A 72089-nucleotide genomic window follows, 5' to 3' on the forward strand; every position below is an offset into this window, starting at 1 on the left:
TTCAACTGTGGAGAAACCGGACATTTCAAGACAGAATGTCCTAAGCTAGTTAAACCAGCAGATAACAAAGCTAAACCAGCAGATGGAAATACCAAAAAGAATGCTAGAGCATTCCAGCTGACCACTCAAGAAGCAGAACTCATTCCAGATGTCATAGCTGGTAGGTTTTTAGTCCACGACGTGTTTGCAAAAGTATTATTTGACTCTGGTGCAAACCAAAGTTTTATAAATACTTCATTCTGCCAAGCTCTTAATTTACCTTTAACCACCCTTAGGCAAATTTTTACAGTCGAAACGGCAGATGGAAATTCTGTTAGCATAGATAAGGTTTTGCAAGAAGGAAAGATAGAGCTATTAGGCCATAAGTTTTCTGCAAATCTATTACCTATGAAATTAGCCGGATTCGATGTGGTGTTAGGAATGGATTGGTTGGTAGCCAACCATGCTCGAATCCTTTGTGATAAAAATTCCGTAGAAATCCGTACCCCTACAGGAGAGGTAATTTTAATTACAGGAGATAAGACACGAAAACCATTGAAATTCATTTCAGTAATGAAGTTGGCCAGTTATTCAAGAAAACAAGAAGTAGTGTATATGATTTCTGTAATCATTAACACTAAAAGTAAGGAACTTCATGACATCCCGGTAGTCTCAGAATACCCAGACGTCTTTCCAGAAGAATTATCTGGATTACCACCTGATAGAGAAGTAGAGTTTAGAATTCATCTAATTCCTGGAACTACACCAATAGCCAAGGCACCTTACCGACTAGCACCCGCAGAAATGCTAGAATTGAAAAAAGCAGTTAGATGAACTACTAAGCAAAGGTTTCATACAACCTAGTTCATCCCCTTGGGGAGCACCAGTGTTGTTTGTGAAAAAGAAAGACGGATCGATGCGAATGTGTATTGATTATAGGAAGCTGAATAAAGTTACAATTAAGAATCGATACCCATTACCTAGGATTGATGATCTTTTTGATCAACTCCAGGGAGCTAGGTATTTCTCTAAGATAGACTTATGCTCCGGATATCATCAATTGAAAGTACAAGATGAAGACATACCTAAAACTGCTTTCAGAACTAGGTATGGTCATTATGAGTTTACAGTCATGCTCTTCGAATTAACGAATGCACCCGCAGCATTCATGGACATGATGAATCGGATCTGTAAACCATACTTGGATAAATTTGTAATTGTCTTTATTGATGATATACTTATTTATTCCAAAAATCAGGAAGAACATTGTGAGCACCTACATACACTCTTAACTTTGTAAAGAAAGGAAAAGCTGTACGCCAAATTCTCGAAGTGTGAATTCTGGCTACAAGAAGTGCAATTTTTAGGTCACATGGTAAATCACGAAGGTATCCATGTAGATCCTTCTAAAATAGAAGCGATTACCAAATGGAAGGTTCCGCAAACTGCTATGGAAATTAGAAGCTTTCTGGGCTTAGCTGGATACTACAGACGATTTATTAAAGATTTTTCTAAGATAGCTATACCCTTGACTAAGCTGACCTATAAAGCAGTTAAGTTTGAATGGGGACCTAGACAGGAAGAAGCCTTTAAGATTTTAAAGCACAGATTGACAAATGCTCCAATTTTAGCTTTACCAAAAGGAACTGAAGATTTTGAACTATATTGTGATGCTTCAAAATTTGGATTTGGATGTGTGTTAATGCAACGCAAGAAGGTAATTGCGTATGCCTCCAGACAATTGAAGAAACACGAGGAAAACTATATGACTCATGACTTAGAGTTAGGAGCCATAATTTTTGTCCTTAAGATTTGGAGACATTATCTGTACGGAAGTAAGTTTACTGTTTATACAGATCACAAAAGCTTAAGGTACATATTTGAACAAAAAGAATTGAACATGAGGCAAAGAAGATGGATGGAAATCCTAAGTGATTACGACTGTGATATTCAGTATCACGAAGGAAAGGCGAACGTAGTTGCAGGTGCCTTAAGTCGTAAATATCATGAAAAGCAACAGCGAGTCCGTGCTCTCAGATTAAATCTGCAAATTGATTTAATGGAGCAATTGAAGAAAGTTCAAGAAACAGCTATCGAAGACGATGCTGAAGGAATGAAAGGACGAATAAAAGAGCTAGAACAAGGAAATGAAGGAATTTGGAGATTCCACCAGAAAAGAATTTGGGTACCTAAACAAGGAGATTTAAGAAATAAGATTCTAGAGGAAGCTCATAAATCTAGATACACCATGCACCCAGGTAACAATAAGATGTACCAGGATTTAAGGAATAATTTTTGGTGGATAGGTATGAAAAAGGATATAGCTAGATACGTATCTAAGTGTCTAACCTGTTCACAAGTAAAAGCAGAACATCAGAAACCTTCAGGACTACTACAACAATTAGAAATGCCTGTATGGAAATGGGAACTCATAACAATGGATTTTGTTACTAAGTTACCCAAAACCAGAAAAGGTAATGATGCGATTTGGGTCATCGTGGATCGATTAACCAAATCAGCTCATTTCCTACCCATGAAAGAAACCTTTAGCATGTAAAGGCTAGCAAAGTTGTACGTAGATGAAGTAGTATCCTTACATGGAATTCCACTCTCCATTGTATCGGATAGGGATAGTCGTTTCACTTCCCATTTCTGGACTAGCTTCCAGGAAGCAATGGGACCCCGACTAAATTTAAGTACGGCATATCATCCACAATCAGACGAACAAAGTGAAAGGACGATACAAACCCTGGAAGACATGCTCCGAGCATGTGTAATAGATTTTGGTGGTAACTGGGATAACCACTTACCCTTAATCGAATTCTCCTATAACAATAGTTATCATTCAAGCATCGAAGCTGCCCCATTCAAAGCACTGTACGGACGCAAGTGCAGAACTCCAGTTTGTTGGGTAGAAATAGGAGAAAGTCAATTATCAGGTCCTGAAATTGTGCAAGAAACCACTGACAAGATAACTCAAATCAAGGAAAGACTGAAAACGGCTAGAGATCGTCAAAAGAGCTATGCAGATAATCGTCGTAAGCCGTTAGAATTTCAAGTCGGAGACAAGGTACTCTTGAAAGTTTCTCCTTGGAAAGGAGTAGTACGATTTGGTAAGAAAGGAAAACTAAGTCCAAGATACGTAGGACCATTTCCAGTAATCCAACGAATAGGACCAGTTGCTTATCGTCTACAACTACCAGAAGAACTAGCTGGAGTACATGATGTATTTCATGTATCCAACCTCAAGAAATGTTTATCAGACGAATCCCTAGTAGTACCTCTTCAAGATATAGAAGTAAATAAAAAGCTGAAATTTGTAGAGAAACCACTGCAAATAGAAGATAGAAAGATCAAGTTTCTCAAACACAAGCGCCTAGTGCTGGTCAAAGTCAAGTGGGATTCAAAGAGAGGACCGGAGTATACTTGGGAGCTAGAATCTGAGATGAAACACAAATATCCACACTTATTTCAATAAATCTCGAGGACAAGATTTTAATTAACGTGGGGAGGATGTAAGGACCTTAAAAAATGTCCCTAATTTATTTATACATAAAAACCCGGACCCCTAAAGCCCTAGCCAGCTTGAAAAATCAAAGAAAACAAAGAATGTGGGTTTTAGGCGGGCCGCGTAAAGGATAGTCTACCTTTACGCGGGCCGCGTCAACTGAAGGTTGACCGGATAAGGATGCCGGGGCCACGTGTTGACCAACTGGGGGACCTACTTGTGACCAATCAACCCTACGCCTAGACTAGGCCTCCTCGTGGGCCGCGTAAAGTCTATGTATGGTTTTACGCGGGCCGCGTAAAACCCTAATTTCAGCTATAAATAGCCTGTTACCTCCACAGTCCACTGATGTCGAACAATTTTCATAAAAACGAGTTCTCACTGTTCTAAAGTCGAAATTCAATTAGTAACGGGGTGCTGCAACGATACCGGGTATTAACTCGATCGCTATTACGATTCAACGTCCGATCGATTGAAATTATCCAACGATTATTTAAGTGCTGCTCAAGTTGGGTTTATACTTTTTATTCGTCGTGATTCCGACATGATATTTGAGTATTGCCCAGATCCGGGCTATGCTCTGTTATTCGTTGCGAATCCGCTGGATATTTAAGTATCGCACTTTGTAAATCGTTGTGAGGGTTTAATATCGTGAATTGTCGTAAATGCTGTATTAGTTACTAACCCAGTTTGTGTGCATTATTATTTAAATTAGGATTAAACAAGGCCAATCTGTAGGCTTATACACTGCTCGTTAAATCTGCAAAGTGACTCATTCTCTTTTTATCAACTCTTTTACAATACTCCATATTATTTTCCAAAGTTATAATTACAGGGATTAAGTCTTTGTAGTCTTCAATTACAGCCGGTATGTGGGGTATTGTGCACATTACTATTGTTTTTATCAGTTTAGGTGGGCGTACCTAAAACATGATACACTTTTAGGTGAATGGACCTAAATAGTGATTTACGTCACTTGTGGGTGAACGGACCCAACAGTGATATGACCACAGTCACCGAAACGAGTCGAGTGACAAATACTGTGGGTAATTGGTTGACATAGAAACATTGTAATCGCTCTTAATAATGTGGATTATAATTAAACATCTGTTTGAAATAAAAAGAGTGATTCACTCAGTATTTCCCCACTGACAAAACCTTTTTCAAACATGTTTCAGGTGATCTGTTGTGATCCAAGGAAAGTGCCGCGAAGCACTATCAGCTTAAGGAAAGTGGCTCAATATAAATAAATAAAGAAACATGTTTTGTAAAATAAAGATTTTCCAGTGAAATCCCCTTATTGTAAATTACAGGGTTTTATCCCTAAATTATGTAATAAAGTAAACGGGCATTTTTAGTATTAAAAGATCCTGTATTAAAGACTTTCGCTGTCGCCTAAATTAAATACCACGGGATTTCCTGTCCCACGGTTCTGGACCGGGTCGAACCAGGCCTAGAGTCGTGACAAAAATTTTCGTTCTCTCCTTTTTTTCCTAATTTGCATATCATTTCGAATATTTAATTAGTTTAATAAAGCAGCGTATAAATATATACACTACTTACCTTTGAAAATTAAATCTGAAATTTATGACGTCCAACAACAGTCTCAAACTACAACAGTGGTTCAGCATCAACTTTAGTTATTCTATTGTTTATTTGTTTATGTTAACAGTGTTTATATGTAACAGTGTTTTCCGCATCAATGTTTTAAAGACTGTTAGGTTGTTAGATGTCATCACCTCAGTGTTTTATATGTAAGCATTTTTATGGCATCAGTGTTTATATGTAACACTGTTTACGATTGTTGTTTATATGTAACACTATTTATCACATTTGATTGTTCATGTATTCCACTGCTGAAATACAACCTCTGTTTCTTCAATCTCCATGTTGACGACTGACTGACCGAACATCAGGGTTTTGAAAAATGCTTGGCATCCACTGATTCGAAAAAATAGCCACTATTCACTTTTTCATTGTTGACATTCACTGATATTGACCATCAGCGGTTTCCCTAAAAAATAGTCAGTGCTCACATTTTTATTATTGATGTTGTTAATTTGTGATACATTGAAATTATCAAATGAAAACTAGAATTACAATCAAATTAACATTTTACCTAATCTTTACATTCCAATTACATAAGAGTTCCACCAACATTATTTTTATGATAAAATTTAAAGTTAAATTAAAAAATAAAAAAATTCTTGATGACTATTTGTTTCAAATCAAATCATTAATTAATGCTGATTTCTTGAGCTTTGGACATTTGATTAAGCAAATTTTGAATTTCAAATTGACGGTTATTATATCTTGATTAAAGTTAAAATAAAATTTAAAAAAGTCATTATGGCATTTGCTTTCAAATCAAGTCAGTAGTTACTGAAAATATCAGTAATTTTGAAATTCAAAATATTCAAAATGGTAATTTAAAATTTTCGTTCTCTCTTTTTTTTCTTCCTAATTTGCATATCATTTCTAATATTTAATTAGTTTAATAAAGCAGCGTATAAATATATACACTACTTACCTTTGAAAATTAAATCTGAAATTTATGACGTCCAACAACAGTCTCAAACTACAACAGTGGTTCAGCATCAACTTTAGTTATTCTATTGTTTATTTGTTTATGTTAACAGTGTTTATATGTAACAGTGTTTTCCGCATCAATGTTTTAAAGACTGTTAGGTTGTTAGATGTCATCACCTCAGTGTTTTATATGTAAGCATTTTTATGGCATCAGTGTTTATATGTAACACTGTTTACGATTGTTGTTTATATGTAACACTATTTATCACATTTGATTGTTCATGTATTCCACTGCTGAAATACAACCTCTGTTTCTTCAATCTCCATGTTGACGACTGACTGACCGAACATCAGGGTTTTGAAAAATGCTTGGCATCCACTGATTCGAAAAAATAGCCACTATTCACTTTTTCATTGTTGACATTCACTGATATTGACCATCAGCGGTTTCCCTAAAAAATAGTCAGTGCTCACATTTTTATTATTGATGTTGTTAATTTGTGATACATTGAAATTATCAAATGAAAACTAGAATTACAATCAAATTAACATTTTACCTAATCTTTACATTCCAATTACATAAGAGTTCCACCAACATTATTTTTATGATAAAATTTAAAGTTAAATTAAAAAATAAAAAAAATTCTTGATGACTATTTGTTTCAAATCAAATCATTAATTAATGCTGATTTCTTGAGCTTTGGACATTTGATTAAGCAAATTTTGAATTTCAAATTGACGGTTATTATATCTTGATTAAAGTTAAAATAAAATTTAAAAAAGTCATTATGGCATTTGCTTTCAAATCAAGTCAGTAGTTACTGAAAATATCAGTAATTTTGAAATTCAAAATATTCAAAATGGTAATTTAAAATTTTCGTTCTCTCTTTTTTTTTTTCCTAATTTGCATATCATTTCTAATATTTAATTAGTTTAATAAAGCAGCGTATAAATATATACACTACTTACCTTTGAAAATTAAATCTGAAATTTATGACGTCCAACAACAGTGTCAAACTACAACAGTGGTTCAGCATCAACTTTAGTTATTCTATTGTTTATTTGTTTATGTTAACAGTGTTTATATGTAACAGTGTTTTCCGCATCAATGTTTTAAAGACTGTTAGGTTGTTAGATGTCATCACCTCAGTGTTTTATATGTAAGCATTTTTATGGCATCAGTGTTTATATGTAACACTGTTTACGACTGTTGTTTATATGTAACACTATTTATCACATTTGATTGTTCATGTATTCCACTGCTGAAATACAACCTCTGTTTCTTCAATCTCCATGTTGACGACTGACTGACCGAACATCAGGGTTTTGAAAAATGCTTGGTATCCACTGATTCGAAAAAATAGCCACTGTTCACTTTTACATTGTTGACATTCACTGATATTGACCATCAGCGGTTTCCCTAAAAATAGTCAGTGCTCACATTTTTATTATTGATGTTGTTAATTTGTTATACATTGAAATTATCAAATGAAAACTAGAATTACAATCAAATTACCATTTTACCTAATCTTTACATTCCAGTTACATAAGAGTTCCACCAACATTATTTTTATGATAAAATTTAAAGTGAAATTAAAAAATAAAAAAAAATTGATGACTATTTGTTTCAAATCAAATCATTAATTAATGCTGATTTCTTGAGCTTTGGACATTTGATTAAGCAAATTTTGAATTTCAAATTGACGGTTATTATATCTTGATTAAAGTTAAAATAAAATATAAAAAAGTCATTATGGCATTTGCTTTCAAATCAAGTCAGTAGTTACTGACAATATCAGTAATTTTGAAATTCAAAATATTCAAAATGGTAATTTCAAATTTTCGTTCTCTCTTTTTTTTTCCTAATTTGCATATCATTTCTAATATTTAATTACTTTAATAAAGCAGCATATAAGAATATACACTACTTTTCCTTTTGAAATTAAATCTGAAATTTATGACGTCCAACAACAGTGTCCAACTACAACAGTGGTTCAGCATCAACTTTAGTTATTCTATGTCTGTTTATTTGTTTATGTTAACAGTGTTTATATGTAACAGTGTTTTCCCCATGAATGTTTTATATACTGTTAGGTTGTTAGTTGACATCACGTCAGTGTTTTATATGTAACCATTTTTATGGCAACAGTGTTTATATGTAACAGTGTTTAGGAACAGTTGTTTTTATCACATCACTTCAGTGGTTTCATCTGTACTAATAATTGAACAGTTGTTTCATCTTTATTTTAATAAAATAAAATTTCTAAACATTTGGATGTTAACAGTGTTTAAGTGTTTATATTTAGTTAAGCAAAATGTGAATTTCAAATAAAATTCCTATACACTTGGATGTTAATGACTATTTGTTGCAAATCAAATCAGTAATTAATGCTAATTTCTTGAGCTTTGCACATTTGAGTTAAGCAAAATGTGAATTTCAAATTCACGGTTATTATTTCTTAATTAAATTTAAAATAAAATATAGAAAAGAAATTATGACAATTGCTTTGAAATCAAGTCAGTAATTTTGAAATTCTAAATATACAAAATGGTAATTTAAAATTGACGTTCTTTCTCTTTTTTTGCCTACTTTGCATATCATTTCTAATATTTTATTACTTTAATAAACCATCATATAAATATATACTCTCCTTACATTTGAAATTACATTTGCCACTGCATTCAGTTAAAATTTTTATTGGATAATCGGTAAGCTTGAATTCCAACCTTGATATTTGTTTAAGAACATCCATGCTTATTGTACTATCATATTACGTTTAACAATACTTATATATTGCATATTCTTTTTTTTATTGTACAGTCTTAAAATGGAGGTTGCAAAGGTTAGCATGCTTAACGATCTTAATACATTCTCAAACAACTATTCGATTAGAGTGAAGATTGTTAGCATTTCGAAGAAGATGATGAATAATAACAAAAATGAAATATATCGTCTTGATATGATCTTCATGGATGAGATGGTACGGTATACAGTTGTCTTATAATTGTTTTGGACATATGAATATCCAAATGAATATAACACCTTTTTTATTTAATCTGATGTTTTATATTCTTAGGGAACTATGATTCAAGCCAGCTGTTTGCATAAGATGTTAGGAAAATTCAAGGAATTTCTTCACTTAGATGAATGTCTTCTTATCACCAAACCTTCTCTTGCTACTAATAAGTCCTCTGCTAAGTATACCAAGAGAAATGACAAAATATCACTGTATTTCTATACTTCTGTTGAGAAATGCTTTGACTGGTCTGGACCGAAATACCGTTTTAATTTCGTTAACCTCAAGGATGTTGTTAAAAATAAATTTGAAGTTAATACAGTTATTGGTATGTAAACCACTAAATGATATATATATCTATTGTTTTGTCTTATTGTTTTTTTTTCTTTTATTGTTATCACTTCTTAATGCTGTTTTATTTTCACAATATATTTTTGTGAATAGATTGGATTGGTTATGTGGATGTATGTTTCAATCTAGAGGATACGTCAAAGAAGGATGGGAGCAAGGGCAAGAGACTTAATCTTAGACTTGAAGACATTGAGTGCGTTCTTTTTATTAAGTTGTTGCATTTTCACGTATAAACCATTATAAGGTTGCTTGATGTTATTATGTTAATATTTTAGAGGCCAAAAGTGTCCGGTTACTTTGTGGGATGGTTTTGCTATTGACATGTTTGCTTACATGAATGATAAGAAACGAGAGAAATATGTTGTTATCCTTTGTCATTTTGGTATGGTCAACCATTACAAAGGTACAATTTAAACTTAATTAGTTTAATTTTTTTATTGTTATAGATTTATCTTTAGATTTGCTTATATGTTTTAAATTTGACACTATTTATATTGATCTATATTTGGTTTTATTTTTAAATTCAGGCAAGCGTGGTGTTGCAAACGGCTTTGAGCTAAGCAGACTTTTTATTGACACAGACATTGAAGAGATATCCTCTTTTAGGAAGAGGTATAGTTAGTAACATGCATATAAACATTGAACAATATTATTTTGTACTTACATTTATTTTTTATGTTTTAATTTGATCACATGAATCTGTTTAGGTATGTAGAGAAAATTTCCACTTCATCAAATGATCATGTTGGTTCAATCGTTATCTCAAGTGTTCAAGACGAGTTTCTTAATAACCCTGATTTCATGCTTATTGGTTTCCTTGGAACCATATCAACGGTGTGTATTTTCTTATAAGTACTCTACATGCTGAGTTTTTTAAAAGTCTTTTCTAAGTGTAATTATTTTTGTTTGATTTTGATAGACAAAGAAGGTTTTGGTTGTTGAAACAATTACAGCTATATGCACTGATAAACTTTGGTATTACAATGGTTGTAACCACTGTAAGTCAGGTGTGGAGGAAAGATTTGTAACAAAAGAAAATCCGGATGGTTCATCTGATGTTTATCATGAAAAATCGTTGGTGTGTACAAATGATAAATGTGAAGGAGTCGACATCTATTCTATTCCCCGGTTTGAGATTACTGTTTTATTTCCTAATACTAAATACTAATATGAACCACGCTTTTGTTATTAGTAATACTAATGTTTTCATTTGTTTTTAACTTTTTTAGGTTCAAGATACCTATTAGGGTGCAAGACTCTCCCGATACTGTGTCTTTGACACTGTTTGATTTTGAACCTTACAAGATTCTTCAGAAAACTGCCAAAGAGTTAGTTTCAATTCAAGATCAGGTAACAAATACATGCATTCAGTTATTTGGCCATGTACTATATATAATTTAAAATTAATTTTTATAAAATTGTATGTTCTCAATTATGGAATCAATCTGCTCATTGTAATTTATATTAATTTTTATAAAATCATAGGTTGTTAATTCTAGAGAGATACCGAACTCATATCCTGAGATGTTTGACACATTGATTGGAAAGAGGTATGCTTTCATCATAAGTGTTAAAGACTATAACATTGAGCATCAGTTTGAAAACTATGGTATTTCAATGGCCACTAACGATGATGAGATCCTTTCCGCGCTCTGCGCCAAATTCAATCTTAACCAGGTCTAAATCTTCATTATGTCATTCTTTTAATTTGATATTCATATCGTTTTAAAATATATTTATACCATTGTGTGTATTTTATGTTATTGTGTATTATGTACTTAAAGCATGAGCAGTCCGAATCGTTGGATGTTCCAGATTCCTGCAGTTTGTCCACTCTTATTGACCTTATGAAGGTAATACGAGAATTTCCTTATTTGTACTAAATTTTTTTAAACGTTAGTACTTATTGTCTTTTTATATCAGGATGAGATGTCATACTGCGGTGACAATGTTACACCTGCATCCCAAGCACTTGTAGGCACTGAGAATCCGTCTTCTGATGAAACAAAACGTAATATTCGTGAAGTGTTAGATGTGGATGATGCATTAGGTTGCTCCTCAACAAAGGGCCGCATTAGTGATGAACTCTCTCAGGATGAAGATGCTAGTGTTTCAACGCTTTTGATTCCAAAGATTGAGAAATAGTGTCTTCTGTATTTTCAAATACATTTACGTGTTGATTTCATATGTTGTTGCCATGTTGAACTTATGGTTTTCGTTTTGTTGCTTTTGGGTGTTTGGTGGGTTATGTTTTGGACTGATTATGTGATTTTGAATTCCTAAAAACTTATCTGCTTATTATAATGTATATTGTTAAATAAATATTGAGATGTTCAATAGTCAATATTTATTTATGTTTAAAACTTATGTGTATGAATAGTAGCAACAATTTATAATATATATTGTATATACCCAATTAACAACTTTTTTATCTACAAACATTTGTAATCTTTAAGCAATTTTAATCTTATTATCTTATCTCATAATTTATATAGGATTATCAGTGGATGTGGTTGTTCTTTATTGGTTTTTACCGTTATCCCTGCCCACTAAGATTTAGTAAGTATCCTCATATGTTACAGTTTAAAAAAATATTTAGTTTGTGCCTATTTCTCCCATTAACTTATTTAAGTAATCTCATTCAATAGGTTTTTTATATACTTCAAATTTTCTGTAAGTCATTCAAAGTATGTTGTTAAGAAAAATCGTAACCAAGTATAAAGCGTAAATTCAAACCCATTTTATTTGGTTTTTTGTTTGGTTTATCAATCCATGTTTTATTTTATTTGTTTTCTTTGGTTTATTTGGATAACTAAAAAAATACCGTTTAACTTAAATCATATACAAATAAACCATAAACCTAACCGATGAACATCCGATTTACATTCCACAAAGATTACAAAATTTGTTGTTAAGTTTTTTATCAATGTAATAGATTATTTGGAATAATTAATTCAATAATATGAAACAATTTTTTTTTCATGAAATGATTTTTAATTACAAAATTATAAAATGCAATATTATAACTTATTGAGGTTATGTTTAATTCCTAGGTATTACATATTGTAATTCAAAATTTAAAAACCACTGTTTTCTTCTATTTTTTAATGTTCCTGATCTTATACTATTTCTTCTTTTGAAAGCAACTTCTTCTTTCAGACTTAACAATGTCAAAGAATTCACGTTCATCTTCTACAGCAGTTAATTCATCTCAACGAAATTTACATAGTAAGTGAAATTATAACTTCTTAACTCATCATTTCCAAAATCAAAATCAACTTTTAGATTCAAATCATAATTCTACTTGGTTTTTTTTTTTTTTTTGTAGATCCTCTTATGAGAACTCCTGTTTCAGATATCTCTAACAGATCTCCTCTTTCAGATATCACAAATGGTAATTGTTCTTGAATTTGATTATAAGTATTCTTTTTTCCGTTTTATGTTTCTAAGTGGACTGATTCTTGTGTTTTGTACATATTATACTTTCTATGTTATTTAGTTACTTCACCGAATGAAAGACGTAAGCTTCGAAAATTAATACTTGATAATAAGAAATTAAAGAATGCGTGGTCATCATCAGCTGCTAATTCATCTCAACGAAATTTACGTAGTAAGAGTAATTATAACTTCTTAACTCATCATCTCGCAAATCAAAATCAGTTTTCAGATTGAAATCAAAATTCTATTTGGTTTTTTTGTAGGTCCTCTTATGAGAACTCCTGTTTCAGATATGTCTAACAGGTTTCCTCTTTCAGATATCACAAATTGTAATACCTCTTGAATTTGATTATAAGTATACTTTTTTTCCGTTTTAGGTTTTAAGGGGACTGATTATTGTTTTTCGTACATATTATACATTCTTTGTTATTTAGTTACTCCACCGAATGAAAGGCGTAAGCTTCAAAAATTAACACTTGATAATAAGAAATTGTTAAATGCATCGTCATCATCAACGAATGTTCATAACATCTTTTCTGACAATGCAAATATGGTTGAATTCTGATTCTACGGATCAACATACGTACTCCATTGCGTGTCCAGCAGTTAGAAATGCTACTGGTTCTTTAATTTCAACTACACCAGGTTTGTATTTTGTTTCTTTATTATTTGTTTTGATAAACACATTACTAAACCACATACCAGTCTTAACATCAATGTTTTAATATTGGATGTTCATATAATGGCATTAACATAGGTACACCAGCAGATAGCACCGTCGATATTCCATTATTTCTAGCATTATTAGCAGTAACAATCAGTTGATATTGGGTAGTAACTCTACGCTTACACGGCTGTCTTCTGGTAAACGTAACCTTGAGCGCAAGAAGCGTGATAATACTCCTGTACCTATGCTCTATTTGAATTCCGATCAAGAAAATGTGTTCTTTTGCACTGATGAAGATCCTTATAAAGGGATATATAAAGGTTTTAATCTATTTTATTGTTTTAGGACATTTGTTGTGTTCTACCTGTAATATAACTCTCAATCATTTGTTAACAGATTATTTGGACCATGGTGACCAAGTGCTTACATGTCAGCTTTGTAGTGCAAAGTTATGGGCATCGGAAGGTGGAAAAGGTCATTTAACTTTAAATAAGCTATGTTATGGTATGTGTTGTGGGTATGGTAAAGTTCAGCTACCGCCTTTAAAGGATGCACATCCGTCTTATCAAAATTTGTTTTCTTCCTCAAATGCAAAAAGCAAGTTCTTCCTGAAGAATATAAGACGATACAACTCTATGTTCTCTTTTACATCTATGGGTGGAAAGCTTGATTCTAATATCAACAAGGGCAATGCTCCATTTATATATCGTATCAGTGGCCAAAACTATCATTGCATGGGGAGTCTCAAACCTCCAGCTGGAAATGAAGCTAAATTTTGTCAGCTATACATACATGATACTGAAAATGAAATAACAAACAGACAGGCATTATTCAGGTACGAGTGATTTCTAAGTTCCATTTTTATTTTATTAAAGAACATCTAGAAATTTAACCATTTGTAGTTCAATATCAGTTGTTAAGTACTATCACTTAATCGTTAGTCACTGATTCTCTATCCACACATTGCTACAATAGCAGTTGTTAACCATTAGTAGTTCACTATCAGCTGTTAAGTACCATTTGTGTTTTAATTACTAGCAGTGCTTACAAGTTTTTCATCAGCTGTTTCACTTAACAGGAGTTTCACTTAACAGTAGTTTCACTTAACAGTAGTTTGCTTTATTCACTTTAAATTTATAATTACAATTCATCAGTGTTTGAATCACTCGCAGTGCTTAAAAGTTAACTATCAGTTGTTAAGTACCATCAGTGTTTTAATCACTAGCAGTGCTTAAAATTTTTTTCATCAGCTGTTTGTCTTAACAGTAGTTTGCGTTATTAATTCTAAATTCATCAGCTGTTGTAGGTAAACTGAAGTTTCCTACAATAAGCTCTGCCCAGCTAAGTTTCCTAGAATGACATTGGTTATAACAATTTAATAAGGCAAAACATTGTTGGATACAATTACATTTGTACACAAAGTCTAATTAACCCCATCCAATGTTCAAGACCAAACCACTGATGCCTACCAAACCACTGTTTAAGCCCAAATCTCTGAAATGTTACTTTTCCTCAACCTATTCTAAAATTTTTGAGCTGGTATCAATAGTTGTTTACAACTGTTCTTCCTTAAAACTTAATTATTAATCACTGATTCTCTATCCACTGCTTATTACAATAGCAGTTGTTAACCTTATGTAGTTCACTATCAGTTGTTAAGTATCATCAGTGTTTTAATTACTATCAGTGCTTACAAGTTTAACATCAGCTGTTTGACTTAGTACTAATCTGTTTTTCCTTAACACTTAATTACTAATAACTGATTCTCTATCCACTGCTTATTACAATAGTTATGTTATGTTAACGTTTTGTTGTTTTTTTCTTTTAACAGCAAAAGAACCAAACCTTCATCGCCTGCTGATAAAGAACTTGATGTTGAAATGATAAAGTATTTGAGGGCTTTATTAGATTCACAAAATATGTTGGTTAAGACATATAGGATGGTCAGAAACCATTTTCACCAATCTCCAGATGCCAACCTTAGTCTTCGACTAATTTATAGAAGAGAAAAAGACGGCAGGATATATAACTTACCCACCACATCTGAAGTTGCTGCTTTAGTTGTCGGAGACATAGATAAAGCTATAGACCATCGTGATATTGTTGTCCAGACGCAGTCAGGAATGCTGCAGCGTATTAGCGAATTACACCCATCGTATCTTGCTCTTCAATATCCGTTACTTTTTCCATATGGTGATGATGGTTATAGAGTTGATATTCCTCATAGAGATTTTATGTCCACACAAAAGAAAATAAAACCAAAGTGCACAATGAGAGAATTTTTTTTATATAGGATCCAAGATAGAACTTATGGCTTTTCCTTAATTTTAAATAGGCGAAGGTTGTTACAACAATTTTTGGTTGATGCGTACACAATGATTGAGAGCGAAAGACTAAATTACATTCGTAGGCAACAAGCGAACCTTCGCTCTGAAACATTTGAGAATCTTCAAAAGTATAAATCTAAAGGTAAGGAAGTTTTAACAGATACTGGAAAGCCTGTTATACTTCCTTCTTCATTTACTGGTGGTGCAAGATACATGCAACAAAATTACCTCGATGCAATGGCCTTATGTAAGTGGGTTGGGTACCCTGATTTCTTCATAACTATAACATGTAATCCTAAGTGGCCTGAAGTAAAAAAGATTTCTAAAAGATTCAACCATCAAAGCCGAAGACATGCATGACATATTATGTCGATTGTTTAAAAGGAAGCTTGATTCCTTAATCAAAGATTTTAAGGATTCCAAGTATTTTGGTGAGATTAATGCTGGTATGTTATTTTGTTTTCACAGCTTATCCTCTGATGTATATTTTTTAATCAAGGTTATTAACTAATAAATTTATTTATTCTTCCTTTTTATTTAGTTGTTTATACAGTAGAATTTCAAAAGCGTGGTCTTCCTCATACACATATATGCTTATTCATGAAGGTCGATCACAAACTTCCAACCATTGATCATATAGATCCATTTATTTCTGCTGAGATTCCCGATAAAGAAGAAGATCCTGAACTTTATTCTCTTGTGACTGATTATATGATTCATGGTCCGTGTGGGAATGATAATTTGAATTGTCCTTGCATGGTTGATAAAAGATGTTCAAAAAACTTTCCGAAGAAATTCACACCACATACAACTATTGATTCAAATGGTTTTCCTGTATACAGAAGAAGAGATTCTGGTCATACAGTTATAAAATCTGGTGTTAGATTAGACAACAGAAATGTTGTTCCTTATAACAAAAGGCTTTTGAAAAGATATCAAGCACACATTAATGTTGAATGGTGTAATCAAGCCGGTTCAGTGAAATATTTGTTCAAGTACATCAATAAAGGTCCTGATATGGCTACTGCGGTAGTTTCTGGTGATACAAGTTCAACCATCAAAGAAAAGCCAAAAGACGAGATCAAGGAGTATTATGACTGTAGATATATTTCAGCTTGTGAGGCATCCTGGAGAATATTCTCTAATGAGGTTCACTATAGGTATCCTGCTGTTATGAGGCTTCCTTTTCATTTGCCCGGCCAACAGAATGTTGTGTATGGTGCTGATGACGATATTGATAATGTTTTAAGCAAGCCTTCTGTTGCTTCTTCAATATTTATGCAATGGATGAAGTTGAACGAGACAAATGAAGATGCTAGAAAGCTGACTTATGTTGAGTTTCCTTCCAAATTTGTTTGGATACTTAAAGATAGATGTTGGCAGGTACGTAAGTTGTACCAGTGTGTTGGCCGGATTCATTCTGTATCTCCTGCTTTGGGCGAACCTTATTTTTTGAGGATACTACTGAATAAAGTTAAAGGACCTAGATCATTTGAGGAGATACGTACAGTTAACGGTCAATTATTCCCGACTTTTAGAGATGCTTGCTATGCGATGGGACTTTTAGATAATGACAATGAATACGTTGAGGCCATTAAAGAAGCAAGTTTTGAAGGACATGCTGGGTATCTTCGAGCGTTATTTTCTACCCTGCTTTTGTCAAATACTCTATCTCGGCCAGAATTTGTTTGGAAGAATACGTGGAAATACTTAGCTGATGTTATTGTTTATAGACGTCAAAAAGAAACAAATATTTCAGGTTCTGATCTTTTTTTTTTTATTTCACATACTACATTTTGATTTTTTATTTAATAATCTTAATTTTTTTATTTGCTAGGTTTAGTGCTTCCTGAACATCAGATTAAGAACTTTACTTTGTTGAAAATTGAAAACTATTTAATTTCCAATGGTTCATCATTACGAAGGTTTGGCACTATGCCGTACCCTGATGATGATTCCTTACGTGATGCTTCTAATCGTCTGATCAATGAAGAGCTGTCACATGACCTAGATGAATACAAGCTGAGTTTAACAGGTTGCATCAATCTCTTACAGATGAACAACGAGCGGTTTTTGATGAAATAATGGAAGCAGTTGTAGGGCGTAAAGGAGGCCTTTTTTTGTCTATGGTTATGGTGGAACTGGAAAAACCTTTTTATGGAAGACTTTGGCTTCAGCTGTTCGATGCAGAAACGGAATAGTTTTAAATGTGGCTTCAAGTGGTATTGCGTCGTTATTACTTTCCCGTGGAAGGACAGCTCATTCTCGGTTCCATATTCCCATTAATCTAACAGAAGATTCAATGTGCAATATTAAGCCAAATAGTGATATTGCGAGATTATTAAAGGAAACCCAATTAATAATATGGGATGAAGCACCGATGGTACACAAACATGCGTTTGAAGCTTTAGATAGGACCATAACCGACGTATTTTCGGAAGGTAGGAGTATTCGTTCGGATATTCCTTTTGGTGGTAAAGTTGTTGTATTTGGTGGTGACTTTAGACAAATACTACCTGTTATTCCTAATGGTACTAGATAAGAAATTGTTAGTGCTTCTCTAAGCTCTTCATACATATGGGCAAAATGCAGACTCTTACGGCTGACTAAAAACATGCGTCTAACTATTGGAGCTCAAAGTTCGAATATGAAGTCTATCAGAGAATTTGCAAAATGGCTTATTGATATTGGTGAAGGAAACGTTGGAGATGATAATGATGGTGACGCCATTATAGAGATACCAGATGATTTTATTGATCACCGATATTTGTGACCCAATACAAAGTTTAATTGACTTTGTATATCCTTCAATTATTCAACAATTTAGGATTGCTGGATTTTTTTCTGAGCGAGCAATTCTAGCACCCAAAAATGAGGTAGTTCATGAAATTAATGATCGATTGCTTTCATTATTTCCTGGTGATGCGAAAGAGTATCTGAGTTCTGATAGTATATGTCAAACTGAACAAATTCTTGATTCTTTTCAACAAAGCTTATACTCAACAGAAAATTTGAATGCTCTTAAGATTTCTTGCTTGCCTAATCACAGATTAGTTCTTAAAGTTGGTGTTCCTGTGATGCTTCTTCGAAACATTAATCAACAGAAAGGGTTATGTAACGGTACAAGGCTTCAAATTACTTTTCTTGGTAAACGAGTTATAGAAGTTGAAGTAATATCTGGTGGGAACATTGGCACGAGAGTTTTTATTCCAAGGATTAATATGATTCCGTCTGACAAAAAAATACCTTTTCAATTTCAACGAAGACAATTTCTGTTATCAGTTTGTTTTGCTATGACAATTAACAAGAGTCAAGGACAATCGTTATCAAAGGTTGGTCTTTATTTGAAAGATCCTGTCTTCACTCATGGTCAGTTGTATGTTGCATTATCAAGGGTCAAGACCAGAGAAGGCGTTAAAATACTAATACTCGACGCTGATGGAAAACCAACAAATAAGACTTCTAATGTTGTTTACAAAGAAGTTTTTACTAGCTTGTAATCATTTTAAGGAATGTTAAAACGCTGTTTGATCAAAGTCAAACTACTTATGTTGAAAGCTAATTATAATAGATAAACACTGTTTGAACAATGTTAAAACGTTGTTTGAGCAAAGTCTGTTTGACCAAAGTCAAACTACTTTTGTTAAAAGCTGCTTGATAGAACACTGTTTGACCAAAGCCTGTTTAACCAAAGCCTGTTTGACCAAAGTCAAACTACTTATGTTAAAAGGTACATATAATAAATAAAACTAGATTTTCCCTCGGCATTGCTTCTTGAGGTCATGAAAGTTACTTATGTTAAAACCTAATTATTATTAATACATGATTCAAAGCATTCAAATTATATGTTATGTTAATGGTTTTGCTATACGAAAAATTATTTTTCTTTGTTAATTTGAATACCAAATTAATTCAACTAATCATGTACTTTACTCTTCTATCTCAATGTAAATGTAAATAACAAATTCAATAAGGAGTGTATGTGTAAATATTTTTCATTAGTTGAAAATATGGGAAGAGAAAAACACAACCGTCACTATTTCTTCATCATCATTACACATCAAACATCTATCATCTCTTCTTTCAAAAATCTCTTCTCCCCAGTCATTTTCTACGGTTCAATTTTGTTTTCCTCCGTCTTCTACACTTCAATCACCTGAGGTTTTATTATTTCTTCTTCAGCAACTGGTATGTACATTCCAATTGTAATGAACTTTATATTGTTTAATTTATGTTAATTTAAATCCTATCTTGCTACTAATACGATTTTAAATGTTTATTGCTATACATTCAAGAAGGGTTTACTTATGTGTTTGAATCATTTGTTGAGAACATGTTAAAATAATTCTTATTTGCCGAATAGTTTTAACTCATACTCTGTTTCTATGATTAATTTCACTATATACTTTGTTAATACAAAAAGTTAATGTTCATTTTCGAAGACAGCTTTTTAATTACAGTCTTTTAACATCTTTACTGATTCAGGTTTTATGATGCATACTACATTTGTTAAGTTTCTTCATAACCCAGAATCTTTGAAACTGGTATGACATGTTTTTATATACATAATTTATTTTTATTGAGATATTTATTTAACAGTTCTTATGGTTTATATTTTCTTACACTATTTAAAAATTATATACAGGATGTACCTATATTCTTTGCTAATCAAAATTGGGGAGATTGTTGGCAAAAAAGTAGGTTGCAAATATTTCATGAGTTTGGTAAAAAATGGGTTGTTAGGGTCAGAACAGAAAACTCATGTAGGATCGTATTCTGACCCAAACGAGTCGTTCAGAGGCTTTCTCCTTGGTTTCAGGTGCGGAATAACAAGAAACTAAGGTAGAAACAGCAGGCAAATCACTTTAACTTCTTGTTTTACTGATATCAAACGTTTACAGCTCAAATCTCGCACCGGCAGCACTTCGGCACGATTTCTACGCAACGTTACAACTGAGATCGCTCTTGAGGTATATATAGACAGCTGGAACCGCTTATTGGACAGGCCCAATAAGCGGCCCACACATGTAGTTCGAGCGGTCCATACAAGTTACCACTCGAGCGGTCTGTACACGTCCATACGAGCGACCCTAACATCTAATTTGACTCTATAAGCGATCCAACATGTCTAACTCTATACAATTTCTCAATTTCTCGTATATTGTGCCCAGATCTAACATCTAGGACTTATGACTCGATACAAGACGTAATCAGCAGATGTAGTGCACCAACAGACTCCCCCTCAGATGTTGATGGAGTCGACTATCGAGTCACAACACTACTGTATCTTCAGATCTTCAGCCTTGCTTCTCTCTCTTCTCTCTATTTTCAGACTCCCCCTCTCGATTTACTGGCATTCTTTTGTTCTTCAGTAATATCTTCAGGATCGTTGTCTGATCTTCACAGGCTTTCAGAATCAAACAACCTGGCTACCTGCACAGTCTCAACCCAGAAATAAATTTTCTAATTTTATCACATATCAAATACCTGCACTAACATATAACTCCCCTCACAACAATCTATGATGAACCACTTGAAGAAGATTAGAATTAACAAAAACAGTTAAATTTACACAAACACTCCCCCTCAAATTCTGCTCATCATGTTTAGCACTCTGAATTTTGAAAATCAGTTTTCCAACATCAGTTGTCGAAAATCTTTTTGATTTTTTTCAAAAATTATGCTAAAACACACACAAATCTTTTTGGATTTTTCAAAGTAAAGAAATGAAATGCATACAATGAAATATTTACAAACAATAATTTTGTGAGTTCGTGCAAGAGGATCATATCAGTTTATGAGACAAATCACCAACACCGTTAAGCTTGATTTCATTTTAAGCTTTAAACAATTTACCTAGATTGTCAGTATATTTGTCCTCTTAAATTTTCAACACAATTTTCAATCGATACGAGATACGATATTAATGTTTTAGAGACTTAAACTTAATTGTGTATCACTCCACTTGAATATACTCCTGTATCCAGATCCCAAATATTCAGTCTTACAGGTGAGTATACCACAGATGATATCTGTAAAGGGGTTAGGTGCGAAACCGTGAGAGCTCAGGTCAGAACTTCCGTTCAGCAGAGAGATGACGGCTCGACTTTTGGTGGGTCCCCTTTAGAGGATCTTTTTGCATTTCAACAGCAGCGACTATCAATTTTATTGTTTCATCAGCATGCTGAGGGTGACGCTTTTTCAAGCATTTGCATAAAGTATTATCCGGGGACTAGGTCAGTACTTCCATACAGCAGAAGTCCCGGGATAATACCCCAGATATCACTGAGTATAAAGACCTAGTATCTCAGAATATGGGACCTTTCAAACAAGATTTCGGGGGTTACCCATATATCCAAGAATAGTTACCCACGAATTAAGCAAGTTTGAATTTAGGTTTATATCTCGTTTTAATTTACTAAATGTGCGAAAATCTACTGACACATCCGCAGTAAGATTGTTTAACACTTTTTAACTTTCCAATTCTTTAGCGTGCCGTGATAGTCCACTGATGTACTATCATTTCCTCTTATTCGCAACAAAACTCATTTTTTGATTTTATCATGTTTTTGGCTTTTTCAAATTTTCAAATGTTTTTGGATTTTCTAAAATTTCCCTACTCCCCCTAAAATGCAAACACATTTTAAAGAAAATTTGAAAACTTCTAGATATTTGACCTACTAGAAATATAAAAAGCAACAACAAACTGTACAGAAACTTGACAACTGACACTGAATCACATCAAATCGCCATTCACTAGGCATAAACAATCTGAACTCCCCCTATCACAAATCATTTTCTCATTTAGATTTCAAAACACTTAAGTTTGTTTTAATCGAAATGATTTTTCCGGAAAATGAATTTGTGTTGATAACAACCACTTATAGGTTTATCAATTTTAAAAACGGGGATGTGGTTCATCATCTTGTCTATCTTTTGTCATGAATAGTAAATCAAGTACAATTTAATGTCCCTGATTTACCATTTGCATCTAAGAACCTTCTGTACCACTTGTAAATGTAATTAATTCAACGTATCCAAGCATCTCAAAATTTAAATCACAAATAACACCTGTGGGATCAAAATTACCACTTGTAGATACCCAAAAACTACCAATTGTAGGAATATTGCGTCTACATCACCATTTTACCAATCAAAATGCCGATTCCTGCTTCGCAATTAACCACCTGGAAGCTCCGGCATAGTCCTTTCACCTGCAAAACATCCAAACATGAATCACAATCATTCAAACAAACATATCATAAACTAGAATGATGCCGATTCCTGATCCACGATATAAACTTGGGATCTCCGGCGTAGTCCTTAGACTATCATGGAAAACAAACATCCATCCAAGTCTTCTCAGACTTGATGGATTTCAACTCCTGAGCAGTCGGGTTGTATGTAGCCTTTTTCGTGGCGTAAAAATCTTTGACCCCCTTTGCTCTTCCACTCAACATTTTCTCAAATATCTTCTTAACATTCCCGTTGAATGTTTTCTCGACATCAAATTCATCTTTTTCTCTGTAAAACTGATTCGAAATCTCAGTTTTTCCCACTTTCTTCTTTACTTCCTCAAACTTCAATGATGGAAACTCCTCATCATTCACTGAGATCTTTTTCTCAACCTGTGGCTCTTCTGGCTTTGTGGAACCAGATTCATTGCCGACATTCACTTCATCCTTCTTCGCAACCCAGACCTGGTTGTCTTTTCCTTTTTTTCTCATACTTGTTCTTTTATGAACATTCACCAACCTCGAATTTTGAATTCTCAAACATTCTAAGTTTTTCAGTCGGTGGTTCAACATCAACAACTTTCTCTTTCAACTTCTGAGAAACTCCCTGTTTTGCTTTGGCATTCTGTGTACAGTTCCATGCAATGTGACCGACTTCATTGCATCTGTAACAGGTTCGAGTCTCTCTTAGATAACTAATCTCAACTCCATTCTTCTTTCTCTCAGCAAGAAACTCCTGGTTTGACTGTCTCCAGAACGGTTTCTTCTGTTCCTCATCTGAGCTTCCACCTGACACAAATTCAGATTTCGTTTTAGAATTTTTCATATTTTTATCATTTTCTGGTGGAATAAAACCTAAACCTTTCTTTTTGTAGCTACGATTTTGGTTAGGTTTCTTTTGAAAACCAGAACCAGAATTGTAACCTTTTTTCTTGTTTAAACGTTGTTGAACTCTAGAAGTATATTTTTTAGATTTTTCAAAATTGTTCAAAACTTTTAATTCAGGAATATTAACCTCTACTAGTTTAAAAATTTTGTTGATTACTTCCGTTTTGATATTCATTATCGGAAACTCTTTGTTGTAATATAATTTGTCAGAACCATTCAAAGTATAAACAACTTCGAATGTTTCATCATTCAAATCTGCCTTTGATAATAAAAATTCTTTACTATAAGACCGTTTAACCGACGAATTTTGACTGTTGACTGACGACTTTGACCCTTCAGACTCAGATTTTGACTCTGTCTCCTCATCAGTATCCAACACCTGATCGACCACCTTTTTGATTAATTCAGACTCATGATCAGTATCGGATGAGGTAAACGTAACATCGATGTTGTCTGGCAAAACGTCAGTTGTGTCGGTTTTTAACTTTATATTGACTGCTTTCTCAAGTTGCTCCTCATTTGGTTTTCTAGGAGAATACCCATCCCAAATTGGAGGCGGACACTTGTTATAGCTAACAGTCGGTTTCTTACCACAGTCTTTCTTCTTCTTTGGCTTCTCGTCTTGAAAAGCTTCCAAACCTGCAACAGTTGGGTAAACACGATCAATGAGATAATCAGAAGTAGTATAGCTTAACAATAACCGTCTAATTCTCTCATTTTCGATCTTTTCAGTTTCCAACTCTTGCTTCCATTTGGCACTCTCTTCAATGTAGAAATTGATCGCTTTTTGTTTTGACATCAAAGTTGCATTCATCATTGTCAGTGCCTGTTCTCTTTCTGAGTTTGTTGTTTGGAGACCAGTTACTGTTTTGTTCAATATATCGTACGATTCTTTCACATAATTGAGGTTGAACAGTAACTGCTCCTTCTTCTTCTCGTACTCAGCTATGATGTCGTCTTTGACTGTACAATCCTTGCAGGCTTCCAGACACTTCTCACACGGCTTGACGACTTCAACAATCTTCTCCACTTCAATGGTTTTAACAACTTCAACCACTTTTTCTACTTCAATCACCTTTTCTTCTTCTTTCACAACCTCAGTAATCTTCTCAGCAACATTCTCAGCAATTTGAATATCACTTTCAGATTCAGTTTGTTGTTCTTGAGCAGCTCGTTTTTCCTTCAGTTTCTCCATCCGTTCTGCAAAATAGAAATGAAAACTATCAGGAGAAAGATGAGACTTAGCAACATTTATATGTTTTTCCTCATCATCACTGCTGCTGTGATCAAGTGATTGATCAAACTGAACAGATTTTTCAGAATCATCATCAGAAACACCAGAATCAGACGGTGTTTTATCAAATACAACTGGTTTTTCTGAAACAATTTCATTCTGTACACTCTCATCAGAACTCGATAAACTCTCATCTGAACCATCTGAAATTTCTCCAGATCTTTCTGAAAGTTCATCGGTACTTTCTGAATTTTCATCAGATGACACAGACTTTTCATTCTCACTTGGCACATTCACACCAATCGATTTCATCCAAGTAGCAAACAAATCTGGCTCTCGGACAATCTTGGCAATGAAAGCTTTGTACTCTCCCTTCTCATCCACAAACATATCCCAACTGAAACCTTCTGGTAGTTTCTCATCATCTTGATCGATAATGCGTGCTGCTGTGTCTTCGGATGGTATATAATCATTCCAGCTAAAATCTACCAAACATGCTCTCTTCGGATCTTCAATCTTTCTTCCGTGAGTTGTCTGAGGTTCTTGGGATTGGCCGACTTGCTGATAGATAGCTTTGCGGTAGTAATCATCTTTCCCAAATGGATTCTGTGCTCCGCTGGCTTCTCTTCCTTTGCACTCCCGCTTAAAATGGCCTTTTTCCCTGCATCGAAAACAAGTAACTTTATATTTATTAAAACCTAAAGTTGAAACATGAGCATCTAAAAAGTCATTTCTCCCGGTAATGGTTTTGAATTTCTCAGCTCGACGAAGAACACTTGCAAGACACCATTTGATATCCATAAGTTCCATTTCCTCGGCATCTATTTGGTCGTAATCCTCTTTAGTGAGCATAGGATTTCCGATCCGACCAGCAACAAGACCTTCATAAGATAACAGAACTGAACCCAAAAGTGCCATGTGGTCTTTAGCAGTGTCTTCAGAGAAGCTTTGACCTTCTGGAAGGTTGAGAGCTATGTTGCACTGAATCACATATCCGTTTCCAGTTTTTGTACTCTGAGACTGAAAACTTGTGTTAGTCTCTTTCGGATTCACACTCGGAAACGATGAAAACCCGCTGCTAAACTTGTTTGAACTCTGATCAGCTTTTTCTGATGAATCTCCAGCACTGAAGGCGGTTTGAATCTTTGGACTTCTTTCGGCTTCAGAAACTGGAACACTACCTTTATAGTACATTTTAACATCCTGTTGACCACTCGGACTGTTCATCCTAGCGATCTTTTGTTGTTCAAGATTCTGAGCCTCTAATTTTTCAATAATTGCCCAATTGTCAGTCCGTCATAAACACCCGTGTTTTTCAATATCATCAAATATGTTCCCCACTCTTTCTGAGGTAATGCATCAGCCAATTTATCCACATACTCTTCACGATTTTTATCAACACCAATCATTGTTAATGACCTCACTAAGTGACAGTATCTTTCAATCAGCGTCTTAGTATCCTCTCCTGGTAAACTGCTAAAAAGATCAAACTCTTTCTTAAGTAATGCCTTTTTGCTTTTAACCATACTCGTACTTCCCTCGAATTTGATTTTAAGAGCTTCCCATATTGACTTAGCAGTTTTGTCGTGTTCTAACAGAATGAATATATCTTCTTTAATCGCTTGTTGCAATAAACTGATCATCATTTTTTCTGCTCTGTACATTGCACGTTCTTGATCTGTGAATTCAGATATCTGTTTGATAACATTCACCTCTGTTCTTGGTAACACATACTTCTTCAAGATACATTCCCATGATCTAAGATGATTTGCTTGAACCCAGTTTTCAAATCTATCCTTCCACCCGTAGTATTCTTCAATACTCATCAGTTTCGGGGGTTTCTGGGTGGTTCCCGTCTCATTTTCAAGATTCATGGCTTGAGCAATCGCGGCTGGAGTGGTCGATGTAGCAAAGGCGTTGTAAAACTCAGAATCCATGTTGACTTAGCACAATTTTCAAAATGGTTGACAGAAAAGCAATCCAAACTTGAACAGATAAGCGATTCAAAAAGACCTTTTGGAGCGGTCCAGAAATATGTTTTTCGAGCGATTCAAACAAATAACCACACGAGCGATCCAGAAAGTATGCTTCGAGCGATTCAAGACTGTTAGTTCGAGCGATCCAGGAAGTATGCTTCGAGCGATTCAAGACTGTTAGTTCGAGCGATCCAGGAATAGTTCTAAGAGCGGTCCAACAATGTTTAAATGAGCGGTCCAAGATACTGATTTTGAGCGGTTCAAAAGCTGATTTACGAGCGATCCAGACTAAAAGTGAATGTATAAGCGATCCAAAACAATGTATTATGAGCGGTTCAAGATGACGTCATTCAAGCGATCTACAATTCGAACAAGTTTGGTCCATAAAAACTTTGAATTTTGACTTCAAACTTTCCAGGATTTATCTACACACTGCTGCACACAATCTGTGAGAAATTGAATGAATTTCAACCGTGAAATCTCTCCGAATCAGAAAAAGAAGGTGTAGAAATAAGAAAAAGTGACGAAATCCGGCTAATTTCTGCAGAGAACCTCCTCCTGTGCTCTGATACCAATTGTAGGATCGTATTCTGACCCAAACGAGTCGTTCAGAGGCTTTCTCCTTGGTTTCAGGTGCGGAATAGCAAGAAACTAAGGTAGAAACAACAGGCAAATCACTTTAACTTCTTGTTTTACTGATATCAAACGTTTACAGCTCAAATCTCGCACCAGCAGCACTTCGGCACGATTTCTACGCAACGTTACAACTGAGATCGCTCTTGAGGTATATATAGACAGCTGGAACCGCTTATTGGACAGGCCCAATAAGCGGCCCACACATGTAGTTCGAGCGGTCCATACAAGTTACCACTCGAGCGGTCTGTACACGTCCATACGAGCGACCCTAACATCTAATTTGACTCTATAAGCGATCCAACATGTCTAACTCTATACAATTTCTCAATTTCTCGTATATTGTGCCCAGATCTAACATCTAGGACTTATGACTCGATACAAGACGTAATCAGCAGATGTAGTGCACCAACAATTCAACGCCGATAATAACTGACGGTTGGGACATTGTTGTTAAAGATCTCAATTTGCCGAGGGATACTTTGCTGGTTTTCAAACCATTAGGTGATTTTGGACTTGAACTTTCTTGTTATGTTAATGGCATGTGTGGGGAATCTTATTTCACCTTTAATCGTTATGCTAGATTTGGTTTTACGATATGAGTATTGATCTTAACTTCAATTCTTTTGCATCTTTAACGTGTTAACACTTATTCTCATAAGATACATACTTCACGTTTAGTATTCATTATTTTTAATTTTATGCAGGTAATTGAAGACTGCTTCTTTGAACAATTTTACGTAAACAGCCCACCAAGTGGGAAATTTCAAATCTGTTATAAGGGTTCCTACTGGAATGTTGAGGTGTTTAAAGTTGATACGCACTTTGTATTTTCTAGAGGATGGCCGGAAATGTGCAATGATGTTGGGATACTTGAGGACGATTTGCTTGTGTTTAGCAGGATTGATGATTTTGTTTTTGAAGTATTAGTTTATAGAGATGAGATTGAGATTTGCTTTTTAGAGAAACCTGAATCTGATGATGATAGTGTAGTTGAGATATCGAAGGCTGATTATGTTGATAATGCATTCAAGGTACATAAGTATTTAGCATTAGCAAGAAAAGTTTTAATTTTTTAGCATTATATTAATTATTTCATTAATATTGACCAGGACATCTATGAGGATGAAGAAGTTGTTTCTGTAGGTGAAGGTACAACCGTTACTCAGGTACTTGCTAAATTATTAAAATTATTTATTTTTAATTTAACACATATAAGAATTTAATGTTTTTACAACTATTAGTAATGATGTTTACTGATGTTATATTTATTCAATAATGTATTATTTACAAGAACTTACCAACCAATGCTGAATGCACGTCCAAGAGACGCATGTCTTCACGATTGAAGAAAACCCAAGATGTAAGTTTACCATCTTAAAGATTGTTATATTACTATTGTTATTAAAGTTACTCTATGACAACAGGTTAAGAAGAAAGGTAAAGTTACTTCTGAGAGAAAGGAGGCCATCAAGAATAGGACTAAGGGAAATGTTGCCTTACCTGTCGACACAAGTGATCATACTGGATGTTCTTCGTCTGTTCATAAAGTTAAGGTATATACTTGCCAGTTAATTAGTATATGTTATATAAACTGTTTTTTTTTTTTTTTTTTTTTGTGCATATATTGATCATTCATTGAATTCACATGTATATGTTTACTTTTTCATCAAGGGGAAGAGAGCTGCCAACGTTCCGAAAAAGCTTAACCGTAGAAATAAGAGTGCAAAGACTGCAAAAAAACATTCTGGACATCCTCTTGACCCTGAGTTCTTTCATTTTGATCGCAAAGGAGACTATAGGCTGGTATACCATTTTTTATAATAAAGTAATGATTTACGTTTATTTGTCTGACTATTATTTTTTTCCACACAATACATGTAGCGTCTTCCTGCTGAAGTTGCGAGACGAGCAGGTCTTTCTCTTGATCTTCATCCTTTGAAAGTTCAAAACATGGTTGGAGTTGTGGAGGTTTATGATGTTAAGTTGGATTTAAATGAATTGAAGCCACGTTATGCGTTGGACGGTTGGCGAAAGTTTATGACTGACAATAACTTGAGGTTTGGTGATATGTTGTATTTCACATACGTGTCTTCGCAACAGAAGATAGTATTAAATCAAGTTGCATCAGTTTAGCAAACACATTTTAAGTCTGTTCTGTTAGCATATACTAATTATGAACTTTTTGATGGTGATGTAGGTTTTTTTGTTAAATTATTAACTTGATGATTTGTTGCTATGTATGGCTAAGATGATAAAATACTGTTATTAGCACTTTATATTTTAAATTTGGCCAATTAGATTATGTGTTAAATTATAGTCCTTTAAGTCATTGTTCCATTTTCTTGAATTCTATCTAACTTTTTAAAGAACTTCAATAACAAATAGTGGTTTCAACATCTGTTTTCCTTTTGGTCAATAGTTAATGGAAACCCATGCTAGGTTCAACAGTGTTTTGAAGAGGAAAACTGTGTTAGAAGACAGTAGATCTTCATAAGTTAAAGAGCTGTTAAGGCTTAAACAGATGTTTGGCATTTAACAAATGTTTGGCCTTTTATATTAGATGTTTGGACTTAAACAGTTGTTTGACCTTAAGCACATGTTTGACCTTAAACAGATGTTTTGCCTTAAACAGATGTTTTTCTTCTATATCAGATATTTGGACTTAAACAGATGTTTGACCTTAAACAGATGTTTGGCCATAAACAGATGTTTGGCCTTAAACCAAAAATCTTTTTAAGCTCCACATCTGTTTAACTATTTGTCAATATGTTATTGACTTTTGGTTAACATCTGTTTCAAATTTGGTCAACACCTTATTTTGTAAAAGAGGTACAAAAACAAAGATTTTTTTCAAAATTCCAAATCACCCTATCATGTAAGTGCATTGATGTAAAAGTGGAAATGATATTATTCATATGGTCCTGTTGTGCTTTTGTTTGTCCTCTAATATGAGTTCATGATCTAATCCTGTGATTTGAAGACATTGATGTTCAATCGAATTAGATGGTTGATTTAATGTGGTTGTATTAAAAACAAATAGTAATTAATTAATATAAATAACTTTCTCGAGCCCGAGAAGCAATCCAGAGTAAAAACCTAGTGGTATACATATACATGAAAGTAACATATAAGGTCTCAAGTCTGGAACATATATTCACGACCCGGGTTATACATATTACATTCTAATTTCTAAACAACTTACATTTACATGTTACAGCGAAAAACTATATCCGTCTGTTTGTCAAGCGCGCAACAGTTAGGACTTCTGAACAAAATCAACCTTGAAACTTGAAAGATGCGTCATCCGTCCCATAAGCCTTTCAAAAACTATATTTACAAGCCATTTTGGAAACTATATATTTTAGGTAATTTAGCTATAAAAAAACTTATTTTATTTACGTAAGTATGCTAGTTCCAAAAGGTTTAACGAGGAGTCAAGAAGCTTCTAAACTTGCCTGTTGTAACTTTAATCATACTCATTGGCTGAGCTTGATTTTTTTTTCCGAGGGGGCAAAAAGTAATGGAACTGATTTATATATTGTATATTGTATAAATATTTAGGTAAAATAATTGGGGGATGATCCTATATAATTTTAAAGTTTTCGGACGAAAAATAGGAAATTTTACACTTTTAACCGAAACATTGGGGAGGCGGGTGCACCCATCACTTCACTTCATGCTAAGCTACGCCTCTGATCATACTGTAGTTTTTCTTGAGCTCTCGTGATAGCCGATTTTCACTATGCGGAAATAAGTGAAAAGTTCTCAACTTGGATTCTCATTCGATGTGTGGAAAACAAAACTAGGAAATGTTGTGGTGATGTCCCTGGATAATCATCAAAATTTTAACCCAAAAATCAGACCACAGTGATAAACATAGTTTTGGGCTTAAATCAATGTTATTTGCAATTTTTAGAACATTCATAAATAATAAACAATTGTTTGTTATGGTCAAATTAGTGCATTATTAGACTATAAATATAGAGGCCGGTTAACGTATAAAATGTCTTAACGTACATTGCGTACGCGATGCATTAACAACATGCGATTTCCCTCTCGTTTATCACATGCGATTTCAAACAAAACTTGTACATGCAACTTTAGGCTATTTTTTAGCATGCGATTCCTGTTTTTTCCTTATGCCCATGCGATTTCAGGATTCTTTAACACGCGCGATTTTCATTTTTTTGTAACATAACGTGCGATTTTGCCATCGCGTATGCAATGTACGTTAAGGCATATTGTACGATATACTTTTTCTATAAATTTATTTGATAAAAATGATATAGGAGGCTATATGCATCAAACATAACCCAAATCAACTCATTCATAGTAAACGGGCCCAAACTGCCACCTCTAAATTAAGAAATAAGCAGATTGACATACATACACAAGGTAAGGAAGAGTCATGTTCTTCAAAAGGTTAGGGTAACGGAGCACGAACTCTTTCCATTCTTCTTTACAGATTTTACCATCTCCATCAGCATCTGCATCAACAAATGCCTGCAATAACAACCACCATCATCATCATTCATATTAATTGGTTACTGATGTAAAATACACCAAAGCTTTATCAAGTTAGAGAAGCTCTTACTTTGTCAATAATAACCTCAAGAAGATCATCTGATAAGTTCATCTCAGATTCTGTTAACATTGCTATCAGCATCTGTTTCACCTATTCGATCAGTACAAGATACGCAAATCTGGTTATCAAATAGTAATTCTTTGGGGGCTGTGCATTGTGCAACTGTTAAAACGGGTCGGTCGAGTTGACCCATAAACCCTTAGGTGCCCACTTGATATAGATATGACACAAAAATAATCAGGCTTTGGGGTGTAATGTGTTACCCGTTTGATAAATAGTCCATGTTCTTTGATCAACTAGTTTAAAATAACGATGAAAAAAAATATTATAAATTCAGCCGGCCAACCCATTTATTACAACCTGTCAACTCGTTTGACTTACTCTAGATAAATAGGTTACGTTTGTGTCCGGGTTACATGACATAGGTCGTGTTCGGGTTCATAAATTCAACCGACCTTTGATATGATAACAACTACGTTGTTACTCTTAATGCTATAAAATTGCAAATAAAACAACATAGGAGGTTATATCGGGAATGCATTACTAGTATTTCAGCTTACTCACTTCTTCTCGCTCTATATACCCAGTCTGTCTCGGATCATACAGCCTAAAAGCAACTGCAGGAGAAAAAAAAAACATGTTTACGAGTTGCATCCTTCAAGAATTATTATTTTTATTGTCTATATAGTGATCACTCTAACGTCTTACAGTTTATTTTATCTTCTACAGGAGCATTGGGGTGAAAGATACTAAGAGAATGGACAAATTCTTCAAATTCAATTACACCATTTTTCTTTTCATCAAAAAGATCAAAAACCTATCAAACAAAGTAGCATTTTGGTAATGTGGGATTTAAATGAATAAGCAAAATTAGGACAAACAAAATTAAAGTTTTTAATCCAGCATTTTACCCGGTCCAAAAATAAATTCTCGGCCTGAGGGGTATTGAATAGTGCTAATCTGAGCTCTTCCTACAAAAAAATAATTAAACATCGATGTGTTAGCATTTTCTTTCTAGACAATGATGCAATTAGTAAGCATAACCATGATGTTGGAAGACAAAGTAAGTTTTGATAAAATTTACACTCTGAAGCGGGCCCCAACTAAGATCCTCCCATGAGGTTTTAACGAAAATTAGTAAGTGTACCTTGTGTATCAATCCATCGTCAATGATGGAGGAACTTAAGCTCTTAAACAGCTCGAAAAGCGCCTCAATTTCTTTGACATTAACTGCAAAAGGTCATAGAAAATGGGTAAAAGGTAGTGGGTGTAATCGAGACGAGCGGAGCTTGACGTAACCTCGAGCTCCGTTAACTTACGAGAGCACGTTTCGAGCTCTGTTTCTAAAGCCCGAGCTCAACTCGTGAGTAGTTTTTAAGCTCGGCTCAGCTTGGCGCATTTATTATTATCAATATACATTTGTAATTATTTTTATGTACAATATTTCTTTCATATCATTTATTACTATGTTTGAGTAATTAATTACTAATAAATACCATTATTCTCTATACTAACTTTTTTTGCTTACACACATAAAAATTTATCCTACACAATTCGAAAATTATCCTACACATATTTAAATTTATCTTATACAACTCGTAATTTATCCTACACACCAAGTAATTTGTCTTACACTCTATTTTTTTTTCTTGAAAAAATATATATTGTGAAAATAAGTTACAAATTTATTGTAGTTAGTTATTAAATATGAAGACTAGAAATTAACGATCTACGTAAGTTTAAAAGTATATCCTTTCATTAAAATTAAATGCAAATATTAATAAGTAAAAATGAAACATTCTTATTGGTTAAAAGTTCTTCTTTTTTCTTCTTACAAAAAATTTCTTCTCATTTAAACTCTCCACTATATATATAGAAATTAAATGCATGATTATGGTTTTTCAACATGCGTGATTAGGGTTTTGAGTTTTACAACGTACTTGATTTCACAGCGTATGCTCGTACGTTAAGGAATATTGTACTATATATATATATATATATATATATATATATATATATATATATATATATATATATATATATATATATATATGGTTAAAGTTATATAAATAATAGAGTAAATTGCTTAAATGGTCCCTGTGGTTTGGTCACTTTTGCCACTTTAGTCCAAAACTCAAACCTTTTGAATCTGGGTCCCTGTGGTTTCAGTTTTGTTGCCATTTTTATCCAAAATCAAAATCTTGTCAAATTTTTCAGTTAACATCCAGTTTTTTTGTATTTTTGCTCTCTTTTAATGAAGGGGAAAATGGTCAGATTTTTTTAATTTGTTATCATAAAACGTTAAAAGACCATTTTGCCCTTCATTAAAAGGGAGGAAAAAGACAAAAAAAAAACTAGATGTTAACCGAAAAAACTGACCAAATTTTGATTTTGGATGAAAATGGCAACAAAATTGAAACCACATGGACCTAGATTCAAAAGGTTTGAGTTTTGGATTAAAATGTCAAAAGTGTGACCAAACCTCAGGGACCATTTTGGCAGTTTACTCTGAATAATATGACATGTTTATGCTCGTGACTCTACTCGATCTCTTTAAGTGAAGCTTAGACTTGGACTAGGAGTTATTTTTAGGTTTTCAACTCATGCACTTAACTTTAACTTAATAAAATGTCACATAACTTGTCAAAGCTAGAACCAATGTTGCGAAATCAAAGAGTAAATTGTCATTTTAGTCTCTAAGGTTTGACCAAAATTGTCACTTTAGTTCAAATAGTTTTTTTCTTGTCATTTTAGTCCAAATAGTTTTGTTTTCTGTCATTTTAGTCCCTGACTTTTGTCATTTTTTGCCATTTTCATCCAACCCACTAACTTCATTCAAAAAATTTAGTTAACTTAGGTGAATTTTGGCCAAACCACATCTTTCTTTCTTTTTTTGCAGGTATGATGGTATGGGGATGGTGTTCTGCCGATTTACAGTGAAGATGATGGTGATGGTTGTTCGTTTTACGATGATGGCGGCGGTGTTGGTTGATGATGTGGTCGGCGGAAAAGTGGCCGGTGGTGGTGGAAATGGTGGGTGGTGATGGTGGTGGGGTGGGTGGGTGGACGGTGGTGACGGTGCAGGCAGATGATGGCGATGATAGAAGGTTGTGATGGGGTGGGTGGTGGTGGTGGTCGATGAAAATGACAAAAAATGACAAAAGTCAGGGATTAAAATGGTAGAAAACAAAACTATTTGGACTAAAATGGCAAGAAAAAATTATTTAGACTAAAGTGGCAATTATAGTCAAACCTCAGGGACTGAAATGGAAATTTATTCAAAACCAAACTAGACCAAGAAAACAGGACCCCTTGCAAGTTGGTTTGCATGGAAATTGGAATCAACCGGGCCATTGGATCGGTTTCAAGTAGAATATTATTTTGGCAATGTGATAAGATCTTTGTTAACAACTTAACATCACCTAGAACACAAGGCATATGTGAAATTACAACATATCATTCTAATAACAAAACAAGTGCTATAAAAATGGAAAAGAAGCTGCAGCGTATATAGACGCTATATTATCTAGAAATGATGAGATAATTAGTCAAGAAGATTGAAGCTAAAACACATATTATTATTATTATTGTTGTTGTTTTCGACAAAATTAAGAAAAAACAAGAGCATATAAAATAAAACATACAATTAGATTCTGAAGCAAGGCGAGAAAGCTGATGATGATCTAAACGAAGCTTCTTAGTAATAGAACGATTTGCGGGCTGGAAATCTAAGCATCCAGAGACGCCACACAATATGAAATCAGCTATGGCCATGAATGGTAGAAATGCAGCACAAAGCCTGTCCCCGGAGCACCATCTCTGCTCAAAACAAACGTACATTCATCCAAATGTTAAAAGCAATGATGATTTGAGATGATGATAATAAACTAATATTGGATGGTTAACTAGGAGAGGAATTGTACCGATGAATCATTGGATGCGCTCATCATGCAATATAGTAAATCCGAAAAACATGGATGAAAAATGAAGATGATTCATACTAAAGATATTTTATACAATGTAGCTGGTTTTCGAGGAGAACTTTTGTAAATCAATTGTCATTTCAAAACCTAATACGGATTGTGACTATTTTTTTTTTTTAAAGAGTGTTTGTTATTGAAGACATGTTTAGGGGGGAATACATGACAGTTTTTAGAGGAGCATTAAAATGGCTTTATTGGCCAGAGTAAATTACTATTTGAGTCTATTTGGTTAGCTTATTTTAACTGACTGAATCTAATCCTTGAAGTCTTAATCAATTAAGCCCCTGTTTTTGAAAGATAAATTTATTCTCGACGGGCCGCTTATTGTGAATGAATTAATTACTTGGTGTAAGAAGAGCAAGAAAAAGGCGTTCCTTCTAAAGATCGACTTTGAAAAAGCATATGACAATGTCAATTGGCCTTTCATTATGGATATCATGAAACATATGGGATTCCCGGAGCTATGGTGCAATTGGATATGGGGGATTCTTAATTCCGCGAGATCTTCGGTTTTAGTTAATGGATCTCCTACTTTTGAGTTCAAGTGTGAGAAAGGGATGCGTCAAGGTGACCCTATTTCGCCGTTCATTTTTCTGATCGTGATGGAAGCTCTTTCGTTTTTGCTTGATAAGGCCAAGGAAGAAGGAATATTGAAAGGCATTTCTACTCCGAACGAAGGTCCGTCTATCTCTCATCTTTTGTTTGCTGACGATGCCATTATTCTGGGGTAGTGGTCCTCGGAGAAAGTCTTGAATGTTGTTAGAATCCTTCGGGTTTTTCACATGTGTTCGGGTTTGAAAATCAATATGTCCAAGTCTAATCTCTACGGGTTGGGGGTGGAAGGAGGGGAGGTTGAGGATAAGGCGTCTAGTGTAGGGTGCAAAGCGGATAATCTTCCGTTTCGTTATTTGGGAATATTGGTTGGAGTGAATACGAGTAATGTTAACAACTGGAAGCCGGTGTGTGATGTCTTTGAAGCCAGATTATCGAGATGGAAGGCGGACTCTCTTTCTATTGGGGGAAGGTTAGTTCTCATCAAGTCCGTCCTAGAAAGTCTACCCACATATTATTTTTCGCTTTACAAAGCGCCATATAAAGTGATTAATGATCTTGCACGTATGATAAGAAGGTTTCTTTGGGGGAGTACTAGTGAAGGGCAAAAAATTCACTGGGTGGCATGGGATAGTGTCTCTACGCCAAAAGATTGTGGCAGCCTCGGTTTATGCAAGCTTAAAGAGATAAACTTGGCGCTCCTGTCTAAATGGGGTTGGAGGTTCAAGACGGATGGAAATAGCATGTGGAGTAAGGTTATTGCAGCGATTCACAGCGGGCCTCGGAGTTGGGATTTCTTACCGGCTAAAAACAATTGAGAAGGCACTTGGAGTAAAATAGTTAAATGGATTGCTAGAGTGAAGGTGGGAGACTCCCCGTTGAGAAGTTTTTCCAAGGGGGTTCCGGGTAAGGGAGATTCGATATCTTTTTGGCTAGACCCGTGGGCGGCTAATGACCCGTTGAAAGACATGTTTCCGAGTTTATTTCAGATCGATGTGAATAGAAAATGCAGAATTAGAGACCGAATTTCTATCGGATCTGGGCAGGATCGATTCGTCTGGAATTGGAAAAGACCTCCTGGACTAGGGACTGAACTAGAGAAACTATCTCAGTTGTATTGTTTGCTAGAGTTGTTTGTGGTGTCGGATAGAACCGATAAGTGGGTGTGGCATGGGGAAGGAATGGAGGATTTTAGTGTAGGAGCTGTCAAAAGAACTTTACTGAAAGATCGAGAGTCGAGAGGCAGTTCGAGTTTTAAGTCGTGCAAGTGGGTACCCGCAAAGTGCAATATCTTCGCTTGGAGAGTGGTCCTTAACAGAATCCCTACGGTTGAAGCTTTGCGTAGAAGAAATATTAGCATTCAAGACTTGAGATGTGATTTTTGCAACGACGGTGAGGATACGGTGAGTCATCTCTTTACGGGTTGCATGGCGGCTAATGTTCTGTGGAACTATGTCAGCAATTGGTGCCAGATTCCGCAAATATACGCGTTCTCTTTTCAAGATCTCTTGGAAACGCATATGTCGTGTGGGCTCAAGGACCCGGAGAAACTTATATTTCAAGGAGTAATCATCATAGCTTGTTGGAGTCTTTGGAAGGCAAGGAATGAAGCGAGTTCCGGAAAAATAGTTTTAAAATTGAGAAGGTTATTAGTGAGGTGAAATCATTGGGGTTTCTTTGGGTTAAAAATAGAACGAAATTTAAGAGTTTGTCCTGGGAAATTGGTGTAATTTTGTAATTATGTAAGTGTTGTTGCGTTTTTGGGGCCTCCTCGGGGTGGTGTTTTTTTAATGAAGTTTACATTTCAAAAAAAAAACTAGAAGGGCATTTAAGTCATTACATCTAAGGTACCAACATTTAATTCACAACATACTTACAAAATAAAGAGGAAATTCTTTTTGAGTTCCTGAGTTTCGTTGGTTTTAACTTAAAGAGTCCAATTCTCAAATTTTTAACTATCTGAACACCTGATTTTTCAATGTGTAACCATCTGAGTCCAATTTATTCACAACGTTCTAAGTCAATTAAGTACAAGGATATTTCAGCCATTTCACACCTAAATACCACTCTTTATGCTTAAGATATTTACAAAATACTTCTACCCAATATATATATACACACACACACACACAAAAACCTATATTCACTTACACACACAAACCTTTTTCTCTTTCTATATTTTCCCTCTTTACTTTCCATCTTCACCACCACCACATCATCACAACCACCACCGCACCTACCACCCCCTGCCACCACTACAACCACCTACCACCACCACACCACCCACCTATCACCGTCGTAGGTTTTTTATCAGATTTGTTTTGTTATGTTTGTGAGGTCGTGTCTTTGTGTAGAAGAAAAAGAGAGGTACATAGATAGATAGAGGGGGTGTATGGTGGTGTTCGTCGAAAGTTCTACCGCAGTGACTTTGACTTGCTGATACATTGTAGTCGTTAGATCATATAGCGAGTACATGTACTATAACATAGGTAACAAATCAAATCGATACCAGCCAAACAACATTGGTGTCGGTACTCGTATTCATTTTTGTAGTTTTCAATCGATGTAGAACACGTGTCAATATCTTGTCGAGCATATCTCTTTCTGTTGGTACACCAAGCGTCGATATCATACTAGTACCGTAACAAACAAACATATAAGGAAATGAAATGGAACTAATACCGACTGAAAGCCCATTGTGGAGCCTGAAAAATCCAATCACTTATACTTATTCCGGAACAATATTATAACATAGTTTGAGGGAAATACTTTGACTTTGAATACGAGGTATCCATACATTTGATCATACATCAACTCCTTAGGTTACTAGGGGCACAATCTTAAGCACCTTCAACACCATCCAATTTAAAGTTGCCACCTCATTTGAACTCAAAAGTACTCATAAGTATCCTAAAGGGAGGGGGTGCCCATCCTTCAACCCAAAACTACCCTTGTATTTCACACTTGTGACGGTGTAAGCGCACTACCTGAGCAACCAGATGGGTGACCCTAGTACCCTTATCCTCTTTGGTGGCTGATGAAACAGTGGTTAACCAAGGGAGGTTAATTCACTGGTCTTGTCAAGTAAGGTTAATTCCTTCTTTCCGAGGATCGGTGGCTGGATCGTCCGCTGATCTGTCTCCTGCACAATGAAAACACACCGTGACTCATAACAAGGAGGATGGGGTGGGTGGTGCTCCTTGTTACCACTCTCCGGAGTGAGAATCAGTAATTTGATTGAGAGCAAAGTGTGTGATAGTAGTAAGAGTGAGAGAGTTGATAAGTGATACCTCAAACCTGGTCTGGGATGGGTATATATAGCCGAAGAGTGAATGAGGGTAATTGAGTGGCTAGACTGACAACGTGCAGCCCCTTGCAGGTATGTCAGGCGCGTAGGTCATGGAGGTGACGCCACGTCCCGCTGTCGCTGTCAGTCTGTGTGCCAGTGTTGCTTACGTGTGGGCTGACAGACGACTGTTATCAGTGCCACTTGCTGTTTTGGCCACCTAAGTCAAGGTGCCAGTCCCACTTGCGTCGTCAATAGGATGTGGTGTTGGGCCACATCGCTATCTACGGTAATCGCGGTTGTTTCCGCGTCCCTTGCTTTGACGAAACTGTGTACAGGATGTGGTGCTAAGCCGCATCGCTATGTGCGGTAACTGCCGTTGTTACCGCATCCCTTGTCGTGACGAAACATCTGTTTTCGTACACAAGGTAAGTCTTCTCATCACTTGACCGATTGGAATCGCCGACTGCGTTCGCGCATGCCCATACGGACGCAGATAAGTCCTTGTTGGTGGGGTGTTTGATAAGGGTGATTGTCACTCGCGACTGCTTCGGTGCGAGATTTGGGACCATACTCCTTCAGTGGCCGACACAGTGACATGGACACATATCCTATCTCTTATAAAACAAAATCATTTTGTTGTCTGAATATAACGTGCAATGTGACTCATTCCTAACTCATTGTTGGATTAACTTTTCTATTCGTTGTATATATTATAAAATGTACTATTTTGTTTAAGTACCATGATACAATATTAGATAGTGTCATATGTAGTTGGATTTGGTTGTAATATGATATGTACTATTTCGTTTAAGTACCATAATACAATATTCGATAGTGCGTCATATAACTTTTGTATTTAGATTTACATTTAAAAGATAAGGTTGTTATTTTTTAGCATTTTGTGCACTCACATCCCAATTGCTATAATTCTCTTATTTAACCCGTACAATATACAAAGTTTATAAAGATATAACTTTTTATTATTTAATATATAAAATTACATTTATTCAACCCGTGTAATACACGTGTTGAATAAATCTAATTTTACATAGCAAATGATAAAAAGTTATATCTTTAAAAACTTCGTGTATTACACGTGTTATATAAATGTAACTTTGTATAGTAAATAATAAAAAAAGTTATATTAAATCCCGCATTTTACACGAGTTGAATAAATATAATTTTGTATACCAATTAATAAAAAAAAGTTATATTTTTAATAAGTTAGGATAACATTTAATATTAATTTATTATTTATATATTTCATATAAGATAAGTAGGAAAGAGAGGTTTTTATTTTAAAAATATATTAAATTAATAATTTAGATTTGAGGATAATATATTATTAAAGTATGATAAGATTTAATATTAATTTATCATTTATTTATTACCTAATATAAGATAAGTATAGATTTGAGGATACCTCCTATGAATGACACGTGTACAAAACTTGGTTTCTTTTATTATAGTAGATAGATATCTTAAAAGAAAATTAAAAAGTAATGACGTCACGGGTTACGACTCAACCCTGTTTTCGTAGTTTATTTTTTTTCTGGTTTTTTTAAAAGATACCCTTAAACAAATACAGGGATACCCCAAAAAAATAGGATGCTTTAATTTATTAAAATTCCAAATTTTTATAATTACAAACATTTTACAACACCAAACTTGTATAACAATTAAGCCCAAATTAAGTATAATATAACTGAAAGACGCCCAATTGATAAACATAGTCCAAGCCCCAAAACAATTTTTTATTATTATCGTTTTTTTTATTATTGTATGATTGCACAGTAAAAAAATCATTTTTGGGATACCTTAAAATTAATAGGCTAGCTCCGCCACAGTCGCATACATCGTTTTATGATTTTATGTGGTAAAACATAACTTATTGGAATGCAAATTACATGAAATCCGATATTAAACTCAATTAAAAAAACTGACTTGGAAAAAACATTCAACTATATTATATAAATCCTTATTTAGCAAATTTGGTGTGTGAGAATGAAAACAATATTCCTTTTTTACATGTCTTAAATCATTTGGTACAAGTGTTTTAAGCATGACATTTACTAAACCCTAAAGTTTTTACTTTTGTTTTTTTTCCCTTCGTTTATTTTAACCAATCATGTTTTATAAAGTTACCAGTATGCTGTTAAGACGGGCTTATTTTTATGTACGTAACAATAATAATTTTGTTCAAAACCGAGTTATTAATAGTATTATACAACTGAACAAAGTACAAATGTACACGTCATCAAAACTATGTCACAATTTATTTATTATTTTTTGTAAATTCCCATCGTTTACCCTTTTCTGCGCTCTAACAATATAATACTAAGTGTTACAAAATTATGAATATACCGCTGCGACGTGTTTGTATTTTTCATCTATGTTTTGATAGAAATTTTGTTTAAAATTGAACAACTTAAGTAAAAGGATTCAACCCTTCGGGTAGTCAGGCGCATGTATAACATAGTACGATTAAATCATATACATAGTCCCATACCCGAATACCCATCTCATTACAGATTGCCAGGTTCGTTTGTCAACGGTCAACCCGAAACCACATCCATAAATGCATCCATGTGTACTTTCCTAAAAACCTAGGTTGTTCAAGACCTTTACACCACAAGAACTTTTTAAAGTTAAAATCTGATTTCAGATTTTCATCTTTAAGTTCCCCCAAAATACAAACACCCCTAACATTCCAACAGAGTTTTTAAACAATAAGTACCAACCACAAACCAGACAATAAGAAGTGCACAAAACATCAAAAGACCAATCAAGAAAGGCCACCCAACAAAGCTTATACCAAAACAAACCATCACAGTGAACGGCAGAAACGATCTAACCACCGCCATGAAATCCACCCACCGCCCCTTTAACAGAAGACCCGCCACATTGATCATGTTCCAGTCCATTGAGCCGCCATAAGACATCCGGTTCAAACAAGTAGCAACAAAAGAGTGACAGTTACAAGTGAAAAGGTTGTAGGATTTGTGCTCAAAGTGACGCCTGCTTGAGTTGATGCTGTCGTCCCAGCTAATGGCGGTGCCTCTTTCTGCGTGCTTGTAACGATGCTTACATGTGTGACTTGCGAGGTTCGATGGGAAGCAACACTGTTAAGGCACAAATAACAGTAAGTTGTCAATATGCGGTTTTAAAGGTTGAGGTCAGGGGTATTTTCGTCTTTTTTGTTAACTTAAAGGGCAATTCAGATTTTTCACTTTATGTACAAGCATTTAGCAGAATGTACATGTATTCAAAACCCTTTAAGTTAACAAAAAAAGACGGAAATACCCTTGACTTAATAGAGAAAAATGGATGGAGTTAACGAGCTGGATGAAAATGGGAAGACTTCAAACCTTTGGGATCCATATGCAAAAAAAAAAAAAAAAAAAAAAAAAAAAAACCTTTGGACGAAAGTCGCAAAATTGGCCAAACCTCATGGACAAAAATGACATTTTACTCTTTCAAAAGTCAACTTTTAATGTTATTTGGACTACTTAAAAACTTCAGTTTTGACAAAAAGAAACAAAAATTATGCCACCGAAAATATTTGACCTCAAAAGTCAAAGTTCCCCTTTTCTCTAATTTTGGGACTTAAAGGAGTACTAAATGCCTAATTATTCCTACTTCTACACTTGTAAATTAGGTCGAACACACGTAATTTCGACCCATTTACTTACGATCAGATCAATCGAGCCATGTTTTGTAGTGGGCCAAATGAGCAAATAGAACGCGGGTAGGCTTAAATTTTACCAAAATAATACAAAAATCGGAAGATACTATTAAAAGTTTAAGAAACCGTACCTGTTCCCGATCAAGTTGAATGTATCGAGCCACAGCACCATAAGCGAAATCATCAACGTTCACAAAATTGGAACCAGAAAAATCGACAATCGTTCCATCCTCCATGCATAAACCAACATGCCCAATAAAGGGCGCCAACCACGAGACCACCGGAAGTGGGGTCCACACCAAACAACAAGGGAACCTTGACTTTGTAGGGTCGATTTCATCGAGTGGCCATAAATCATGATCTTCACCTTTTGTATTTATTAAATCTTCAACGTCACTCGCTTGTGCTAGTGTTACTAGCTTCATGGTAAGTCACAAGATTTCTTGTATTTTGAAAATGATTTCTTAAGACGTGAAGACGGAATAATCGGTTATTAATGTTCGGATAAATAGAATCTGCTTCTGATTATCAGAGAATGCATATCAGTTTTGGAGTAAAGTTTCATACCAACTGCAACAAAACAGATTCTGCAACAACAAATGACGACAAGTTTATGGAAGAAATCAAATTACACAATTTATAATCTTATGATAATCTTAACGGGTAGCAACTTTTGCAGCGTTCTTCAGAATAAACTTGTTATATTCAGCCTCAGAAGTTTATGATACATAGACCTGTACAAACACATAACACCGGCATTCAGGTAAAGGAAAAAGGTTGAGATAACTTGGATATGTCTATGAAAGGTGTCAATTTCGAATGATTTACTTATAAGTGGTTCAGTTTGGACTATGTTTTACTTTTAACGGGCGAAAAGTCAAAACAAAAAGAATCAATCATAAAAGAAATTGTCAAATGGGTTAAAACTCATCCAACGTGTACTTTTACCGCGCAAAACATTATATACCGCTTTATTGAAAAAATAATAATATTCTTGTGACTAAATAGTTAGCAAAACACCTTTATCATACTAATGATCTGATATTTGTTAAATACGATCCAAAAAAGTGTATGCGGGTCAACCCAACTTGCCCTAACCCCTAGCTCCCCATGCTAAAATTTACCCATCCATCAACATGCCCAGTTTCTACCTCTATAAACTATGTTCAAAAGAACAAGTTGTTCCAGAAAACACATTGTCTTATCTTTAAGAGTAAATTACAAGTTTTGTCCTTTATGTTTACATCAAATTGCAGGCGCTGTCCTTTTGGCCAAAAGTTTACAGGCGGTGGCCTAAAGAACAAAACGTGCAAGATTTTGAAGAATTAAGGACACCGCCTGTAAACTTTTGGCCAAAAGGACAGCGCCTGCAATTTGATGTAAACACAAAGGACAAAACTTGTAATTTACTCTATCTTTAATGTTCAAGTGTTGTGTTTTAAAAACTATAAGAGTACAACCATAATTTCCTTTCTAATTATATAGCACAAGTTGTTATAATAGTGTTCTCACTTCCAAAATTTGGCTTGAATATTTATCTAAAAATCTGGTAAGAAAACCATAATGAGACATTCCTTCATGAATCCGAACCCAAATGCATTGCATAATGAAACACAACATGATAAATTCAGTTTCCTTACTGAATTAACAACTTTCTATCATATATCAAGCTATGGGGCATAACAAAGTTAAGTACACAACAAAGTAACCAACTTTTTTTTCATTTCATGCTCAGTAAAACAATCTTGGAGGTAACAATTCATAAAAAAAAAATAAAAATAAAAAAAAATACATAGCAATTTGATTTGAGACTTTGAGATCTGATATTTATTTCCATTTAAATTTCTGAACTAAAACTAGCTAACAACATTGAATCTTTAAGAACAAGTCAAACTGCATTGAAGATCACTTAATTCTACATCAAAATCAATCTGTAGCCACTATATAAAAAAGAGAACAACAAATTCAACATCAAAACCACTCTTTTTTTGTGAAAATCAACCAAACAAAATAAACCCCAAATTCAAAAATTCTCCATAAAGATATCCAAGTTATTAAGTTACCCAAAATCCCACCAAAACCCAGAAAGCAAAAACGAATCAGAAACAAGATCCGAGCAAAATGAACTTCAAATACACGTACCTTTCGATGGTGAAGCGAACCGGTGATGAAAAGTTGAAAAGATGAAGAAACATGTGAATTTAAGGTGAAATTGATCGATAGTGATATATTATTATTTAATGGGTGAAATAGAAATAGAAAAGGAGTGAGATTGGGAAGGTGCATGAACCTAAAAATTAAAAACCATGGTTTCTTTGACTCTGGATTTAGATTGTGGTGACGGTGGCGGTCCCGTTAAACTTTACAATCAATCAATTTTTAATAATTTAAAATGTATCAATTTTTAATGTTTTTGCTAGATTTGGTAAGCAATCAATTTTTAAATTTCTTGCAAAAGTGATTAAGATTTTTTGTGTTTTTATTGGTTGAATTGCAAACCTTAAATCACTAAATTGATGTTTTAAGATTCAGAAGAATGACATAAGATTCTCTCCTGATAAATTAGTTGCAAGTTTTTAGTTACACAAAAATTAATGTATTTTTTTAAAGAATAATTTCTTTAAGCATGTGTTATTCTTGAATTCAACCTTTTAATAGACCTTTACTAAAATTAGAAAATAAAAGGGAAAATATTAAATTGAAAGTGTAGTTTTAGTAGAAAATCTATCAAGTAATAATAAAAGTATACGTGAGAAATAACAAAACATATAAGGAATATAAGGAGGGACATTTTAGTCAATCTCATTTTTATCAATTCTATTTATCTTTCTCTTATATTCAAAATCCACTATTTTCAACCTTTCCTTCACTTTCTCTCTTTGAATTACTACAACGTAGTGCGATTTTTTTCATCAATTAATAGTTTAAACACTCAGTCAACGTGTTCTTCAATTTTTTTGAAGAAACCTAGTTTATTTTTATGTAATTTTTCATTTTTTTCTCTTTAACATAATGGGATGGAACATGAGAAATCGATTGAAACAGGTACTTCTCTTCTTAAATTTCTCAAACATTTTATAGGCAAAGTGAAGATATCTATAATTCTAACTTTCTCTTGATGTATTCTTGCGTTTACTCAATATTATAGGTTCCAATTTTATTAAAAATCAGTGGTGAAAAGTTGCACACCATGTGTTTGACAAAATGTCTCAAAGAAAATTATAAAACAATTTTCAATTTAAATTTTCATTTAGAATTGTGTTTTACAAAAGAATGAAAAAAAACATATTTTTGTGTTTTTTTTGTCCATTGCGTTTTACAAAAGAAAGAAAAAACAACGTTTTTTTCCATTGTGTTTTTCAAAAGAATGAAAACATATTTTTGTGTGTTTTTTATCCATTGCGTTTTACAAAATAATGAAAAAACATAGTTTTTTGTCCATTGTGTTTCACAACAAAATGAAAAACACATTTTTGTGTGCTTTCTGACCATTGCGTTTTAGAAAAAACACTTTCTTTTACGTTTTAGTCAATTGCGTTTTAAAATAAACATTTTCTTTTGTGTTTTTAGTCAATTGCGTTTTAAATAAACACTTTCTTTTATGTTTTTATTCAATTGCATTTCTGAATAAACACTTTATTTTGTATTTTTAGTCCATTGCGGTTTAGGAAGAACACTTTGTTTTGTGTTTTTGATCTATTGCATTTTAGAAAAGACATTTTTTGTGTTTTTTTGTCCATTCTGTTTTAGAAAGAACATTTTCTTTTGTGTTTTTGATCCATTGCGTTTTAAAAAAGAACACTGTGTTTTGTGTTTTTAATCCATTGCGTTTTAGGGAAAAAAACACATTCTTTTGTGTTTTTAGCCAATTGCGTTTTAGAAAAAAAAATCATTTTTATGTGCTTTTTGTCAATTGCGTTTTACGAATCTGGATTATCAAAAACTTTTCTTCAAAAGTATAGCAATAGTGTGCTCGTTTTAAATAAAAAAACGCTCGTTTTTTGGTGCAAACTTTATAAAAAATAATGTCGTATGAACAAGTTATTAACGTTTTAAAAACGAGGAGAAATTGGAGGAGAGAAAAACTATTGTCTGGACTAGAATACCCTTAGAAATCTCACGCACCTCCTTGTTTTTTCAATTCTATCCATTTAATCCAAGCCCTTGATTATTCAATTATGGTCAAAATTACTTTCTATCCTTCTACCCAAACAAACTTCCTAATATATATCATGACCCTTATATTATATTAGAAGATGTGATTAGGGTTACATTAGATGTGATTTATATAAACCAGAGTGTTACACTTCTAACCCTATACTAACACATTATTATATTTTTCTAATACTTTTTAACTTAGATGTTTCTTAAGAATTTGTTTTTGCTAATGGGCCATCATGTAACACCCCGTGTTTCGAAAGTCAAAGTCAAGATTGAAGTCAAAGGAAGAAAAGATTGCTAATTGCGATCTGTCTCTCCTTGCTCAATTCCTGTTTTGACTTCTTTGACTTATAGTTAGTCTATTTTATTTTCGCTTTAGTTGTATTATGTGGAGTATCTATTAATAATCGCATGGTAATCGCTATTTATCGCATATGTTATCGCATTATCGCACTCGCAACTCGAATTACGCATTTTGGTTACTATTATACGTGTGTGTGTGCCTTATGTGTTACTTGTGCAGGTTTAATTTATGTTATGTGTGGTAATCAATCGAAACGCAATCGAATTCAATCGAAATCGAACTATGATAATTGGTGGAGAAAAGATAGTGCGATATATGAGTAGTTGGGATTAAAAGTAATTTGTCTAGGAAACTCTATCGCATCGAAACGATCGCAATCAAAATCGAAATAACAAAACTCGTCGCACCGAACACTCGAACCAAGGAACCGATCGATCAGGCAACCAGCCGATCGACCAGTCGTTCGCTCGGACTGTCGTCCGATCGGACAGGCTGTCCGATCGAGCTGCCTGGCCGAGCGACCAGCCTTTTCCTCTTTGGGTAACCCTATAAATACCCCACGTCACTTTCATTCTTTCTACTTTTGGCAACTGATGTCCGGCCAGCTTGTTCTCCTCACTTTTCTTCAGATTTCTCGCAATTCCGGTAAGATCTCGTCCTAAATATTGTACTTCCTTAATCTACACGCACTCCTACACCTTTCTATCTTTTAAATCTTAACTTTTAACCGTGAAATCATCAAGATTCAAGGTGTTCTAGGATGACGTCATCATGTGTTCTTGAAGAACTTCATGTTTTGGCCTCAATCCACCAAGAACAACTTAGATCTAACCGATTTCCACATAAACCAACAAAGATCTTTCGTAGATCTAAACATATTCATAATAAAAAGGATTTAAATATGGTTTTCCAACTTTCTTTTAACTCTTTTACACTCAATGCACTCAAAACCGATGGAATCGGAGCTTGTGCCGACTTGCTACTCATTTTTGTTGGTTCAAGATCTGGATTCTATCCACGAGGTTCACCGAATTCGGGTTAAAAGTGAAACACCGTCCCGAACAATTCACTAATCGGATTTGGGTGGTTCCTGTCCGATCAAGAGAGCCAAGTATTGACATCTGTTGCTTAACTCGTTATCAAAACGCCTCGATAAAATGACAAACAATTAAAACAACCCAGTGTAAGACGAACAGGACAACCAGGACGGGGTGTCGTCCAATCGGACTGCTGTCCGAACGGACAGCCAATCCAAACGGACAGCCAACCCGAACGACTGGACAATCCGCACGACTTGCACCTTGGGTCCCACACTTAACCAATTGAAGTCTAAATGTTGAACGAAGTGTTGTCCGATCGGACTACCATCCGATCGAACGGCCATTCGCACCATGAGACTTTTGAACTTCCACACTTAAACAATTTTCAACATGTTCAATGCACAAAGGATGCCACCCGAACGAACAACCGTCTGAACGGGTGACAACCTGTTGTGAACTTGTTCTCGCTAAAGTGTCCGGCCAATCGGGTTGACGTCTGATCGAACGACCGTCCGATCGACCGACCTGAAAGGTAGAGATACTTCTATGTTTTCAAAATGCTACAACAAAAACTTCAAAAGTCAAGCCATCATACACAAACACATTCTTCCCAAAGGAAGAAACAATCCACTCGAACAGCCATCCGACCGGACGACTGTCCGAACGGATTACCACTCGCACGACTGGTTGTCCGAACGGACTACCACTCGCACGACTGGCTGTCCGAACGGATTACCATCCGATCGAACTACTGTCCGACTCACTTATACTTTGCATCGTCTTACGCTTCGCTTATCGTTATGCTATCGAATTGTCCAGGTGTAATACCCCGAACCTTAATGTGCTGGTTATAAACGTGTGAAATATGTAATTTATATTTCATATATTGTTAAATGAGTAAGATGATTGTGTGAAAGGTGAAATATCTTGACAAACCTTGGCTAATATAGGAGACCGTTGATATTAATAATTAAATATATTATTTTAGTTACCTTACTCCGTTTTTAATGAAACTTAGGTTAAAACGTAGATAAAAATATGCTCGTTCTAATGACATATTCGTCGTTTTATAAAACGTCATATTTTAAAAGTTATACAAGAAAAACGAGTTAAGCAGCTGAATTAATATATATAAACAAGCAAGCTAGCAGGTCAAGCAGGTAGGTAGTCAATTGAATCCCACATCGACCAGAAAGGGATTTGAGGTGCCTGCTTGCTTGCTTTAAATAAGAGTCTCAGTAGTTTGTTTAGGTACCAGTTTCTTTAACGTGAATGCTCTAGTATAGAGAATCCTGAGTATACGATACCCCGTTGGGTGTTGTTAATAGTCGTTTTTGGAGTGTGAGTAGGAGCAGGAGTAGGGAAACTCTACATCAACGTGCCGTAGATAGTTTTGAGGTATACTCTCGTTTAAGTTTACGTTTAGTTATTTATTATTTATTTTTAGTAGTTAATATTAGTTTTATTATTAGTAATAATATATTAGTAGTAGTAGTGTTAGTATTATTTTTAGGTACTAGGGTTATTGTCAGGGGCGGGTATTGGGTAGCCTAGCCTTAGTTAGGCATGGACTGATCACCCATGCTTAAACAAGGTAGGGTTAACCAATATCCAACCATGATAATGACTAGTTAGGTGTACCATTACCTAACCTAGGATTATGTAATTGTGTCAGGACCTTGAGACATAACCCAGTATTACTAGTGGCTGTTAAGCAATTGCTAATCAGGTGAGTCATCATACTTGTCTTTTAAACTGTGATAGTATACTCGTCCATAACTGGTAATAATGAGAATGCTGCAGTATGCATGTGTCAGTAGGGGTATATGGGATCCTATTATGCTTAATGAGGTGTGTCACTCTGGGAAGGGTAATAAGGTGTTGTACCCACAGGCACTTCGTGCTTATAAGGTCCAGCGACACACACTCATACCTATGTGACGGCCGTAGGGGGACACAACTGGAGGACCAATATGTCTCTTGTACGGTGGTTTGTGACAAGTCAAATGTGACCTATAAGGTTCAATGAGGCCCAACCTGACTATAATGTGGTCACATGCCCATATTGTGTATGCATATAATGTAAACTGTGGTCTGTCTTTATAAAAATTGTATAGTATGAGCTCACCAGTATATATCTGACGTCGTTTTGAGTATACTTATCTCAGGTGAGTCATGAGGAAAGCTACAGGAACTACTTGACAGTTGTGGAGGTTTAGAAGATCAAGGAGTTCGTAATTGCCAAAAGATTATGAATAAATAAAGTGTTGTATTCAGACTATTATAAGTTTTAATGAAAGTTTAGTTTGTTTCCGCTGTAAGTGTATCAATTGTGCACAATCACCCGGGTTACGGGGTGGGTGTTACAGTTGGTATCAGAGCCCGAGGTTTTAGCGAATTAGGTATTGCAGGAATGCCTAAGCTTTAACCAGTAGTTCTTTAAAGATTAATAGCACACTCAGACTAGGCCAAATAACATGTTCTCAGGAAAAGTACTTGCATAGTCAGTTGAGTGACGCTAGAAGAAGTAAATTATGTTGTGCCTTTCTATGTGTTATATATATATATATATATACACACACATGTATATATATATCTCTATGTTATGTATATAGTTGTTATATTATAATGATGTATCATACATACTAGTAACTCTGTATACTCATATTCCTATAGGAAGGAGACAATGTCTGAACATAGAGATGAACAAGGGTCTAGAAATAATCAGAATAACAGAAGGAGAGAGGAAGATTCGTATAGGACTCGAACTCCCTCTCATAGTGTCAGGTCCCGGTCTAGTACAAGCATGCGTCTAAATACTGAGGATATCCACAATATAGTTGTGGAAGTGGCTAAGGTAATGAAGAATGCACAAACCGGTAATGTTAACCAATCTGGAGAACGGCATGAAGAAAGCTCAGCAGCCTCCACGCCAATACAAAGGGAAGGAATGGGCGAAAGGAAAAACACTATTGCAACCATGCCACTAGAAGGAAAAGGTGAATATTCCAAATCAAAGGAATGTACTTATAAGCACTTCATGTCCTGTAAACCTCAGTCCTTTGACGGAAGAAAGGGAGCACTAGAAGCTCAAGACTGGCTCAACAGAATGGAGTCAGTATTAGACATATGTGAGTGTGATGACCGCAACAAAGTACGGTTCGCCGTACATATGTTTGAAGCTGAAGCCCTTCACTGGTGGAACATTGTGGCCCGAACAGAGGGAAAAGAAAAGGTTAAGGAGATGAAGTGGGAGGAGTTTATTCATAAGTTTCTTGCTAAGTATTGTCCTCCCAGTGAGACTGAGCAACTGGAAGTGGAATTCTTTCAGTTAAAAATGGGAAATAAAACCTATCGAGAGTATGTTTCTCGTTTCAACGACATATCTCGACTGGTTTCTTATTTAGCATTGACTGAGGAACAACTGATCAATAGGTTTATTTAGGGTCTACCCTCTAAAATGAAGATGTTTATCAAATCCAAATCCCCCAAGACTTTTGCAGAAACTGTTGAGGCTGGCGCCGTCATGGCTGCCGAGATGATTCTGCGGCAGGCTGAATCTCCCGCGCCAAAAAGGAAGTGGGAAGAAAGAAAGGGGGACACCCGGAATAACAACTTTAAAAGGCCGAAAACATTTCCTCAATGTCAAATTTGCAAACGCTTCCATACGGGGGAATGTCGTTTTCCTTGTCCAAATTGTAAAAAGACGGGTCATGCTCTTCAAGAATGCAAGGAAAAGAAGAAGTATTTCAAATGTGGAGACCCTAACCACATGAGATCTGAATGTCCCGAACTCAAAAGAAATGATAGGACACAACCAAATCAGCCAAAAGGGCGGGCATTTGTACTCACCACGGAAGAAGCCAAGACCAATACAGACGTTATCACGGGTACGTATCTCGTAAATGATGTATATGCGCGTATGTTATTTGATACCGGTGCAAATAGAAGTCTAGTGTCGACTACCTTTAGACCTTACCTGAACCAGGCATCCCAAACCCTAGATCATACCTTTACAGTAGAAATGGCTGATGGAAGTCAAAGAGAGATAGTTGACATAGTTAAGAATTGTAAAATAAGCTTAAACAACCATGTTATCCCTATAGACCTAATGCCTATGGAACTTGGAGAATTCGACATAGTCATAGGAATGGACTGGTTGACACCATATAATGCGGAAGTTATATGTGACAAAAGGATCGTCCGACTCCGATTACCCAACGGCAAACAACTAACTGTATCAGGAGACCGCACTGACAAGACTAAGAACCTCATCACGATAGCACAAGCACATAAATGCCTAAGGAAAGGGTATGTTGCCTTTTTAGCATATGTCGTAAACACTACAGAAAAGCAGAAGGTCGGGGACGTGCCAGTAGTACGAGAATACCCTGAAGTGTTTCCCGATGAGCTCCCGAGACTACCATCGGATAGACAGGTTGAGTTTCACATTGACCTAGTTCCCGGTACATCACCGATTGCTAAGTCGCCGTACAGACTAGCCCCAACAGAAATGCAAGAACTCAAGAAGCAACTACAAGAGTTGCTTGACAAGGGGTTTATCCAACCTAGTTCGTCACCATGGGGAGCACCCATCTTGTTTGTCAAGAAGAAAGATGGGACGATGCGCCTGTGCATCGATTACAGAGACTTGAATAAAGCCACTATAAAGAATAAATACCCTTTGCCCAGGATCGACGACTTGTTTGATCAATTACAAGGGGCAAGCTATTTCTCTAAAATAGACTTGAGGTCTGGATACCACCAAGTGAAAGTTGCACCAGAAGACATACCTAAGACTGCCTTCAGGACTAGGTATGATCATTATGAATTTTTGGTAATGCCATTTGGATTAACCAACGCACCTGCAGTGTTCATGGACCTCATGAACAGGGTTTGTAAACCTTACCTTGATAAGTTTGTGATCGTTTTTATTGACGATATCCTTATCTACTCTAAGAACGAGGTAGAACATGAACAACACCTGAGAGCAGTCCTTGAATTGCTCAAGAAAGAAAAACTCTATGCAAAGTTCTCTAAGTGTGAATTTTGGATACGCGAGGTGCAATTCCTAGGCCACGTGATAAATGAATGTGGAATACAAGTTGACCCTACAAAGATCGAGGCCATCAAGAAATGGGAAGTACCAAAGAATCCCACTGAAATCAGAAGATTTCTCGGGTTAGCGGGATACTATAGAAGGTTTATTCAAGACTTCTCAAAGATTGTAACACCATTAACCACACTAACCCAGAAAGCCTCTAAGTTTAATTGGGGACCTAAACAAGAAGAAGCCTTTAACACGTTAAAGCATAAGTTATGTAGCGCCCCAATACTGTCACTTCCTGAGGGAATAAAAGATTTTGCCATCTACTGTGATGCATCTCACTATGGTATGGGATGTGTACTCATGCAAAGAGGCAAAGTGATTGCCTACGCCTCTAGACAGTTGAAGATTCATGAACGGAACTACACAACCCATGATTTGGAACTTGGTGCCATAGTGTTCGCATTGAAAATTTGGAGGCACTATCTTTACGGTACAAAGTGCACTATCTATAGTGACCATAAAAGTTTAAAACACATATTTGAGCAGAAGGAGCTCAATGTGCGTCAGAGACGATGGATGGAGTTATTAAGTGATTACGACTGTGAGATCCAATACCATCCAGGTAAGGCAAACATAGTAGCAGATGCTCTAAGTAGAAAAGAGAAACCTCAACCAATAAGAATTCGTGCAACCAGAATAGAGGTTAAAACTAGTCTCTTAGATCAAGTTAAGAATATACAACAAGAAGCCTTAAAAGAGAATCATATTGTAAAAGAAAGAATGATTGGGAGACTGAAGCTACTGACAATGGGAAATGATAATATCCTTAGGTTCAACAATAGGATATGGGTTCCTAATTTTGGAGGACTGCAGGATACAATCTTAGAGGAAGCTCATAAGTCTAAGTATTCCATTCACCCAGGCAGTGACAAGATGTATAAGGATTTAAGGAGAGATTATTGGTGGCCGGGAATGAAGCGATCTATTGCCCATTATGTGGAAAAGTGTCTTACATGCCTTAAGGTGAAGGCAGAACATCAAAAACCCTCTGGATACTTGCAACAACCAGAGATTCCAGAATGGAAATAGGAGAAAATCACCATGGATTTTATCACGAAGCTCCCAAGGTCAAGTCACGGTTATGATACTATTTGGGTAATAGTGGACAGATTGACCAAATCTGCACACTTCGTGCCAATTCGTGAGGACTATAAGATGAACAAGCTAGCTCAAATTTACATCAAAGAAATAGTCTCGCGACATGGGGTGCCTGTATTGATCATATCGGACAGAGATAGTCGTTTCACATCTAAATTCTGGCAAAGTTTCCAACAAGAGTTGGGAACCAAGCTTAATCTAAGCACTGCATATCATCCTCAGACGGATGGGCAGAGTGAACGGACTATTCAGACATTAGAAGATATGCTTCGGGCTTGTGTAATTGAATTTGGTGGAAGTTGCGACACTCATCTACCACTCATCGAATTCGCCTACAATAATAACTATCACGCCAGCATCAAAGCTGCACCTTATGAAGCTTTATACAGAAGAAGGTGCCGAACTCCTATCTGTTGGACGGAAGTCGGGGAAAGTCAACTATCAGGACCAGAAATCATTGTGGAGACCACAGAAAAGATCCAGCAAATCAAAGAAAGGATGAAAAGTGCTCAAGATCGACAAAAGAGTTATGCAGAGAGGCGTAAACCCCTAGAGTTCCAACTAGGGGATAAAGTAATGCTTAAGGTATCACCTCTGAAAGGAGTGATTCGGTTTGGAAAGAAGGGAAAGTTGAAACCCCGATACATTGGGCCGTTTGAAGTAACAAGCAAAGTAGGACCAGTGGCTTATCGGCTAAAACTTCCTGAACAGCTGGCAGGAATACATAATACTTTCCATGTGTCAAATTTAAGGAAGTGCCTAGTGGACGAAGCCCAACAAATACCCCTGGAAGACGTACAGGTTGACGAAAAACTCAACTTCATTGAAGAACCACTACAAATTGAAGATAGGAAGGTTAAAAAGTTACGCAAGAAGGAAATCCCGTTAGTCAAAGTCAAGTGGAACGCACGTCATGGACCCAACTTTACATGGGAACTAGAAAACATAATGAAAGATAAGTACCCTCATCTTTTTAAGTAATGACAAATTTCGAGGACGAAATTTTTGTAAGGAGGGAAGGATGTAATACCCCGAACCTTAATGTGCTGGTTATAAACGTGTGAAATATGTAATTTATATTTCATATATTGTTAAACGAGTAAGATGATTGTGTGAAAGGTGAAATATCTTGACAAACCTTGGCTAATATAGGAGACCGTTAATATTAATAATTAAATATATTATTTTATTTACCTTACTCCGTTTTTAATGAAACTTAGGTTAAAACGTAGATAAAAATATGCTCGTTCTAATGACATATTCGTCGTTTTATAAAACATCATATTTTAAAAGTTATACAAGAAAAACGAGTTAAGCAGCTGAATTAATATATATAAGCAAGCAAGCTAGCAGGTCAAGCAGGTATGTAGGCACGTCAATTGAATCCCACATCGGTCGACCAGAAAGGGATTTGAGGTGCCTGCTTGCTTGCTTTAAATAAGAGTCTCAGTAGTTTGTTTAGGTACCAGTTTCTTTAACGGGAATGCTCTAGTATAGAGAATCCTGAGTATACGATACCCCGTTGGGTGTTGTTAATAGTCGTTTTTGGAGCGCGAGTAGGAGCAGGAGTAGGGAAACTCTACATCAACGTGCCGTAGATAGTTTTGAGGTATACTCTCGTTTAAGTTTATGTTTAGTTATTTATTATTTATTTTTAGTAGTTAATATTAGTTTTATTATTAGTAATAATATATTAGTAGTAGTAGTGTTAGTATTATTTTTAGGTACTAGGGTTATTGTCAGGGGCGGGTATTGGGTAGCCTAGCCTTAGTTAGGCATGGACTGATCACCCATGCTTAAACAAGGTAGGGTTAACCAATATCCAACCATGATAATGACTAGTTAGGTGTACCATTACCTAACCTAGGATTATGTAATTGTGTCAGGACCTTGAGACATAACCCAGTATTACTAACGGCTGTTAAGCAATTGCTAATCAGGTGAGTCATCATACTTGTCTTTTAAACTGTGATAGTATACTCGTCCATAACTGGTAATAATGAGAATGCTGCAGTATGCATGTGTCAGTAGGGGTATATGGGATCCTATTATGCTTAATGAGGTGTGTCACTCTGGGAAGGGTAATAAGGTGTTGTACCCACAGGCACTTCGTGCTTATAAGGTCCAGCGACACACACTCATACCTATGTGACGGCCGTAGGGGGACACAGCTGGAAGACCAGTATGTCTCTTGTACGGTGGTTTGTGACAAGTCAAATGTGACCTATAAGGTTCAATGAGGCCCAACCTGACTATAATGTGGTCACATGCCCATATTGTGTATGCATATAATGTAAACTGTGGTCTGTCTTTATAAAAATTGTATAGTATGAGCTCACCAGTATATATCTGACGTCGTTTTGAGTATACTTATCTCAGGTGAGTCATGAGGAAAGCTACAGGAACTACTTGACAGTTGTGGAGGTTTAGAAGATCAAGGAGTTCGTAATTGCCAAAAGATTATGAATAAATAAAGTGTTGTATTCAGACTATTATAAGTTTTAATGAAAGTTTAGTTTGTTTCCGCTGTAAGTGTATCAATTGTGCACCATCACCCGGGTTACGGGGTGGGTGTTACACCAGGCTAACCCTACTCTCTAGCGCTCCCTTCAATCCATCAATCGCGGTGAGTATACTCGATCCCTTTTTGCTTTACGCACTTTTGGGTGTTACATACGTTACTTATTCAAAATCACATCGAACACACTACGCAATACTTTTAAACGCTAACCGCTATCGCATGTATACGTGACTAAATGAATGCTTGTTTGTTATGTTTACACATGGAATGCTGTCTACCTGCCTTAGCAACGGTAGTACTATTTGTTTAGACTCAGCACCCGTTCACTTGGGGGTTGTTAAGGACAATTACCTACATGGCTCACAGTGGTGAGTATGTATCGCGAACTGCCTTAGGCAGTCAACCCGCAGTCATTGGTATCGATAGGTTCATGTCGATAACTAACATGCCTCATTTCACTCTGTGTACGTGCTGGTTATGCGTAACGCTTTCGAACTTTATATGCTATTATCAAACTTGTATGCTCGCCTTTACACTATGTGTATTGACTTTTACTTTAATGTATGTGACAGGTGCTTAAGTTGCTAGGATGCTTAGGTGCATGGTGATGAAATCGAGGCTAGGGAAGGTCTAGAAACAATAAACAATTGTCTGTAATAAAAATCTGAGTTGTCGGAACAAAACAAATTGCCTAGATCTTTTCTGTAATAATTGTATTATCTTATATGACATGGTATGAGACATGTTGCTTTAAATATTTGGTAATTATAGTTGTTATGGAAACTTCTAGACAATCTATTTCGCTCAGTGTCGCGCCCCGATGTTTCCGTCATCGGTTGGGGTGTGACACATCAACCCTTTCGTTATAGCAAAATTAGATGTTAACAAACTCTATGATAGATACCTCAAAACAGTGTAAATAAATATTAACTACATGTGAGGTTCCTGTAAAAAGGATCTTTTTTTTTGTAAAGAGTGTGAGAAAAACACCAAAAATAACAATTTAAAACACAATGCAATATATTATAGGCATGAAATTTAAAATACAACTAAAACACATTATTTAACGTTCTTAGTATGGTGTTTTAAGTTTTAAGCCAATAATTCATTGCATTGTGTCTTAATTTGTTATGTTTGGTGTTTTTCTTAACAAAACAACCCAAAACATCATATGCATAAATCTAAAACATGATAACTACATGTCAATTCCTATACCTTCTCACACTTCTCATGAAAAATGTCTTTTTTACAGAAACGTAATACTACAGTACGATTAGTTTGGGTTTTTAAATTTGTAATCTTAAACACAAAAAAAAAACATGATAAACTAGCTTAGGAGTGTGCACGCTTCGGTTGGGTTTTCCGACAAAATGGAAACTGAAATGTCGGTTTTCGGTTCCGATTTCTACACCGGTTCGGTTTTCGGTTATTTCGGTTTTTGGAACAAAATTATGTATGATTAAAAAACAAAAAGTATAATTTAAAATTTAAGAATCTTTCTTGTATGTTTAGATTTAAGTTATTATATTTAACTTTTTTAATTAGTATTGTTTACATGAACCTAACCTTCTAATCTTTTTTTATGTTTCTCTAAAGTTTTTATCAAGAAATTTTTTATAAGACTTTGAAGATCATTTAATTTTTATATTAGTTTTTTTTATTTCTTGCAGGAAATAAATATATCATTTCAATTATAAATAAACATGTTAATTTTTTTTTATTATAAATACTTAACATTCAAGAATAAAATTAATAATTTCTATTAGCATTGGTTAAGCACTTAACAACTTAAACTTAAACATAAAAATGTATGGACTAGGCCTACTATTGTAACGTATCAGTTCGGTTTGGTTTTTTCGGTTATTGAAAATGGTTATCTGAAACCGAACCGAAATTTTCGCTTTTTAAAAATCTGAAAACTGAACCGCCAGTTTTGTCTCGACTTGGTTTTTTTGGTTAAGTTTTGTCGGTTATTTTGGTTTTCTGTTCACCCTAAACTATCTTAATAACTACACCTTTTACGATACAATTTTACAAATAAAATATTTATTTTATTTATTTAATAGGTTAGAAATTTGCGTATTAAACGAGTCGAATAAAAAAATATTAAATAACTGAAAATTTAAAAATTATAAAATGATAGTTTAGGAAAAAAATATGATTGAAATTACATATAAAAAATATTATATAGTTAGTAACAAAAAAATAGGTAATGTTTTGTTTTATTTTGAACTATATTATAACCTCGTGTATTACATGGGTTGCATAAATATACTTTTATATACTAAGTAATAAAAGAATATATCTTAAAAAAAACTCGTGTATTACACAGTTGAATAAATATGATGTCATCGGTTAACACATACAATCATCAAGATATGTATTTAAAAAATGAACTTTGATATATTATTTACTTATTATATATTTTTTATTTATTATTATGTTAGAAACATGTGTATTACACGGGGTTAAACTAATGAAATATTAGATGCTTATTAATAAGCAGAAAAAAATTAAGGAAATAATTTAGAAAACAATTTAAATAAATAATAATTTAAACAATAATAATAATACTAAATAAGAATTTAACTAAATTTAATAATAAAAACAAAGTTTATATACTTATCCTAATTATGGTTCTACGAATAAATTAAAAAAAACTTCTTCTATCTTCTACGGACAAGAAGTAGATACAAAGAATATATTATTATTATTATTATAATTATTATTATTATTATTATTATTATTATTATTATTATTATTATTATTATTATTATTATTATTATTATTATTATTATTATTAGAGTTAATTACATAGTTAGTTTCCGTGGTTTGCACAAACTAACACACTTAGGTACTAATAGTTTAAAATCACCTTCTATGGTATTAATTTTTCATTTTGTAACGTTTGGAACGGTTGGAGACATTAACGTTAATTGTTATTAACTCTTATTATTATTGTTATTAATTCAACGTTGAAAAAAACTTTAGTTTTATCTAAATTAGATTTAGTAAAATTATTTTTAATAGAAGAGAGAAATTAAGAAACAAGGTTTGAAACAATAATTTAACTAAATTTAATTGAATAATAAAAACAAAAATTTATATACTTATTCTAATTATGTTCTACGAAATAAATTAAACAAAATTATATCTTCTACGCAGAAGATGTGAACACAAAGAATTTATTATTATTATTATTATTATTATTATTATTATTATTATTATTATTATTAATTCAAAGTTTAAAACAAATTTTTATTTTTATCTAAATTAGATTTACTTAACTTATTTTTTAATATTATTATTATTTAATAGAAGAGAGAAATTAAAAATAAGATGAGAATACACCAGAGAATGACACATGTAAAAAAAAAGTTTTCATTTATTAGTATAGAAAGATTTAACTTTTTAAACTTAAAAAATATATACAATTTGGTCTAATGAGAGAAACAAAAAAAAACACGTAACTCGTACGGTTACAGTTACTAATTTGTTAAATCTATACTTTATAATAAAACAAAACAATCTTTGGCCACTTGGCATTTGCTTAAACCACTACTTGCCACGTGGCATTCTAATACTCCCGGATGAAAAAGAATGAGTGCCAAAACCACATATGTTATGCCTTTCTTCACAAGCTTCTCATTCATTCAAGCGTTATTGTTCTTCTCTCCTTACTATCAAATCAGGGTTTCCTTTTCTTCCTTCTTCATCATCATAATATCATTATCAACGGAGTTTCTTTTCTTCCTCCTTCATCATCCTATTTAAACCCTAAAGGAATTCACACCAGTTCTTCAAGGACTACAGATTCATTCTAATGGAATGATGGATCTTTCAAATGTCGTTGTTCTGCGAGTAACAAAGTCCCAATCATGGTGAATGCAAAGATGCTGAAGATAGCCTGAATCAGGTATAAATATCACCGATTGTGTTTCAATCCGGTTGATTCGCGATTGTTGTTGTTGTTTCCACATGATTCTCATCTATCTATCTCTGATCCATTCACAAACCCTAGATTTCAATCTAAAGCAACTGACCAAAATGTATGTTCTTTTCTCAATCTTTAATTTAGTTATCATTTGTAACATTTGTGCTCGAAATCATTATAAACAGTTCAATTATCAATAAAACAATGTTATTTGATCCCGATGTTTGTTTGGTTGTGTTTTACATTTTTCATGTTTTGACTTTTGTTCGATTTTAAACTCTACATCGCTTTCTGGAGAATTATACGCAAACTAGTGCGTAAACGTACTCAGTTTAATGCGACAAATACTCCGGAACATCAACATATACTCAACATACCTTAAATAACCTTTACATAACTTAGAAATAAGTTTTGAAGGCTTTGGTATGGCAAAAACAAGTTAATTCGCTTACAGGGACTAAACTTGACAAACTGCGAAAGTATGCCAATTTGAACTGTAACAAACATTCCGGAACATGTCCATAAGTTAAACATACCATAAATATCCTTTACATCGCTTAGAAATAGGCTTTGAGGGGTTTGGTATGCTAAAACAAACTTTTGGATCATTCAGGGGCTAAAAGTGTCAAAAAGTGCACAAGTTTGCACTTTCACGCATAACTTACGTTCTGAATACATCCGGACATCCAAAAATTTATGTAAGCATCATAATATTATGCCTTAGTGTTTGGCATGAGAAAAATCCGTTCGTCGCGTCACTTGGATCGTTTTTCGCGCTTATGCACATTCCGTCGTAATTAAGCGAACATCGCGCTCGTACGACCAAACGAACTGACATCCGGAATATTTTTGAGCATGTTTCATGTCCAAAATGTTTAGGCATCATTTTAGGGCCTTAAAGTTGGCTTTACGGGCCTTAGAAGTGTTGGAAATGGCTTAAATACGCAACAGGGACTAAAACTGTAATTTCTGAAAGTTTGTGCTGATCAGACAAGGCCAGGCGGCCCGCCTGAGTTTTGTGTGTATCCTGACGCGGGCCGCGTCAGACATGCAGACCAGGTTCAATGTTTTGATCCACTTGCAATGGCCTTTCGATCACCCAAAGGGCAACGACACGTGTCAAATCCCTATGGTGGGGGCAAAATAAGCCACCACAACTTTGAGACAAGTGTACGGATTGGATCGTGGCACGATATTCAAGAAACGATCCTAACGGTCTTGCTTTTCCTATAAATACTCCCCCCCTTTTGGTTAAAAACCCACAAAATCTGATCTAAAGCTCTAAGTTGAGGCCTTTGCTTCATACCTGAGCTCCTGGATCGAGATTAGCTTTCGGGGACCCTTCATAAGTGTTCTTTCGTTCTTTTAATCGCTTTCTAGTGCTAAAGTCAAACTTTGTTTGACTTTCTGCGTTGACCAGCCTATGGTCAACACGAAGTTCGTTGAAACTTCATAACATGAGCGTGATCACGATGGTTATAGTCCGTAATGACTATACCTACTGATTACCACGTTATCTAGCCTCAGTGACGAGTCGTAGTTTCGGCCAAAATGCGCATTCTTGCGTATTTTGTAACCAAAATACTCGTGAGTATCAAAACCGTTTGTTTTGATGCCAAACCTATTTTCTAAACTTAGTTAAGCATGTTCTAACATGCTTAGCTCGTCACTTTTAGTTTAATGCTTATATAGGGTCGTAAGGTAAGCGATCTAAACAATCGCTTACACTTTCGAACCCAACCCATTTGGTCGATCCTTAGGATCCGACCAAACACATTAGGTGACCATAGCTGTAACCTTCCAAGGTTATACCTTATGGTCACGATGTTAGGGCGTTCCAAACGTGTTCTACGCGAACGACGCGTTAAGGTAGCATAAGCTACCTAAACGGGTCGTAATGGGTCGTAAGCACTTAGGTTAGGTTTCATTTTAGTATGTAGGCTTTGTTAAACCATATTACACGAGTCTCCATACTCGTTGGTTTACGAACCCGCATACTATCCGATCCTCCAATTTAGGTCCGGTATATTAACATAGCTACCTATTAGGTGCCGTTTGATATTTCGTGATCTCTAGCATTATTTGCTTATTATACAAGAACTACAAAGCAATCTCATGTGAGTACATAGAACCCCATCTTTTACATGTTTTCAAGGAGTTTATGTGAGTACATTGAACCCCTCTTTTACTGTTTTCCAAACTGTTTCGGGGTGAAACACATATGCCTACTTGTTACTTTCATGCTTTCCTGTTTTCACATCATATACTTGCTATGTTCTTTAGTACACTGATTAGTACATGATTTACATTACATTATTCTGCTACATATGTTTACTTAGCATATTAAGCACATCGTTTTACATTACCTTTTCTGCTATGTATGTTGACTGAGCATGCTAGCACATTGATTTACATGACTTTTATGCTATGTATGCCCATTGCGTGCGTACTTGGTACATCATTTTACACTACATTTTATGCTGTGTATGCCCATTGTGTGCGTACTTAGTACAATTATTCAATCACATGCCTACATTTTGGTATGACATTTGGTTTGTTTAAATTATACAATGTACATTCATTAACACCGATCATGCCGCCCGTTAGTAGGTAGTGGTACCATAGGAATTGACAACTCCCGTTCCGGACATCCTAGGTTGGTTTGGATGAAAGGAATGACCGAATTCGATACACATAACTTAGATAAACCTTTAATTTGTTTAAGGGTTTATCGCCACAGTCTCAAGGCTTGGATGTATGCATTTTCACAATACCGCATAAATGTTTGTATCAGTATAGCATGCATTTGTTCCACAAAACATAACTTTGATTTAAACCATGTTTACTTCAATACCTTGTTTTTGTGCATTTTACATATGGTTTAGTTGATATATTTCACTTACCATACATGATATATTTTGGGTACACATTACATGATCTACATTAAACATAAACATTTTGACATTTATATACGCATTTGGTGGTTTACATTGAACATAGACATTTCGACATGGTTTACACAATAACACTTGACAATTGATTTATACATGAACAATTTGCATGGTGGTTGGTTTGGGTAAATGGTTTGAGTAACGTGGCGTATGTAATATGATACAAACATGGTGGATACGCCGCTGGTACTTCCTATATATAAATGTTTGTATAATATTACCTATCGTAGCATTATCTAAATCATTTCAGTTTAGACATATTACGTTTTACACAAATAACATATTCTTCACAAGACATTATTTTTACCAACCACTTATCTTATACAACTCATTTTAATTGGTTATTCGTTTAACCTTACATTTATCTATACATATCATCTAGTTTTATCGTTTTTCAAATGATTTACAAGACAAGACAATTTACAAGGTTCGTGACTGACTGTTATTAAACGTTTTCTTTAAACTCAAGTCATGAATCCCATTTTCACAAAACCTATGTATCTCACAGGCATTTTTATGCTGACGTACCTACTTTCACATGTGTTTTCAGGAGCTGTCGCTTAGGATGATGAATGTGATACTAGGGCGGACCTATGCCTTAGAGACATAAAACGAAGATAGACTAGTTTAATTATGTTATAAACACTTTATTTCCTGTTTTGAAACGATGTAACATTCGTGTTTAATAAATAAAATATAAAATTTATATGCCATAGTTGTGAAACAATTAATTCTGTCCCAACACTCCCTGGCGTTTCCGCCGCGGTTGCATGTTATATGCGGCCGGGGTGTGACAGAAGAGTTGGTATCAGAGCCAATGGTTATAGGGAATTAGGTTATTAGTAATGCTTTGACCTAGGCTATAACTTTCTAGGACCCTAACACAAGTTATATTGTGTTTAGATTTTAAAACATTCACTTCACCTATCCTTAGGTGATAACCACAACGGGAACTTCGATTCCGAATCCGCTTTGAAAATTAATCGTCTGTTCAAGGATGATTGATTACTAGGTTTTGAACCCTCTGTTATAAGGTTTTGAACCCCTTTGGATTTTCAAAAATCTCGTCAAGGTTTTCGGGTTTTAATAGTGTGAACACGTGCGGACTGGAAGAGTGAATACCTGTACCCCGGGTTTTCTGTCTAAGGCTAGAGTGTTCGTACAAATCCACATAATCGGACCAGTCACTCTTACCTGGGAACTCTTGGGGTGAGTGTTCACTTATAGGCGAACATGTCTTCGCGATACATTATTTATGACCCATTTACTTTGACCAGACTTTGCGTGTCCCTTGTTTGCTTTGCGATGCGTAACCACCATCTTTGCTTTTGGTGATTTTGTTTCATCTCATCCTCTTCATCCAATCATCTCACTCGTTTCCTTTCATGTTTTTCCTCTTTTAGAATGCCTCCTCGACGCGAAAACCAGATAGCTACTGCCGACCTGGCAGAAATTATTGCACAGCAAATGGCTGCTCAATTCCCAAATCTCTTTGCTCAATGGAACCAAGCCAACAACAACAACAATGATCCATGCAATTTCAAGAATTTTAACTCGGCTAAACCACTCAAGTTTAGTGGTTCTGAGGGAGCAACTGGGCTTCTTCAATGGTTCGAGAGCATCGAGAATACTTTTCGCCACGTTCAGTGTCCGGATAATCGCAAGGTCGAGTTTTCTTCGAGCGTGTTTCAGAAGAGGGCTCTTACATGGTGGAATGGGGTAATGAGAGACCGTGGTGCAGAAGTTGCCCTAGCACAGACATGGGCTGAACTTAGAGCTCTTATGATAAGGGAGTTTTGTCCTCGTCATGAACAGCGAGCGTTGGAGAAAGAGTTTGATGTTTTGAAGCAAGATAGTGGCGAGCACAGGGCATATACTGATAGGTTTGAGGAGTTGAGTCTGCATTGCCCGACTATGGTTACCCCACTCGACAAGGCTATCGAAAGGTACATCGACGACCTGCCTGACTCGGTACAAGACATCATTACTGGTAGTAACCCTACCACACTCCGTCAGGCGATCGAGTTATCAGCGACATTGACTGAGTCGCAGATTCGGAAGAATAAATTACACAGGAAGGGTGACAAGGGCAAGAAACAGTCGTCTGAAAACGAGGATAGCAAGAAAGGTCAAAATAAGAATGGAAAGGATTCTGGTTCATCGAAAAGAGCAAGGAAGCGTAAGGCTTCCCAAAACTATGCTGTCACTGCCCAAGCTAACCAGGCAGCTCCCAACCAACCCGCACAGCCTCCAGCCAAGAAGCCTTATCTTGGCAATGCACCTTTGTGCAACAGGTGTAACAGCCATCACCCACCACAGGTTCAGTGTCGTCAATGCACCAACTGTGGAAGAAATGGTTATCTTGCTGCCACCTACCGCATTCCTGCTAACCAGAACCAAGCTTAGCCTCTTGCTCAGCAACAAGGTCAAGCTGCACGACCTCATTTTCCTCCTGGTTCGTGCTACAATTGTGGGGATCTGACCCACTACAGAAACCGGTGCCCAAGGCTAGCCGCACACCAGAATCAGGCTCAGGCTCGAGGTCGAGTCTTCAACATGAACGCACAAGAGGCACAAGCAGATGATAATGTGATGAACAGTACGTTCTTTATTAATAATCAGCTAGCATCTGTTCTTTTTGATTCGGGTGCCGATAAGAGTTTTGTGTCGTTACCTTTTGAACCATTGCTTCGAGTGTCTAGAACGAAACTAGGTAAACCATTGACAGTAGAAGTGGCGAGCGGTGAACCCATTGTTCTTGATTCTGTTCTACGCAACTGCCAGTTGAACTTTAACAACCATCTTTTTCCTATTGACCTCACGCCTATGCAACTTGGAAGCTTCGACGTTATTGTGGGTATGGATTGGTTAGCCAAGTATCGCGCAAAGATAGTTTGTTTTGAGAAGATCATTCGCATGCCGCTTTCGTCAGGTGAGATCCTACAGGTTCGTGGTGAGAAACCTGCTGGTGGTCTCAAACTCATGTCTTGTTTTAAAGCTCGGAAGTATCTGCGAAAGAACTATGTGGCATTTTTGGAACATGTGGTAGCAGATAAGGGCAAAGGTAAGCCTATTCAAGATATTCCTGTTGTACGGGATTATCCTGAAGTATTTCCTGAAGAGTTACCTGGTCTACCCCCAGCACGCCAAGTCGAGTTCCGTATTGATCTCGTACCTGGTGCAAATCCCATTGCCAGAGCTCCATATCGTCTTGCACCGTCCGAGATGCAAGAGTTGTCTAAGCAGCTACAGGAACTTTCTGACAAAGGTTTTATCCGTCCTAGCTTTTCACCTTGGGGTGCTCCCGTTCTTTTTGTCAAGAAGAAGGATGGATCTTTTAGGATGTGTATCGATTATCGTGAGCTTAACAAGCTTACCATCAAGAATCGATATCCCCTACCTCGCATTGATGATCTCTTTGATCAATTGCAAGGCGCTTCTTATTTTTCAAAGATTGATCTGCGATCTGGATATCATCAACTCCGTGTGCATGAAGAAGATATTCCCAAGACAACCTTCCGTACTCGTTATGGGCATTATGAGTTCACAGTCATGCCATTCGGTTTGACTAATGCTCCTGCTGTTTTCATGGACTTGATGAATAGGGTCTGCAAGCCTTATTTAGATAAGTTCATCATCGTTTTCATTGATGACATTTTGATATATTCTAAGACGCGAGCTGATCATGAGCAACATCTTCGTCTTACTTTGGAACTCCTAAAGAAAGAGCAACTTTTCGCCAAATTCTCCAAGTGTGAATTCTGGCTTAAAGAGGTTCAATTCTTAGGACACATTGTCAACGAACAAGGTATTCATGTAGATCCCTCCAAGATCAGTGCGATTAAGGATTGGGATACACCTACTACTCCTACTGAAGTTCGTTCTTTTCTTGGTCTAGCGGGTTATTATCGCTGCTTCATTGAAAATTTCTCGAAGATTGCAGTTCCTCTAACTGCTCTCACTCAGAAGAACAAGCCATTTGATTGGGGATTCAAGCAAGAGGAAGCGTTTCTGACTTTGAAACAAAAACTTTGCGACGCGCCTGTTCTAACTTTGCCTGAGGGCAATGATGTTTTCGTCGTTTATTGCGATGCATCTAAATTAGGTCTTGGCTGCGTCCTGATGCAAAGAAACAAAGTCATAGCATACGCATCGAGGCAGTTGAAGATACATGAGAAGAACTACACCACTCATGATCTTGAGTTGGGTGCAGTTGTCTTCGCTCTTAAGATTTGGAGACACTATTTGTACGGTACAAAATGTGTGGTTTTCACAGACCACAAAAGTCTTCAACATATCTTCAATCAGAAGGAACTCAACATGAGGCAACGACGTTGGGTGGAGCTTCTAAACGACTATGACTGCGAAATTCGCTACCATCCTGGTAAGGCGAACGTCGTAGCCGATGCTTTGAGTCGCAAGGAACGTACTAAGCTTCATTGTGTTCGTGTCCAATCTGTTATCCAAGCTCAATCTGATATCCAAGCACGTATTTCTCAGGCTCAATAATCTTGTGTTTCACAAGGCTTGATGGATAAGGAATTTCCTTATCACATAACTCCTGCTCTGGAACTGAAGGACAATGGATCATATTACTTCATGGACCGCTTGTGGGTCCCAAGCCAAGATAATCTTCATACCCTGCTTATGGATGAAGCCTATAAGTCTCGTTATTCTATTCATCCTGGCTCAGATAAGATGTATAAGGATCTTCGTATTCAGTATTGGTGGCCTGGTATGAAGAAAGACGTTGCCTTATATGTATCAAAATGCCTTACTTGTCTTAAGGTGAAGGCGGAACATCAGCGTCCCTCCGGTTTATTGGAGCAACCAGAGATCCCAGTTTGGAAATGGGAAAACATTACTATGGATCTCGTTACTAAACTTCCGCGCACAAAGAAAGGTCACGATGCCATCTGGGTAGTTGTTGATCGTCTTACTAAATCAGCGCATTTCTTGCCAATCCGTGAGGATTTTTCGGCTGACAAACTTGCTCAAATCTACGTGGATGAAATTGTAGCTCGACATGGTGTTCCCTTGAACATCATTTCTGACAGAGATGCTCGTTTCACTTCTCATTTTTGGAGAACCATGCACTCTGCTATGGGGTCCCAACTTAATCTGAGCACAGCTTATCATCCGCAAACGGATGGTCAATCTGAAAGAACAATCCAGACACTGGAGGATATGCTTAGAGCTTGTGTGATCGATTTTGGTGGTAGTTGGGATTCACATCTTCCGTTGATTGAATTCTCCTACAACAACAGTTATCACTCCAGCATCAACATGGCTCCTTTCGAGGCTCTCTATGGTCGAAAATGTCATTCATCAGTCTGCTGGAATGAGATCGGCGAGGCTCCACTTACTGGACCTGCCCTCATTTTAGAGACAACAGATAAAGTTAAGAAAGTTCGTGATAACCTTCAGACAGCTAGAAGCCGTCAAAAGAGTTACGCGGACCTAAAACGCAAGCCCTTAGATTTTCAAGTCGGTGATCGTGTATTACTTAAGGTCTCACCCTGGAAAGGTGTGATCAGATTCGGAAAGAAAGGAAAACTTGCACCTAGATACGTTGGACCATTCAAGATCGTCGAAAGAATCGGTAAGGTAGCCTACAGACTTGAGTTACCTCCTGAACTTGGAAATGTTCATCCAACCTTTCACGTATCCCATCTCAAGAAGTGTTTAGCTGATGAGAACCTCCACATACCACTTGACGAAATTCGTGTTGATAAAACACTGAAATTTGTTGAGAAACCGGTAGAAATAATGGAACGTGAAGTCAAGTGGCTTAAACGCAAGCGCATTCCTTTGGTCAAGGTTCGCTGGGAATCTAAACGTGGACCCGAGTTTACTTGGGAACGCGAAGATCAAATGAAGGCAAAATATCCGCATCTTTTTCGAGTTTCCTCTAAATAAATTTCGGGTCGAAATTTCCACAAGTAGGGGAGACTGTAACATTTGTGCTCGAAATCATTATGAACAGTTCAATTATTAATAAAACAATGTTATTTGATCCCGATGTTTGTTTGGTTGTGTTTTACATTTTTCATGTTTTGACTTTTGTTCGATTTTAAACTCTACATCGCTTTCTGGAGAATTATACGCAAACTGGTGCGTAAACGTACTCAGTTTAATGCAACAAATACTACGGAACATCAACATATACTCAACATACCTTAAATAACCTTTACATAACTTAGAAATAAGTTTTGAAGGCTTTGGTATGGCAAAAACAAGTTAATTCGCTTACAGGGACTAAACTTGACAAACTGCGAAAGTATGCCAATTTGAACTGTAACAAACATTCCGGAACATGTCCAAAACTTAAACATACCATAAATATCCTTTACATAGCTTAGAAATAGGCTTTGAGGGGTTTGGTATGCTAAAACAAACTTTTGGATCATTCAGGGGCTAAAAGTGTCAAAAAGTGCACAAGTTTGCACTTTCGCGCATAACTTACGTTCTGAATACATCCGGACATCCAAAAATTTATGTAAGCATCATAATATTATGCCTTAGTGTTTGGCATGAGAAAAATCCGTTCGTCGCGTCATTTGGATCGTTTTTCGCGCTTATGCGCATTCCGTCGTAATTAAGCGAACATCGCATTCGTACGACCAAACGAACTGCCATCCGGAATATTTTTGAGCATGTTTCATGTCCACAATGTTTAGGCATCATTTTAGGGCCTTAAAGTTGGCTTTACGGGCCTTAGAAGTGTTGGAAATGGCTTAAATACGCAACAGGGACTAAAACTGTAATTTCTGAAAGTTTGTGCTGATCAGACAAGGCCAGGCGGCCCGCCTGAGTTTTGTGTGTATCCTGACGCGGGCCGCGTCAGACATGCAGACCAGGTTCAATGTTTTGATCCACTTGCAATGGCCTTTCGATCACCCAAAGGGCAACGACACGTGTCAAATCCCTATGGTGGGGGCAAAATAAGCCACCACAACTTTGCGACAAGTGTACGGATTGGATCGTGGTACGATATTCAAGAAACGATCCTAACGGTCTTGCTTTTCCTATAAATACCCCCCCCTTTTGGTTAAACACCCACAAAATCTGATCTAAAGCTCTAAGTTGAG

General features: G+C 35.5%; 4 protein-coding genes across 8 annotated transcripts; 2 read left to right on the forward strand and 2 right to left on the reverse strand.

The window, feature by feature from the left end:
- Positions 1-8844: 8844 nt before the first annotated feature.
- LOC110932166 (replication protein A 70 kDa DNA-binding subunit E-like) lies at positions 8845-11529 on the forward strand. Its single transcript, XM_022175524.1, has 11 exons — positions 8845-8997; positions 9094-9361; positions 9478-9577; positions 9660-9787; positions 9912-9996; positions 10092-10218; positions 10304-10512; positions 10614-10734; positions 10870-11061; positions 11169-11237; positions 11308-11529. The coding sequence occupies exons 1-11, from the start codon at positions 8845-8847 to the stop codon at positions 11527-11529; spliced, it is 1674 nt and encodes a 557-aa protein (XP_022031216.1).
- Positions 11530-12551: 1022 nt separating this feature from the next.
- Positions 12552-18358, forward strand: LOC110932167. The gene is made up of 11 exons (XM_022175525.1): positions 12552-12612; positions 12713-12778; positions 12884-13000; positions 13086-13151; positions 13886-14324; positions 15321-15725; positions 15825-16063; positions 16146-16262; positions 16358-17575; positions 17654-17885; positions 18007-18358. The coding sequence occupies exons 1-11, from the start codon at positions 12552-12554 to the stop codon at positions 18356-18358; spliced, it is 3312 nt and encodes a 1103-aa protein (XP_022031217.1).
- Positions 18359-30952: 12594 nt separating this feature from the next.
- Positions 30953-36381, reverse strand: LOC110928061 (calcineurin B-like protein 9). Of its 3 annotated transcripts, none has more exons than XM_035988360.1 (9): positions 36294-36381; positions 36015-36189; positions 33518-33600; positions 33282-33341; positions 33079-33187; positions 32935-32987; positions 32380-32451; positions 32176-32288; positions 30953-31611 (listed from the first exon to the last, which is right to left on the reverse strand). In XM_035988360.1, the coding sequence occupies exons 1-9, from the start codon at positions 36318-36320 to the stop codon at positions 31551-31553; spliced, it is 753 nt and encodes a 250-aa protein (XP_035844253.1). In that variant the 5' UTR covers positions 36321-36381; the 3' UTR covers positions 30953-31550. The 3 variants fall into 3 exon arrangements, with proteins under 3 accessions (XP_035844253.1, XP_022026982.1, XP_022026983.1); XM_022171290.2 differs by having other exon boundaries at positions 32380-32460; XM_022171291.2 differs by having other exon boundaries at positions 32172-32288; positions 32380-32460.
- A 6436-nt stretch (positions 36382-42817) lies between these two features.
- LOC110929875 (protein REVERSION-TO-ETHYLENE SENSITIVITY1) lies at positions 42818-46193 on the reverse strand. 3 transcript variants are annotated; one of them, XM_022173059.2, is made up of 4 exons: positions 46022-46193; positions 44551-44613; positions 44011-44466; positions 42818-43316 (listed from the first exon to the last, which is right to left on the reverse strand). In XM_022173059.2, the coding sequence occupies exons 3-4, from the start codon at positions 44302-44304 to the stop codon at positions 42897-42899; spliced, it is 714 nt and encodes a 237-aa protein (XP_022028751.1). In that variant the 5' UTR covers positions 44305-44466; positions 44551-44613; positions 46022-46193; the 3' UTR covers positions 42818-42896. The 3 variants fall into 3 exon arrangements, with proteins under 3 accessions (XP_022028751.1, XP_022028752.1, XP_022028750.1); XM_022173060.2 differs by lacking the exon at positions 44551-44613; XM_022173058.2 differs by having other exon boundaries at positions 44011-44613.
- Positions 46194-72089: the final 25896 nt, after the last annotated feature.

Source organism: Helianthus annuus, chromosome 3, assembly GCF_002127325.2.
Source record: "Helianthus annuus cultivar XRQ/B chromosome 3, HanXRQr2.0-SUNRISE, whole genome shotgun sequence".
Taxonomy (NCBI): Eukaryota; Viridiplantae; Streptophyta; class Magnoliopsida; order Asterales; family Asteraceae; genus Helianthus; species Helianthus annuus.

Coding starts and splice junctions, on each gene's coding strand:
- LOC110929875 (XM_022173060.2), bottom strand. CDS start 44,304: ATGAAGCTAGTAACACTAGCACAAGCGAGTGACGTTGAAGATTTAATA. Junction 43,317..44,010: donor TTCAACTTGATCGGGAACAG/GTACGGTTTCTT, acceptor GTGCCTTAACAG/TGTTGCTTCCCATCGAACCT.
- LOC110932166 (XM_022175524.1), top strand. CDS start 8,845: ATGGAGGTTGCAAAGGTTAGCATGCTTAACGATCTTAATACATTCTCA. Junction 9,788..9,911: donor TATGGTCAACCATTACAAAG/GTACAATTTAAA, acceptor TTTTAAATTCAG/GCAAGCGTGGTGTTGCAAAC. Junction 10,219..10,303: donor TCCTTGGAACCATATCAACG/GTGTGTATTTTC, acceptor TGATTTTGATAG/ACAAAGAAGGTTTTGGTTGT.
- LOC110932167 (XM_022175525.1), top strand. CDS start 12,552: ATGTCAAAGAATTCACGTTCATCTTCTACAGCAGTTAATTCATCTCAA. Junction 14,325..15,320: donor AACAGACAGGCATTATTCAG/GTACGAGTGATT, acceptor TTCTTTTAACAG/CAAAAGAACCAAACCTTCAT. Junction 16,064..16,145: donor CCTCGATGCAATGGCCTTAT/GTAAGTGGGTTG, acceptor GATTTCTAAAAG/ATTCAACCATCAAAGCCGAA.
- LOC110928061 (XM_022171290.2), bottom strand. CDS start 36,320: ATGATGAGCGCATCCAATGATTCATCG. Junction 32,289..32,379: donor TTGAGGTTATTATTGACAAA/GTAAGAGCTTCT, acceptor TTGTTATTGCAG/GCATTTGTTGATGCAGATGC. Junction 31,612..32,175: donor ATGACTCTTCCTTACCTTGT/GTATGTATGTCA, acceptor ATGATTATCCAG/GGACATCACCACAACATTTC.